Source organism: Notolepis coatsorum (assembly GCF_963971535.1).
Source record: "Notolepis coatsorum genome assembly, chromosome: 6".
Lineage (NCBI taxonomy): Eukaryota > Metazoa > Chordata > Actinopteri > Aulopiformes > Paralepididae > Notolepis > Notolepis coatsorum.
In genome coordinates this window covers 65,897,745-65,969,833 of record NC_140170.1, presented here as the reverse complement: position 1 = coordinate 65,969,833, position 72,089 = coordinate 65,897,745, and the positions used below count along the sequence as shown (strand labels likewise).

Below are 72,089 nucleotides of genomic sequence, written 5' to 3'. Positions count from 1 at the left end.
CCTTCTCTCAGAAGTCAATACCTGCTCGTAAACAGAACATCCCACTGCAAGAGGAAGTCGATAAGTGGCCCTACCTCAGTGAAGTGTAAATACCGAAGATCCAGGCGGAGATAAGCCTTCTCATCGGGACTGACGTACCCAAGGCAATGGAACCAGGGCAGGTGGTACCCAGCGTGGAAGAAGGGCCGTATCGTCAATGGCCCCCTCAGAGGAGAAAAGGGCCATGAAACTACCATTGGACTCATACAAGTCACGTCCAACCGCACATCCGTGGCCACGCTAGATGAACTTTGGAGTCAACAGTTCAAGAACGACTTCCCAGAGTGTCAAGACGACCGGCTTGAGAAGTCGAGGGACATCCAGTTTCTGGAACTGGTCTCGCAGTCCGTGAAACTTACAGAGGGACACTACAGCATCGGCCTACCAGTGAGGAACGCAGTCTTCAAGATGCCGAACAGCAGAAGAGTAGCTGAACAGTGAACTCTCAACTTAAAGAGGTTCACGAAGAATCCACAGTTCCACGCTGATTACTCAGTGTTCATCGACGACTGGATCGCAAAGGGCTACGCAGTCAAGGTTCCCAGTGAGCTCAGCCGCAGCTATGGAAAAGTTTGGTACTTGCCACACCATGGCGTGTACCATGCCAAGAAGAAGAAGAGCCGTAGGGTGTTCGACTGTGGGGCATCATTCCAAGGCACCACCTTGATCAACCAGCTGCTACAGGGGCTGGATCTAGCGAATCGAGTGGAGACCATCTTGAAGCTGTCAGAAGTAGGACAGTGGCGGTATGTAGATACTGCAACAGATCCTGCTGACCACGCGTCGAGAGGACTCAATGTGGAATCATTCCTGCGCCATGAGACTTGGATACAGGGGCCGGAAATCCTCACCAAGCCCGAAGAGGAATGGCCTCAGAACCCAGAACACCATGGGGACTTAACCACGGAGGACCCAGAGTTAAAGAACGCCGTGGTCAGCGCTACTGCAGCTGAAGAGCAGTTCGACACAGTTCAGCAGTGCCTGGAATATTACTCCAATTGGAACCGTCTCAAGAAGGCAGTCGGTTGGATGCTGAAGTTTAGAAGCACTCTGCTGATGCTGTGTCGCAAGAGGGTCCGTGTCAAGACGAAGACGACCATTTTAGATAGACCTATCACTAAGGTCTGTCTTATCCAAGAAGCTGCATGAGGCGGTGGTAAAGACCGTCCTCCTACGGTGTGCCAATGGCAAATGTACTAGGGACCTCTGGCACCAGGTATTGGTTATCCAGCAGCAGAGACACTTATCAGTTAAAATAGTGTTTGGTTTAGCTCCTTGTTTTTTAGTTGTTCGTTTTGTGTAACGGATGGTATCGTGAAGCGCAGTCAAGAAGGGCTGGGGTGAGTAGCGGTGTTATGGGTTAAACTCACTCTCACATCCTTAAAAGACACATAAACCCATTACTTAGAAGTGAATTCACCTCTTGGTATAGCGGTCTGTGTTGCTGCCTGCAGTGTGGGAGAGTGGGAGACCGGGGTTCGACTCCCACTCAGGGCATCGACTAACAACCGTTAGTCATAATAGAACATTCTAGAACATTTGTGATGTCACAGTATGATGTCATGACCGAACGTTCTAGAATATTTGTGATGTCAGTATGATGTCATGACCAAACGTAGCTTGAAACAGGACTGAACAGGACTGAACAGATAGACTAAACAACATAGACTGAAGCCTGCATTTTTCAACCAAGGTGCCGAGCCTACCGTTTTGCTGTGGAAAGAACCAGCAAGTTGATTTACGGCTTTCCAGTGTGGAGGAATTTTCATGTGTCGAGTCGGCTGTGATTTTGGAGACTGGGAAAATACAGTTTTCTTACCTTGTAGTAGTAACGTGAATATTTAGGAAAATCGCTTTAGGACCACTTCTGTAAAGAAAGACTTCGCTGTGGAAGAGAAATAAACCATTTGGATATCTTTGTTTTACACTGGAGCGGCTGTGGACATTATTTTTCTTTATCAACGAACAGAAAAAAAGAACGAAATAAATGCAGGGTTTTGAGCTTGAGAACGGGCACTAAAATTCTGTATACCTCAATGCGCCATAGAGCATGGCACTAACACCGCCAACACCGAGGTTGGAGGTTATATTCCGATTGAGTCAGTCAACCCATTCTAAAAATGTATGCACTGACTCAGGGTGCTGCTGTGCCTGTGACATGTTTTGGATCAAAGTGCCCACTAAATGGCATGTGCGCTATTCTGAGAAGATTGTGAAACAACTCCTAGATGCTATCTCTGGCTCCACCTAGTGGACACAATTTCACACTGCTGCTGTAGTTGCCACTCTCACCATTCAACAAGTGGGTCCCAGGGCCCCCATAAGGGTCCTTGAAGGGGTTCCAGGGGGTTCCCAGACAAATGAGGTTTAAATAGTACAATTTGACTATTATTCTAACAACAGTCAGTGGTTTCAAATACCTGGGCTCGTTGGTCAACACGTCCGAGCAAGACCTTAAAGTGAGGAAGGCGTTTCCAGAGAGTGTGTGGAACTCCAACCTCCCCCAACAAATCAAACTCAGCTTCTTCTATGCAACAGTAGAGTCTGTTCTTCTATATGGCAGTGAATGCTGGACCCTGAAGCCCACCCTGCAGAAGTCCCTAGATGGGTGCTACACCAGAATATTGCGTGTAGTACTTAAAGGTGACATGTACTATAAATGTCATTTTTCAGTCTCTAGCATTGTATTATAGTAATAGGAGTTCGTATCAATGTGTTTTAGTGTCTAAATACCATATTGGCGGATTGCTCTGATTCAGCTCAGCCCCTTTCCTCCTCCAGTAAATCAGGCCATTTTGATTTGAACGGCTGATATACGTCATACGGCCGCTGGGTAGCGCACAGTGATGCATTTGGCTCTGTGGTTGGAGCTAATGCCCGCCCCCATTCTACCTAGACTAGACAGCGAGTGGAAGCCACTTCCTCATGCTGCGAGGCGGAGTGGGGCCCGACACCTCTGCGTGCGCTCTGGAGGGAGAGAGGGAGAGAGAGATGGAGAGAGAGGGGGCACTTGGGCGGGGGGGGGGGGGAACTGCTGCGCGGCACACGCGGCACTCCCTGCGGAGTGTGTGCACTGCAGAGGTGTCGGGTTTCGCTCTGGAAGGAGCTCTCTCTCTCTCTCTCTCTCTCTCCCACCCCCCCCCCCCCTCTCTCTCTCTTTCTCTCTCTCCCTCCGACTCTCCGAGTGTGTGCAGAGGTGTCGGGTTTCGCTCTGGAAGAAGCTCTCTCTCTCTCTCCCACCCCCCCTCTCTCTCTCTCTCTCCCTCCGACTCTCCGAGTGTGTGCAGAGGTGTCGGGTTTCGCTCTGGAAGAAGCTCTCTCTCTCTCTCTCCCACCCCCCCCTCTCTCTCTCTCTCTCTCTCTCCCACCCCCCCTATCTCTCTCTCTCTCTCTCTCTATCTCTCTCAGTCTACCAGTAGCAGACTGTGTGGGCTGACTGTCACTCAAAGTGCTTATGGGCGGAGCCAGGCCATAACAGCCTGAAATCTTGAAGCTGGAAAATGATGGTTTTGAGTACTTGATTAGAAATATAAAACAATGCATTTAAAAAAAAAAAACCTTACAGGTCTTCAATAGACTAACAGGAATTGTGTAAAGTTGCCCAAATAGTGCTAGGAATAGCAGTACATAGCCCCTTTAACATCAACAAGGATGATTGATTGATTGATACAGTACAGCTCAATACACACAATTGTTAAGGGGATGCAGACCAGAGGAAGACTTTCGTCTTGTTTACATCAGGGTCCCCCATTTTGAGCATGAGCATTTCACCATGGGGGGAGGCTAAGGGTGAGCGAGAAAGTAGCGTTCAGAAGAATGAGGCTGGCAGGTCACTGCCAGAGACACCAAGAGCTGCCAGCAAACTTGTGCTGTGGGAGCCAATACAAGGGCATCGATCACGAGGATGTCCCACACTAATATACTTGAGCTTACTCAAGAAAGATGTGGCAGCAGGAAGTACCGGCCGTGAGCTATAGCCGGATGCATGGAGGATTGATTGATTGAAAACTTAATTAACAGATTGCAGAATGGGTACAGTACAGTACAGCTCAATACACACAATTGTTAAGGGGATGCAGACCAGAGAGACTTTTGTCTTGTTTACATCAGGGTCCCCCATTTTCAATTCATAATGACATTTATGACATACACAACATACAGATATACAGATATAATAATCTAATCTAATCTAATCATCTAATCTAATCATGACATTTATGACATACAGATATATACAGTAGTTACATTTGTGACATACACGATATGCAAATATACAGTACTGTTAAACAGATCCTAACAGTAAATATATACATACGAGGGGGAGGGAACACATTAGGAGGGGGTGGGTGGGTGGGAGGGGGGTTCAGACATTTACGGGGGCCAGTTTCGAATTGCAGCCTCCCGTAGGTGCTCTATGAGAGCGGTTTTGAAAATGGGTAGTGATTAATTTTTTTTTTACAGCTGTGGGTAGGGCGTTCCACATTGATGTGGCATAATTACGGAACGTGTTTAGTCCCTTGTTTGAGCCGAATCTGGGTTGGACATGATTTGTGGAACTCCCTCGGGTGTTGTGGTTGTGGTATTCACTGACCTTTGGGAAGTATTTCGACATGTACATCGGTACCTTGGTCGTGTATTGTATCTTGTAGACCAGGCCCATTGCAAGTTGCTGTACTCTGTCGTCTACTCTAAGCCATCCTAGGTTGTCAAAATGGGCAGGGTTAGGTGGGTTCTAGGAGTAAGGTCAAGCAGTAGTCTGACCAGTTTGTTTTGTGATGTTTGTAATCTTGTTTTTAGTGCCTTTGAGGTGCTTTGGTACCATGAGGTGCAAGCATAGTCAAAGTACCCTTGAATGAGTGCTCCTGTTAGAGTCTTCAGGGTATTTTTGTTTACCAGAGAGGAGATCCGGTACAAGGATCGGGATGACTAGAAGCACCGATGGAGGGCCTGTCCGAGGACGACCTAGATAGATTATTACATTCAGTGGGAGTTAGCTCAACGAGAAAATCTACGTATAGTTAGGGCTGGGAGGTATAGAGAATATGAAGGCAGCATACTGTCATTGATCCATGCAACGGTATTTTACTACACCATTTACATGTAGTAATTTAGCTGACGCCTTTATCCAAAGCCACTTACAAGTTCTGTACAACAGGTCAGCAGGAAGGGTACAACTCTGGCAGCTAAGTAACAATGTTCGTCAAACAGTGTTGAACTTGGGTGCTACTGTCTTGTGCATATGCATAGTAGTAAAGACATATTAGCATAGTAGGTAGTAATATAGGCAAGGAAGATTATTTAGTAGCAAAGTGCATGATAGTAAAAGACAGTATCTGCTCCCGGCTGCCCATGGGGGGAAGGACGACAGTATCTGCTCCCGGCTGCCCATGGGGGGAAGGACGACGGGATGGGTCAAGTGCAGAGACTCAATCGCATTAGGCGACACAAGAAAATTGCATGTGTGTGTTCCTGTGTGTGTGTGCCGCCCATCGCATGTGTGTGTCGTTTGCATGCCAAATAAAGACTTCCTAAGTCCTGCATTATTATTATTATGATTGGTCACTCACTGTCCAAACTTATGTACTGTATTATTGCAATTAACTGTTTACTTTTACTCGTACTCATCGTATATATTCAGATTTAAATTCTTTATTGCCTACATTTATTGTAATGCATAACATAACCAATAGGGCATACAGACCCTCATCTGCATACATACTTATTTTTCTCATATCTTAATTTAACTGTTTACTTCCTCATATTTCTATATTCAGGTCTAATTCTATTGCCTATATTTATGTCTTTTCTACTATTACCCTGCCCATACCAGTACCTCCCTTCCCCCATGCCCGAATTTCCCCAAGGGGATCACTAAAAGAATATCTTATCTTGAATTAATTATATATTTTTAATTAAGACAACAAAAAAACATGGTTGCCTGGTGCCCCTGGGCACTCATCCAGTTGGCCATATGGTAAATCCGGCCTTGGCCAGAGGCAGCGGGGAGCCAGGGTGGAGCTGGAACAGTCTGATAGGAGAGGATAATTAATGCTTGAACAATTAGCTGAGTCAAGTTTAGTGAGAAAAGGCCTGATTCAACACATGCTGTAGAACCTTTGTTCCTTCACCCCTTATCTAATTTCTTTGCCTCAAATTCAGGAAACAACACAGGCTTGTGTCTCAGCCGACACCTTTGAAGCCGCTGTTGTAGGGAGAGAAATCTGCTACGCCGAGTCTTGGCAGTCATCGACATTCTTGATGAACAATAAACTGTACTGGGGAAAGAAGAGTGTGCTTCAACAACAAAGGTTAAGGCTAAGGACCTCTTAGCCAAAAATATCAAATCAACTGGAGCACTGGAAGAGACTAAAGTTAGCAGCCTGTCCCAGAAACGACGCAGAAATGACTTAGCACTTTATTTAGGACGGACACGCCAGGATGATGTTGCGTCCCGCTGACGCACCATGTGCTCTGATGTATGTCGTGTTCCAACAAAGGCTTGATTTGCCTAAAGGCGTCATTGTCCCATTAATGTGTACCCTAAATAAACCATGAGTAGAACTACAAAGCAAGTTGTTATTCATGGTATGCCCTACTTTTTTATTGCCAGATCTCGCTCAAAATATGTAAATAAAGTACTATCAACCACAGGAAAAAGGTACATAATGTACCTATATATATATCTATGTTTCATATCGGCTAAAGTCCCTAAAAAACTCAGTGCTTGGACTTTCACTGATATGAAACATAAATATATTACTTATATATATAACATAAAGTACATTATGTACCTTTTTTCCTGTGGTTGATTAAGTACTTTATTAACATTTTCTGATGAGACCATGTTGCAACCGAGTTGTTTCAACCATTGAGAAGAAAACTGTCCAAAGCAATCAACCCGCTTATTTTATCTTTTAACTTAAAAGAACACGCCAACATTTTGGGAAATTACCTTACCGTCTTGTCCAGAGAGAGACAAGAAGATAGATACCAGTTTCTCTCTGTGTGTTCAGTAGAAAGCTATCTGGCTGCATGTTAGCCTAGCTTAGCACAATGAATGGAAGCGGACATGGCCGGTTAGCCTTCGGGAGAGGTGTTAGTTGGACAATGCCTAGGCTAACTGGCCATGTCCGCTTCCATTCATTGTGCTAAGCTAGGCTAACATGCAGCCAGATAGCTTTCTACTGAACGCACAGAGAGGAAACTGGTATCTATCTTCTTGTCTCTCTCTGGAGAATCTTTCGCCGTCGACTAAAGACTCACTTTTTCAACCATTATCAACCAAAAATTCAATAATAATAATAATAATACAAAAAAAAAGGTCTCACCTTAACTAACCTTACTGTCATGCACTTGTCCTAATATACTAACCTACACTGTAGCACGCAACACACTGAGGAAGATTGTTACTCAGCTGATAAGAGTTGTGCCCTTCCTGATGATTTGTCGTACAGAACTTGTAAGTCGCTTTGGATAAAAGTGTCAGCTAAATGGGTTCTTACACCTTTTCCAAAGCAAAATTAAATATTTACTCAAAATGATAATTTTACTTCTTCCATCACATTAAATCAGATGTTATTGTGCTATAATATTTTGGGGGGCGCCAAAATAAAAATTTATTTTATTTTATCTTATTTTAATTTTTAATTTATACTTTTTTTTTGCTCTGCGCAGTTTTGGCGCCCCCCTCTATATCTGCAACCATTACTTTTACATAAAAAAAATTCTAACATGAGAAATGAAAATGAGCCAAAAATCTAAAACAGTCGGTCGGTCTGAGCCTCAGCTTTAGGTGTTCACAGTCAGAACATGCTAGAGCGCTGTGCATTGATGGGTATCGGTCAAGTGTTTATAGAATTGAGCGTTGAGGAAAGAAAGACTAATGTTAGAGAACTATGAAGAGGCAAAAGCCATCCGGCCATCCAGTATAAAAAGAGAAGAAAAGAAGAAGACGAGAAATGTACCAAGGTGAAAGGTATGCAATTTTGTACAACTTCCAAGACCTGCCACACCAAGAGCTGATGAAGCAAGCAGAGGCACTTGTACACACCTTTTTTTTTTATCCACTTTTTCTCCCATTTTCTACATTTTCTCCCATCCCAATTTCGTATCATCCAATTCAACCCTCCCCTGTCACGAAAGCTGTTTCTTGCCTCCCACAAGCCGGCTGCAATGTGGACTAAGTCATACATAGCACAAGTCCCCTCCGGTACTTGAGGTAACAGCAGTCGCATCTTTTCACCTGCGCAGCTCGATCTCTCAGTGACGAGGAGTAACGCGTGGGAGGCTCACGCTGCCCCCGACACTTCCTGATTCTACTGCGCAGGCGCACCAACCGACCTGTAGGAGTCGCTGTCCACAACGCCCGATCCCCACCCATCAGTTTCCCACCCCCTAATACGGCCAATGTGTATTATTAGTATGAACGACCAGCTAAACTGAAAGCAATGTGGAGCGCTGGGCTCGAACAGGCAAGCCCAGCGTCTCCGTCATTCGTGGCGAGCGCCTTGCCAACTACGCCACGTAGCCGCCCCGCACTTGTACACACCTTAAACCAGTGTTTCTCAAAGTGGGGGGCGCGCCCCCCAGGGGGGGCGCAGAGGCATGACAGGGGGCGCCTTGAGTTTTATTAAAAAAAAAAAAAATTATTCCAGAAAATTATCACTAAAGTGCTATCTGTTGCAGCTGCACTGTTCTGCATGAAAATACCATTTCTCAAAATCTGAAAATCATTATTTAATAAAACACAGAAAAGGATCACCAAGTTACTCTGGATAAAAAAAACCTTTACAGACAACATTGAGACAAAGCTTCCTGACACATCTCCATCCAAACTCTTGGAAGAACTCTTTGAAATCTCATCTGATACCACCTAGAGAGCTAGTTTCAGAGTGTGGTGCTGAGTACCAAGTATCTCATCTCATGGCCCACCAAGTATCTCATGATGCAGCAGTTAAGGTGTTGATACCATTCAGCACCACATACAGTATCTGTGTGAAGCTGGCTTTTCATCCATGACAGCTCTGAAAACAAAATATAGGACCAATTTGAAAGGTCACGATATTGGTGTTATTTCAATAAATTTAAACATGGCCCATTTCATGACTATTTTGTTGGGGCGAGGGGGGGGGGGGGGGGGGGCCCAAAATATTTTGGTCGGCCAAAGGGGGGCCTGACAGAAAAAGTTTGAGAAGCACTGCCTTAAACCATGGAGGGCAATCTGATTTGGATGGGAAGGAGCTGGCTCAGGAGTTGGGAAATTTGATGTGATTGATGACTTTGCAGCGAGGAAGGCCAGAAGGATTGCACTGTAAATGGAAACCAGTATGAGCTACAGGCTAACCTTGAAGTGTGATGATAGGGAGTGGAATGTAAATAGTTCTTTAGACAAAGTGAATTTGTAATTTTTATTTATTTGTTTGTTTATTTAGCATATTATATTTTGATTATATATGTGTAACATATTTTACAATACATAATTTTCTTTTAAAGCAAATCTGCACGTCATTTTATTGTTTGTTATTATTATTATTGATTGTTAGCTAAGTTGTTTGTTTTAATTCTTTAGTGTGCACTTTACATTTCTTCTTAATTTTCTTTGAAAGCAAATTTGCACATTCTTTTATTGTTTGTTATTGTTGTTAAGCACTTTGAACTGCAACCTCTGTATGAAAAGTGCTATACAAATAAAGTTATTATTATTATTGTTATTGTGTTAGCTAAGTTGTTTATTTGTTTTAATTCTTTAGTGTGCACTTTACATTTATTCTTAGCTCTTGTTCTTGCTTGTAAAAAATAAAGGTGCAGTACTTTACTGTATAACTGTTAACCCTTTCACTGCCACACGACAGAGGGTTAACCCTTTACTATCACACAACCGACGGTCGTGAAAGGCTTAACCTTCTGTGTATTGTCGCAGTGAAAAGGGTTAACTGGTTGCTAGCGCGGCGATGTTTTGATATTTGGGGTGTGGGGGGGGGGGGGGGGCGCAGTGGTGAACCTCACCTAGGGCGCCAAATGTGCTAGGTCCGCCCGCCCCACCTAACCAACCTCCTCCAATGTACAGTTTCTACATCAAATGTATATACTGGTACTCTTTTTAGACGCTTTTTTGTATCACAAACAGTACTGTCTGTATTTGTAAAACTGTACTGTCTATCTGTATGTCATGTATGTCATATGTTATGATGAATTTAAAATGGGGGACACTGATGTAAACAAGACTAAAGTCTTTATCTGGTCTGCATCCCCTTAACAATTGTGTGTATTGAGCTGTACTGTATTGTACCCATTCTGCAATCTGTTAATACAATTTTCAATCAATCAATCAATCAATCAATCAATCAATCAATGTTATTGGTTGCAATTAGGGCTGTCACCGATTTGTATAGTCGATTTGTAGTCGCCAAAATTAGTCGACTATGATTTTCTTTTATAATAATAATAATAATATATATATATATTTTTGTATCATTCCATTTGGGCTGTGGGGGTGCTTAATGTCTGAAGGAGTCGACGGAAGACTTCTTTTACTCTGCAAAAACATGCAATTGGTCCACTGATGGATACATCTTGATATTTGTCTAGTCTAGAGTGTTCATTAGATGGGTGAAATCCTCTTTCAGTGCCTCTGTGCCTGTTTTCTGTTCTTCTTCTTCTTTATTTTTTCCAGCAGTGTAAACGCAACATGGCGTATTACTGCCCTCCTCAGTTCTATACTACGCCCACAATTGAGAAAAACTTAAATACGCATAGGCCTACAAAAAAAAAAAATAATAATAATAATAATAATTAAAAAAATAACATTATATCCTCTGGTACAACTCTGCCTCGTGCAGAAATGTCAGCACTGCTTCTGTGATCAGCTGGTGGTTCTCATTATTCAGGCCAAAGAAAGATTTTAGAGAGAAAGAAGAAACTCCCAATTCTGATAACCTTTTATAAAAGATTTCCCTTTCTTTCCTATACCTGTCACATTCTAGGAAAACATGCTTGACAGTTTCAGGCTCTCCACATTCACACCGCCCATCTGGATGTTTTCCCACAATGCTTAAGGTACTGTTCAACCCACAATGTCCCAGCCTCAATCTACACATCTTGACCCTATCGCTCCTAGACCCATATCCAGCCACATTGATTTTGACCCGAGGCTGCAGAGAGAAATAGTGCCTCCCCTTGGTCCCCTTTTCCCACTCAGCCTGCCACTCAGCCTCAACTCCTTTCTTAATCTTCTCTCTGAGTTCAACTCTTCCCATTGAAATGCTTATCTCTTCTTCCCTTCCCAGGCTCTGTTTGGCAAGGGAATCAGCCGTCTCATTTCCCTCAATCCCAGCATGCCCCGGAACCCAGCAAAACTCCACTGAACAGCCTGCCTTCTCAATCCTATATAAAACTAATATTATTTCCTGAATGAGATCAGGGCAAGCTTTAGACCTACCTGCACTCACAGCCATCAGTGTAGCAGCTGAGTCAGAATCACCTGACCTTTCTTTTTTTTACCATATTTATATTATTCAAATTAATTCAAATGTTCCGTTGTGATGTCACAGTATGATGTCATAATAGAACATTCTAGAACATTTGTGATGTTGTCACAGTATGTCATAATAGAACATTCGTGATGTCACAGTATGATTAGGGTTGGGCACCGAAAACCGGTTCTAATTAGGAACCGGTTCCTAACTTCCGGTTTGCAGTCGACTACGGCTCCTTTCAATCGATTAGTTGACTATTTGACTAATATGGGTCAGCCATAGTTGCAATACAGACGCACAGTTAGTTGATGCACGTTCTAGTCTGCTCTCTTGTTATTTCACACAAACAGCTACCCCTGGCTTCTTATGTTGCCGACATATCCTACAGAACATTCCTTAAAATAGAAAGAATTGATTTGCTTGTTAGCCATGTTGATCACAGCGAAACCACAGCGCCGATGCATAATGGCGTTAGCTAAACAAAACTTGTTTGAAGGTAAATTGGCTTTCAGTGTGTCAGAGCGAGCGCACTCAAGTTGTGCAGACTGGACGCTCTGACTGAAGAGTCAGTTTATCAGAGCGGAGCAGTGAATTTATTAACTCACCTTAATATACGGTGTCGCTTGTCATTGTCAACATGAACAATAAACATAGCCGTCTGTGGCAACGCTAGCTCACTAGCTTGCTAACGTCTTAAAAAATTCAATAAGAAGCTTGCTAACGTTAGCTCGCTAACGTTACTGGGATTAAAGCAAGCTTTCAGGAGCGCCGGGGGTGCCGTTGGCGGGGCGGGCACGTGAGTGGCGAATTTAATTTCTTTATCTAAAAACCGAACTATTCAGTCAGATATCGATTTATTATGAAAGTATATACAGTGCAATTACAATTTCAATAACTTTCCAGCACTTTATACACAATTCAAGCACTTTTCAAACCTTGAAAACATCACATCACAAGCATTTTCAAGGATTTCCAGCACCCGTACGAACCCTGTAAATGACTAAATGTAAATGAGAAGATGGTAAGCTAATTTCCCAAAATGTTTGCGTGTTCCTTTAAAGTCTGACTCTTGTCCCCATTAATTCATAATGATTATTACTTCTTTCAGTTACAAGGAATAGGTTGTACAGTCTGCAACCCACACTGCAGATTTGTGTTTTACCTCTTCCAATACTTCATATAGTACATTGTATAATCAGTATGAGGTGATGAGGAGACTTTGGATTGCTCGCTAACATGGATACAATACGGATTGGAATGAAGTTCACGTGAGGCTCAAATGAGGTTCAACGATATACAATTCCATTATGTTCTTTATTTACCTCCACAGGGGAAAATATTTTCACAAGACTAACTAAATACATATTTTTTTTCATTTCATTTTCATTATTACATCAATAGGTCCACTTATAAAACTACTGTAACTATAACAAAAATCTCATGAACAAAAGTCCTTTGTATAAAGTAAACATGAGGAAAACTTGACAGTGTAAAAAAGAAAACGTGACTGTGTAGAAAAGAAATTTGACTGTGTACAAAAGAAAACTTGACAAAACTTGAATGTGTACAAAAGAAAACTTAAAAAAACCAAAACATAGAATAAGAGAGGCACAAAAGGTAAAACAGTGGTCTGTTATTTCATACAGCTATTAAAAAAATCATTTATGTAGGTAGAATCTGTGTATTTGGCTCCAGGTCTTTGATTGTAGTGTTAAGTCTATGCTTTCCCAAAATTCGCCATGGGTCCAGTGGTGCAAATTACAATAAATAGACGAATAAATAGACCCCTGTGAAAGAATGATCCGTATGTGGCAGTAATGACAACATTTACAGTAAATCCAAACAATCCAACAATAAAGAGTGATTTACTCTTATTCTGAATTAAATTTGCTTAAATGTCTACACCTTGGACTAGAGTACAGTACAGGCCAATTGGGAAAAACCTGGTTGAAATCTCAATCAAAAGTGGAAAGAACTGGGTTCCCATCTGACCTCTGAATAATCTGCTCCAGTGTCTCCTATGCAACTAAATAGGTGGACCATAGATATATATAAAGACTAGATGGCGCAAGGTGGAGTCTCCTGCGTAGTTCACCGGCGACCATCTTGCTACAGTTAACTACTGCTTTAAGGTGAGTGATCTGCACAAACAAAAATACTCTTAACTCGCTGAAATCTTGACGGATTTACAAACGGTTTGGTTTATTACGAACCAAAACCGTAAAAAATTTATCTAATTTAATTAATTAATCTTTAAAAAAATGTCATATGAAAGTCCATTATAAGTATGCAGTATGATAACTACATCTCTGACGTTTTTAACAAACCAAACGGTTGAGAATTTAGTAAGCTATGGTTATTTCAATAGTACATGCACTATAGACGTTCATGTTATGTTATGTAGCAAGATGGCCGCCATTTGTGGCAACGTCAGTCCCCGTTGGCCAGCAGTGCGGGTGAGTCATCATATATCTATGGGGTGGACTACCCCACCTGCTGCAGTACCATCGCCTCCCAGGAAATCTACCAGAGGGCTAGATGTTTGTTTGAGACTATTGTTGTCGTCTACATTGTGGTTAACTACTGTACCCCCTTGTGGCCAAAGGATGCATGAATATATAAATGCCCCCAAATCCACATTAAAACAGTTTTGCAACGGTGTGACAATACATGTGTTCTAAACAACCAAAGCACACGTCAGTCGCTCGATTGTAATTACACTCCTCCCTTCTAGATGAGGAAGTCACCGGTTGCATTCAAGCATTCTTTCGGTCTCGGACCTTGACCCCTGCTTCTCTTTTTTATTATCTACTTTTTCTCCCCATTTTCAATTTTTCTCCCATCCCAATTTCCTATTGTCCAATTCTACCCTCAGCTGTCTCGAACGTTGTTAGACCATGCCTCCCACTGGTCGGCTGCAATGTGGCCGAAGCCTTGCATCACATGTCCCCTCCGGTACACGAGGAGGCAGCCATTGCATATTTTCACCTGTACAGCGCGATCTCTCTGGCGAGGAGTAACGTGTGGGAGGCTCACGCTGCCCCCGTTGCTTCCTGATTCTGCTGTACAGGCACACCAACCGACCTGTAGGAGTCGCTGTCCACAACGTCCGATCCCCACCCACCGGCTTTCCCACCCCCTAATACTGCCAATTGTATTAGTATGAACGACCAGCCAAGCCGGAAGCAACGCAGAGAGCTGGGCTCGAACCCAGCATCTCCTGCGTTAGTGGCGAGCGCCTTGCCCACTGCGCCACTTAGCCGCCCTACCTTGACCCCTGCTTCTGAAATCATTGCAGTGGGTGGAAGTGGTGTCCTCCTCCTCCGACGGGTCATTCCGCAGAGAAGGTTAATTTATCGATCCCTATTAATTTATGATCGATTTTAACTACATTTTATTGATCCCGTTCCATTTATGGGCGGCATGTTTGCGGATCTTTAGGCTGCGATCAGACGTTTTTAGTCCCATTGAAAAGGTACGGTGCAGCACAGAACATGTCCAGATCTCCAGTCCTCCTGTTAAAACTCTATGGTAAAAAAAACCTCTCAAGGCAGAACCTACTTTTGAATCCAATCCAACGCGACTTTCTTAGAACTTCAGTTTGGTTGTATAGATGAATCCAGTTCTGGCCGATATGTAAACAAGCGTTCAGTGAGAGGGTCTCCTCTCCTCACACCTGGCTGATGATCTCGGAGGTGTCTTCAGTAAACCAGTGCACTGGAGTGTCTTCAGCAGCCCTCTGGAAAAGCCTCCTCTGGATCACCTGCAGGGCGGCGACACAAACATGGGACAATGTCGTTAGAACCCTGGCACACAGTTTAAGATAAGATAAAATAAGATAAGATATTCCTTTATTGATCCCCTTGGGGAAATCTGAGGCGTCAGCAGCAGGGGGGAGGGGAGGTACAGGTATGGGCAGGATAATAGTAGGAAGACATCTGAATATAAAAAATATGAGACAAAAATAAACAGTGTGAATAATATAATGAACTCTGAATATAAAAATACGAGATTATATTATACGTTACAATAAATAATATAGGCAATAAAGGATTTGAATCTGAATATTTACTATGAGTAAGTGATCTATCTAATCTAAAATATTTAAATGATATCCCAACCCTAGCGATAACACCACCACGCCTCAGCAGGTGTGAGAAAGAGCGGACAATCAACAGATACACAGTGATTTATTTACACACATCGGCGATAAATATCGCGAGTCATTTAGAGTCTAGCTCCCTCCGTTAACAAACACGTCTCAACAAGTTGTCCACTGAGCGACGAGACAAAGCCAAGTCGCGAATAATTTCCCCTGTGTACCCAAGTACATAAGTCCCAAATCCATGACGCAAGTCTGACGGGAGCAGATGACTCAACGCACCTGTGCTTCACACACCACGGAGTCACAGGTTTCAGTCTGTCGTCTGGTTTTGGTCAAGTTGGTCATGGTCACAAATAATCACTGACTTGCCCTTGACCATAGGATACATATATATATATATAGTGTATATATATATATTTTTTTTCACGTTATTTACCAACGGAATGTTTAGCTGTCGATAGATGGAATTGATATAGAAAGAGTATTTTAATTTAGATTTTGGGGTGTAATACATTTCTTTATTTAATTGACAATTTGACATGGAACTCTCACATAGCATTATGTAAAAACATAGGTGTCTACGAATATTTCGGTTTCGAACAAAGCAAAGTATGTTTTAGATGACATTATGAACATCATTACATGAAGGTGTTTCACCCGTCTCACATGACCAACGTGTTGACAGTATTCTATCTTCATAGTATTAGTCATATCACGATTAGGCTTCTGATGTGGCAGCTGTTTGCTGCAGTAGCATGTACCTCAGGTTCAGTGTTGACTCACAACCTCTCATTGTCTATGATTAATTGATTGCCTATATGTACTATGTCTTTCTACTATTACCCTGCCCATACCTGTACCTCCCCTCCCCCCTCCTGCTATGGACTGCATTTATATGCTATGATACCCTGAATTCAATAAAGGAATATCTTATCTCATGTATGATTTCTAAATGGCTGAGAAACAGTGGGATAGAGCACATCAGCGTGCGGCAGCATGATATTCCACGTCTCGGTGAGTGATGCTGACTACGGGGGAGGAAGGCACACCTAAGCCTCCCTCCCGCCATCAACGTCTCAACGTGATCTCAATTATTCAAGGGGAAGTAGAGGTTGAAACCCGAGGCGTCTCAGAGACACCGGACACCGAGAAGCCCTACAGCTGTCAGTCTCGCCCGCGCTGTGGGTCATTTGAATCATTGCTTCAAATGAGGGGAAGGTTAGGAATGTAGCGTAAGTTACCCAATGGGACACTCCCTCTCTGTACCTAAATATAAGGCTACGTTCACACTGCAAGTCTGCAAGAAATTCTGATTTATTGCTCAGATCAGATTTTTTTGTTTGGCTTTATTATTATTATTATTATTTAAAAAAAATTATGTGGCCAACATCAGAGGTCACATGACTGTTCAGACTGAGGTTGCATTGTGAAAAATCAGACCGGCATCTGATTTAGGACCACATATGAAAGTGGCCCAAATCAGAATTGAAAAGATCAGATTCCATGTGATTTGTGCTGTTGATACTGAAAGAAACATATGAGCATATCAGTCACATTATGAGCAAGGAAATCTGTTGTGGGCCACTTTTTCCTGCAATGTGAACGTAGCCTAAGATAAGATAAGATATTCCTTTATTGATCCCCTTGGGGAAATTCAGGCGTCATAGCAGCATGGGGGAGGGGAGGTACAGGTACGGGCAGGGTAATAGTATAGTAGAAGACATAAATAAATATAGAAGAAAATATAGGCAATAAAACTATAGTAAAGATAAAAATAAGCAGATCTGAATATAAAAATATGGGAAAAAACAAACCATGTAAACAATATAATTAACTCTGAAGATAAGAATATGAGCAAGTAAGCAGTGTAATCAAAGGTGCAGATGAGGGTCTGTACATTTACATTTACATCTGTATATACCCTATCGGTTATATTATACGTTGCAATAAATATAGGCAATAAACACTTAGAATCTGGATATACTATGAGTAAGTAAAATGCCTAAGGGCCTACAGTATATCCTCTACTTATTTCTACTTATATCAACAACACGTGTGATTATTTTAAGTTTAAAAAAAGGACACAAACACCCAAAAGGCCCCCCCCCCCCCCAAACACACACCCTGTCCTCCCCTACCACACACACACCCTTCCCCTCCCACCCACACACACACACCCTCCCCACCCAGCCCTCTCTGATTATAACAGTTTGAATTGATTAACTCTGGTTTCAGTTTGAGCAACTCTTCAGCGTTCATGCCGATTCCTTCCTCACCATGTGTGGAGATTTAAGTGTGAGGTCGACATAACTGTTTATCCACAGGTTTTCATGACACTTAGCACATGTGACCCACGTCACTTGGCAACACAGCAGTAAACCAGGTCACAGGGTGAGACGTCTGGTGAGATGAAGAAGACTCTGTGTGTCACTAGAATCCAGTCAGTATCTCTGTGTGTCACTAGAATCCAGTCAGTATCTCTGTATGTCACTAGAATCCAGTCAGTATCTCAGTATGTCACTAGAATCCAGTCAGTATCTCAGTATGTCACTAGAATCCACCCCAGTCAGTATCTCAGTATGTCACTAGAATCCAGTCAGTATCTCAGTATGTCACTAGAATCCACCCCAGTCAGTATCTCAGTATGTCACTAGAATCCAGTCAGTATCTCAGTATGTCACTAGAATCCATTCCAGTCAGTATCTCAGTATGTCACTAGAATCCACTCCAGTCAGTATCTCAGTATGTCACTAGAATCCACCCCAGTCAGTATCTCAGTATGTCACTAGAATCCAGTCAGTATCTCAGTATGTCACTAGAATCCATTCCAGTCAGTATCTCAGTATGTCACTAGAATCCACTCCAGTCAGTATCTCAGTATGTCACTAGAATCCACTCCAGTTAGTATCTCTGTATGTCACTAGAATCCACCCCAGTTAGTATCTCATTCTCAGTATGTCACTAGAATCCACCCCAGTCAGTATCTCAGTATGTCACTAGAATCCACTCCAGTTAGTATCTCTGTATGTCACTAGAATCCACCCCAGTTAGTATCTCATTCTCTGTATGTCACTAGAATCCACTCCAGTTAGTATCTCAGTATGTCACTAGAATCCACTCCAGTTAGTATCTCAGTATGTCACTAGAATCCACTCCAGTTAGTATATCAGTATGTCACTAGAATCCACCCCAGTCAGTATCTCAGTATGTCACTAGAATCCACTCCAGTTAGTATCTCAGTATGTCACTAGAATCCACCCCAGTTAGTATCTCAGTATGTCACTAGAATCCACTCCAGTTAGTATATCAGTATGTCACTAGAATCCACTCCAGTTAGTATCTCAGTATGTCACTAGAATCCACTCCAGTTAGTATCTCAGTATGTCACTAGAATCCACTCCAGTTAGTATCTCTGTATGTCACTAGAATCCACCCCAGTTAGTATCTCAGTATGTCACTAGAATCCACTCCAGTTAGTATCTCAGTATGTCACTAGAATCCACTCCAGTTAGTATGTCAGTATGTCACTAGAATCCACTCCAGTTAGTATCTCAGTATGTCACTAGAATCCACTCCAGTTAGTATCTCTGTATGTCACTAGAATCCACCCCAGTTAGTATCTCAGTATGTCACTAGAATCCACCCCAGTTAGTATCTCAGTATGTCACTAGAATCCACTCCAGTTAGTATCTCAGTATGTCACTAGAATCCACTCCAGTTAGTATCTCAGTATGTCACTAGAATCCACCCCAGTCAGTATCTCAGTATGTCACTAGAATCCACTCCAGTCAGTATCTCAGTATGTCAATTAATGAATAGTTACTTGGTTAACAGACAACAAAGGGTATTGTTTAATGGGACACTTTCAGATATGGAAACCCTTCAATGTGGCGTCCCCCAAGGAAGTTGCCTTGGTCCTTTGCTTTTTCTCCGCCTGATTTTCTATGCTTTTCTCCCCACCCGAATTTAGTCGTTATGCCAATTCCCCCCCTCCCCTACCTGGTTGTTGTGCGCATGTTCCCCCTACTGGTCGGTACAAGGGAACCCTGAAGTCTACCACATGCTTCCTCCGACACATGCAGAGACAGCCAGCGGCTCTCTTTTCACCTGGCAGCGAGGACTCTCATTGGTGAAGTGTAACGCGTGGGAGGTCACACTGCCTTCACCACTTCCTGCCTTTCGCTGAGCAGGCGCCCAGACCTGACCTGTAGGCGTCGCTGTCCACAACGCCAGATTACCACCCACGACTTCCCTCGCACTAACTCAGCCAAACGAGTTAGTATGACGATCGGCCCAAGCCGCAGGCAATGTTGACTCCGGGAGTCGAGACCACAGCCTCTTGCATTGGTGACAAGCGCAATCTCCGCTACGCCACCCGACCGCCCCCCAGTCCTTTGCTTTTTTGTTAATGATTTACCTTATGTATTAAATAGTGCATGCATGGAAATGTAGCGGATGACACGACAATGTATGTCTCTGCAGAGAAAGATAACTTGGTTAATACGTTGCTCCAAGAAGAGTTAATGCTGGTTTCTAATTGGGTTACTGAAAACAAGTTAAAGTTAAATGTTTAAAAAACAAAGACTATCATGCTGGCCTCTAGAAATAAATTAAGAACGGATCAGGAACTAAATATTGTGTTGAATAGTGCTGCTATTGAGCAGGTTAGAGAGGCCAAGTTGTTGGGTGTGATTATTGATGAAAAGCTTGCTTGGTCAAGGCACATTAATAACATAGTGGCTAAAATGAGTAGGAGTATTTCAATGATCAGAAGGTGTGTTCATCTATTGAGTGAGAAGACAGTTAAACTAATTACAAGCTTTAGTCCTATCCCACTTGGACTACTGCCCAACAATTGGTTGAGCGCTTCAAAGCAGGATCTAGAGAAACTTCAGCTTGCACAGTCAGAACAGAGCGTCACATCTCGTCTTTGTGGTCAGAACTACAACCCACCAATACTAGACATGGCTATGTCACCAGACACGCCGTGGGTCTTCATTTTATTCTACCTCTACCAAGAACAAATGCACTTTAAGAGAACCGTAATGTATTGATTGATTGATTGATTGATTGAAAATGTTATTAACAGATTGCAGAATGGGTACAATACAGTACAGCTCAATATACACACAATTGTGAAGGGGATGCAGACCAGAGAAAGACTTTCGTCTTGTTTACATCAGGGTCCCCCATTTTCAATTCATCATAACATATATGACATACATGACATACAGGTAGACAGTACTGTTGCATCTAGACATTTATGACATACCAGATCTACAAATATACAGTACTGTTTATGTGTACAAAAGGAGTCTAAAAAGAGAGTATATACATTTGAGGGGGAAGAAACTGTACAATGGAGGAGGTTGGGTAGGTGGGGTGGGGGAGTGGGGGGTTGGGTAGGTGGGGTGGGAAACTGTACATTGGAGGTGGTTGTGTGGGTGGAGTGGGGGGTTGGGTAGGCTGGGGGGGAAACTGTACATTGGAGGTGGTTGTGTGGGTGGAGTGGGGGGTTGGGTAGGCTGGGGGGGAAACTGTACATTGGAGGGGGTTGGGTTTGGACACAGAGCTATAGAGCTTGTTGCATACTGGAATTGTATACCTGTGAAGATAATGATGATCAGCAACAAATTTACTTTTAAGAAAAAGTTGAAAAATGCTGTTATGAATAATGAAATACAGTTGAGTTATTGATTTATTTAGTTAGTATTGTATTTGTGGCTGGAGCCTTTGTGTGTTCTTTTTGTGAGATTTTGAGAATGTACTTAAGCTAAAGTGTTTCTTATGTTTTTATAGTTTTTTCTATTACTCCAATGTTGTAAGTTATGTGTTCAGACCCCAGGAAGAATAGTCTTTCACCCATGGGTGTAGACTAATGGGGATCCATATAATAAACAAATAAACAAATGTCACTAGAATCCACTCCAGTCAGTATCTCAGTATGTCACTAGAATCCAGTCAGTATCTCTGTATGTCACTAGAATCCAGTCAGTATCTCAGTATGTCACTAGAATCCAGTCGGTATCTCAGTGTAACGCAGTGAACAATCAGGGCGGAGGAAAAACGATACTGTGGGAACAACGGCTCTATGGAGAAAAACGCTTTTCTTTGTTTAAAACTTGTATCGGAAACTATCTCACAATCGTCCTTCGGTTCACTTTGCAGCTTGAGAGGCAACTTTGTTCTAGAAACGACACTCAGGCGTGTTGTTGCCAGCCAATCCAACACCAAGCCTTTTCTTTTTTCTTTTAGGTTCCCCAGGTTCAATGAAGCGTACAGCAAGCCTCGACACATCCCTCTGCTAACATGTATGTTTACTGATAACAAATTCCCTTAGAATCTAATGCCTGTGGGGATCCTGATGGTAGAAAAGAAAAAAGACTCTTCAACCAGAGTTCAGCCAGGGGGTAAAGTAGAGAGGACCGGCAACACACCGGCTCTAAACCAAAACCACTTCAGACTAGAAGGAATCTAGTGTGGTTGTTTTTATTACAACCACATGTAACACCGTGTAGTAATGTAATGCTAAACTGGATTAATAAAACACTAAATACTGCATAGTCTACTACCTGTGTACCCGCAAAACCCCTTTTTGGCGACTGCCGGAAATAAATCAAGACACCATATCTGATTTATGGTACCAAAATACCATCAAATCTACCTTTTTATACAGAAAATCCTAATGAGCCAGGCATGAAACAAAAAGGCTTCATTACGATGGGGGCTGTGCTTTTGATTTACAATCTTACAAGAGTGGGTTGTAATGCTTCATTTCAGAGTTTATATTATGCACCCTAATGTCAAAGGTATTCTTTCACAGCTTCTATTATATCCATTTTCAAAGCTGAACGCGTTTATGTCGAACTCGAGTAACGTGAGGCTTCAGTGAAGTGTATAAAGGGGTAATCGGAAGGTTCCCGGTTCGATTCCCGCTCCTCCCGGGCAGCGTGTCGAAGTGTCCTTGAGCAAGACACTTAACCCCTAATTGCTCCCGATGAGCAGGATCGGCACCTTGCATGGTCGCCTCCGCCATCGGTGTGTGAAAGTGTGAGTGAATGGGTAAAATGTGACGAACAAAATTGTAAAGCGCTTTGGATAAAAAGCTGCTATGTAAATGCACCATTTACCATTGACCTAGTCTACAATTCTTTGTTTCCTATATTCATTGCGTGTCGCTGTTCATCTCGAGTGTTCATAGCTGTTGTGCGAGTTGTAAATCTTATCGGGGCTGTTTTCTTTATATTTTCCAGGAATATACCATCCTGGGATGCTTTCTAGGGTCTCAGCCTCAGGCAGCGTACCGGGGCGTACCGGACAAACCTGTCTCAGGCTGTCAGAGAAACGACAGACGGGCAGGTGAAGCTGAGCGAAACCACTGCGAATTACAATGCGAATGGACTCTCCCCATCGCGAAGATCTAGACCCACGGTGCGCACGACTTAGCCGGGCCTTCACTCTATGCCGAGCAGGAAGTACTAGCATGCAGTTTGATTAGGTTTTTAAAGAACATTTGTACCTTGGGTAAACCCACTCAATTGTATTCTATGCTTTTATCCACCAATGATAGACATGACCATAATACCAGACATGCTTCAAGTAGTCGCTTCACCCTACCTCTGCCTAGAACCAACGCTCTAAAGAAAACGGCAATGTATAGAGCCATAACATACTGGAATAGGATCCCATTACATATTATACGGACGGAAAACAAGGACAGTTTCAAAAAGAAACTTAAAGGAGCCATAATCCGGAAGGAAATTAATATATGTCATGCATGAGTGTAGCTGCAGCCATGTTATCCAAAACTTCTTCTGTTTACTTTGTGTGTTTTTTTTCTTTTTAAAGGTATGGTGAAATTGATGTTTTAGTAACATTGATGAGCATTCTGAAAGCAATTCTTAAAAAGATTCACTTTTAAAAACAACCTTAAATTGTATTTAACACTGTAAAGTATTTTGTTTTGTTTTTTTGTTTTCTGTTTCTTTGCTTGCATGTAATTTTAGCCATCTTAATTGTTAGTTTCATTGTGTATTGTGTGTTGAGTACTGACTTTTAATAATTCTGTTTTGCAATAATTGTTTTTGTATGTTTTTTTGTGTGGACCCCAGGAAGACTAGCTGGTTGCCATGGCACCAGCTAATGGGGATCCGTAATAAAATCATAAATCATACCTGAGTCAGAAAGGGCACCCTGACCCGAGCACCGTTTATTACCAAGAGTTTTCCCGGGTTAGGTCGGAGTGCGGATGTTGTGGCAAAACCTTATCACAGTGAGTCATAAAAAACCACTGACACTCGAGAAGTCCTTTTGAAACCTTCGCTGTCCAATAGGGCTGCACGATTAATCGATTTTAAATCGAAATCGCGATTTGGAATGATGCAATTATCAAATCGCAAAAAAAATTTGAATCGCAATTAAAAAATGTTTAAATTTTATTTAACCAGGAAGTCCCATTGAAATACAAGATCGGTTTGGGAGAGGGGGGTAAGGGGTTTTAGATTGTGTGTTGTGAAGTTTAGACTTCAGAGAGGGAGAGTAAAGTACAGAAATTGGTGCCTGGGTATCGATTCCCAGGTAAAAAGAAACATTTTCAGGCTTGGTGTCCTGAAAAGACCCACCGCGTAGGCCAGATGCAAGCCGCATTTTACAATAAACCTCTGTGGGGCTGTTAAAAAAATTATTATAATCGCAAATTTAATCGCAATCGCAATATCTGTCAGAAAAATCGCAATTAGATTATTTCCCAAAATCGTGCAGCCAAACCCCGGTGATAGATGTCTGGGGTTGTGACGTGGCGTGGCGTGGGGTGGCGTCGCTAGGACGTAGCTCTGAGGCATCAGAAAGTGTGAAGCAGCAACTGGATCCGGCCCTGGGGTCCTGTAGGGACACGCGCTCACACCCGGGGCGACGCCTGGCACTTCATCACCAACTCTGACTTGCAAACAGTGGCTGAGCAACGGAGGGGTGGTGGGACCTTCCTCCCCAGGGCCCACTGAGCCGGAGGGCCCCCACGAGATATACCCAGGTGGCTGCACTGCAGCGTTTTGGTTGTTTGTTCTTACCATTAACACTTTTGATTTTAGTTGTGATAGGCCTTCACTGACCAACAACTCAACGCATTATAAATTCTGAATTAATGTTACATAATAATAATAATAATAATAATAATAATAATAATAATAATAATAATAATAATAATAATAATAATAACAGTTTTCCCATTGAGAAATATGACTGGTAGGTGAGAGAGAAATAGAGAGAGATGGTGGGGCCCTTATGTTTAAGTAATACTATTATATTATACAATGCTTCTGAGTAAGTAAAATGACATGGCATTCGGGGGTTTGAATGTTTGCATTAGGGAGTAAGGTCACATGGGCTATCAATGTTAAATGATATTTATCTATTAATCAGTATGTGATGAATTCAGTTGGAGCCTGTCTATTGCTTTGTCTAATTGCAGTGTTTGTTTTGTTTATTTATTGTTTTTAATGTGTTTGTGTGTGAGATATGAGTGTGGATGTATATTCTTGGACCCCAGGATCTAAATAAAACAAAACAAACAAACACATCATCGCCCGGGGGATCTTAATGGCACTCATGTGCCTGGCTGCGATATGAAGCTAGTGTAGCGTAGCATTACATAATACAGCCAGGGCTCTGCCCCTGCATGATAAGCTACGTGTTAATGCCAATCGTTCAGAGGAAGGTACACACACACACACTCACACACACACACACACACACACACACACACACACACACACACACGTATGAATATGAAGACATTTCACGGGGCAGCCCCGGTGTTTGGCACGTTTACCTGTTCGTAACATATCTGTTCGGCCATGTAGGTGTAGAGATATCGGCCCATGCTGACTGCTTCAAAATGCTAGAGATATGTCCAATTAATCAGACAGCTATTATGAATCGGTATACCTTTATTAAACACGGATAAGATCCTATAGTATGATTATGGCGCAAACTCATGAGAACTTATGTACTGCTATTATTCATTTATATTTTCTATTTACTTTATTTATTACCCAGGGACAGTGCACACGAATCAACATCTTCAGTTTCCACATCAATGTAAATGTGGCAGAATTAGCTAATGAGCTAGTTTTCATCTGTAGTCCCTGCCTGCCTACCACGCATGTCTTTATGGAGATGGAGGAAACCCACGCGGACACGGGGAGAACATGCAAACTCCACACAGAAAGGCCCCCTGCTGGGGTTTGAACCCAAGACCTTTTGCATTTTTTTTTATCTACTTTTTTCTCCCATTTTCTATTTTTCTCCCATCCCAACCCATCCCAATTTCGTATCGTCCAATTCTACCCTCCCCTGTCTCGAACGTTGTTAGGCCATGCCTCCCGGCCTGTACACTGCGATGATATGATCGCAAATTGCCCCCTAATTTGGTCCGTGCGAGTTTAAAATAATATCTGGGGGCAAGCTTGCGAGTGGTAATTTCAACCCTTCATTCGCATTTCACTCCTAAATTAATCCATACAAATTGTAGTAAAACATTAGCCTACAACCAGGGCTGTACAGTGCAATATAATGTTGCGGTTGTAATTTCATTAGACAGACCAGCGCGGACCTTTAATAACATGCAATTTAATTGACACGAGCAATGAGCTAACGGTAGCTTCTAACCAAGGTTACCATTAGGATTATGCTAAGCTAACTAGCGATCTCTGCTAACCCTGGAAAACGGTCAAAGCGGACTCCACAAGACTAGTTCCATTCGTGAGGAAAGGGGGTGGGTTATATTATATATATATATACAACGCTTGACAACAGAAGTTTAAACATAACTTCATATTTATTGGTTATTCATTTCTGTATATCATTGAATTGCCATCTCCGTGTGTCTCCATCTCTTCCTGTTTACATTCGAGAGTGACGTCATCACCTACGGCAGCTTAGACTATCAAAACGCGAAGGGTCTCTCTCTCTCTCTCTCTCTCCCTCTCTCTCTCTCTCCCCCTCTCTCTCTCTCCCTCTCTCTCCCTCCCTCCCTCTCCCTCCCTCTCTCCCTCTCTCCCTCTCTCTCTCTCTCTCTCTCTCTCTCTCTCTCTCTCTCTCTCTCTCTCTCTCTCTACATTCAATAATTTAAAGTAGCCAAATGTTACACACAGTATAAATACTAACTGGATAGTTGATGATATAAACATTTAATTTCATTATCTGAAATATTCTAAAATCATTAAGTCTGTGTGATTATTATTTTCTCACAGTAGTGTGTGTGTTACTGTATATATATATATATGTGTGTGTGTGTGTGTTTGGCTAAAGTGGATAGAAAACACAGTACTGTGTAAAAGGCACCCAAGAGTTTTTATATAAATTGTCTTAGATGTAAATAATTATTTTTATTAGTGTGTCAGTAGACTACTCTTAGTACATTTTCATTAAATTATTTTTTAAAGCATCTTCATGGTTTAATAATGCAAACATATGTTGCAGGGACTTATTATAATCATCATATTGGCGTGACTGTATGCATCAAAGGGTTAAATCAAGCATTTTTAAGTGCTTTAGAGGAAATGTCAAAATATTGCGATATCATTTAGAGGCCATATCGCCCAGCCCTACTATAATGGTAAAATAGTTATTTAAAAATGTGCCCCTAAAAAATATTGTTTGCCCCTAAATTTCTCATTTAGGGGCAAGTGTGCCCCTAGTGAAAAAGCTTAGCGTACAGCCCTGACAGGCCGGCTGCAATGTGGACGAAGCCTTGCATCACGTGTCCCCTCCGGTACTCGAGGAAGCAGCCGTCGCATCTTTTCACCTGCACAGCGCAATCTCTCAGCGGCGAGGGTCTGCGTGGGAGGGACACGCCGCCCCCCGTCGCTTCCTGATTCTGCTGCGCAGGCGCACCAACCGACCTGTAGGAGTCGCTGTCTACAACGTCCGATCCCCACCCATCAGCTTTCCCACCCCTAACACTGCCAATTGTGTTAGTATGAACGACCAGCCAAGCTGATAGCAATGCGGAGAGCTGGGCTCGAACCCAGCATCTCCTGCATTGGTGGCGAGCGCCTTGCCCACTACACCACCTAGCCACCTATTGCAGACAGTTTTTGTATTGTTTTGTCTGTCTGTTTGTTGTGCCAGGTTGTGAAAAAAAACAAAACAAAAAAAGCTAAAAAAAATTAAATAGAAAAGACAGGTTTACCTGCTCCTGGTACTTGTGGTTCTGGGAGAGCGGTGACTCACGGCACGGAGGGTTCCTCACGCGGATGCCCCCCTGCCTGTCGAGGGAGCGCGGCCTCCTGGGAACGCTGGTGACCTGGCTGCGCTGGTGCCACGACTTCAGCTCCTCGTTCACCACTTGCCGCGGGAGCCCCTTGGCGTTGGCGGCGTGGTGCGGGGGGTCCCACAGGGAGGGGGTGCGGGACAGCCGCACGCCGTGGGGCGAGGGCCTCTGAGTCGCCGCCTTCTGGAAGGGCACGGGGGCCTCGTTGTACCAGTAGTCGTGGTGCCTGTTGGGATGAGGAGGAGGCGGCTGGTTCTGCTGGCTGTAATAGCCCCTCGCCATGTCCATGTCCAGCAGGTAGTAGCCCACGTCCTCTTCGTAGTAGCCGCGGTGGTGGAAGCCCGGGTTGGATTGGTGCCTGGGGTTCTGGTAGAAGACCTGGTTCGGATGAGGGGCCAGCGGTGCCATGCTGCCGGTCGGGCTGGGGTGCTGGCGCTGGAACGAGGGCTGTCTGGGCAGCTCGCAGGGCACCTCTTGACACGGGGAGCTGTTGTACGACGGGTACGAGTGTTCGGAGTTGCTGTCCTCGGAGTTGGTGTGGCTGCCGTAGTTGGACCTCACCGCCGGCGGCTCCGGCGGCAAAATGACCGCGTAGTCCGTCAGCCGCCTCCGGGGGCATCTGCTGCGACCCCTGTGCCTCTCGGGGTCAAACGAAGGCTCCACGGGCGACGCCCTGTGGAAATGGTACGAGAATGTTGCATGTTAGCAAAAACGCAGTGCACCTTTTTAAATGAATATATTTAGTGTAAACAGTCAAGTGTTCCTTAATGAAGGGGGGGGGGGGTAGGGTAGGTTCATAGATAATAGAATAATAAAACATAGAACAAAGTTCAAGTAATAATGACAATAGTGATAACAGTAGTAGTAGTAGTGGCAGGATTCAGTCAGACAGTAGTAATAGTGATGATGGTATACATGGTCCAAACCATAGTAACACACTGCGCCAGAGTCCTAACAGTGTTTTTTATTAAGAGTCAGACCTGTCCTAACAGTGTTTTTTATTAAGAGTCAGATAGTCCTAACAGTGTTTTTTATCAAGAGTCAGATAGTCCTAACAGTGTTTATTATTAAGAGTCAGATAGTCTTAACAGTGTTTATTATTAAGTCAGATAGTCCTAACAGTGTTTATTATTAAGTCAGATAGTCCTAACAGTGTTTATTATTAAGTCAGATAGTCCTAACAGTGTTTATTATTAAGTCAGATAGTCCTAACAGTGTTTATTATTAAGTCAGACAGTCCTAACAGTGTTTATTATTAAGTCAGATAGTCCTAACAGTGTTTATTATTAAGAGTCGGATAGTCCTAACAATGTTTATTATTATGAGTCAGACAGTCCTAACAGTGTTTATTAAGAGTCAGACAGTCCTGATGACTGTAAAAGCCATCAGGAAATAAGAGCAGCGATTATCAGCGCGCGGCACGAGCGTGCGTGCGTACACATATACTATCGATCATTTAGCGTTTATTTGAAAACGATTCATAAATAGGCCGACAAATGACAACGTTCTGGAATATTCCAGTAAAAGACGATTATCATCATGGGGTTGTTTTTTCCGCGAAAACGAGTGATTTTCAAAATGCTATCAAACAGGAGGGCGGAGCTAGGCGTTCATGGAGTGAGACGTGTTTCACGTGAGCTCCCTTCTATCGTGCAAAATATACTTTTCTCCCCATTAGTCTTTATTTTATTTTTATTTGTTATTTGTTATGTCTGCTTGTTGAGTCGTCGAGTTTCAACTACTTTCGTCGACTTTTTTCAACTTTCTGCGATGTCGGTGGAGACCAGATCCATGAGCACCCCAGCCGGCAAACTGCCACCGGATCTACCCTCGCCTTCGCCCGGTATCAGTGAGATAAGTGAAGCTGTTCTCTCGGTCATGACCAAACTCCATGCAGACTTTGAGATACGCTTCGCTGAAACACAAAGAAAAGTGCAGGCGGAATTTTTTGATACCCTTCATCGAGAGATGTCAGAGGAAATTAGGTTGGCGGTCGACCCGTTGAGACAAGATGAGACAAGATGGAGTCGCTGCATGCTGTCTCCTCGGCTAATGCTAACGAACTAGCCACGCTAACGACAGAGGCCTCACTACAAGGCGAGAGGCTGGCGGGTCTGGAGACCTCCCTGCTGGCTAGGCAGGCTGAAGTTGCCAAACTACAGTCGGTAATTGTGGAAATGCAGTCCCGGGAGAGACGCTACAACATCAGGATTGTTGGTGTACCGGAGGGCAATGAGGGAGGCCGTCTCTCAGAGACCATACCGGAATTATTGCAGAAAATACTGGGGAAAGATGTCCTCCCCAGCCCTCCCGTATGTGAGTCGGCCTACAGAGCGGGCAAGACCAGTCCTGGAGTGAACAAAGAGCCGAGGCCCATCATTGTCAAGCTAAACAGGCTTCAGCAGAGGGAGCTCATCATGCGGTCGGCCCGTGCCAGAAGGGGTAAACTAAGTCTTGGCGATCACAAAGTGGCCATTTTCGAAGACTTTACGCCGGAGGTTCAAGCACAGAGAGGCGAATACAAAGTGGTCATGTCCAGGCTATGGAAACTAGGCCTGAGGCCTACGCTATTCGCTCCCGCGAAATTATCTGTTCTGGGTAAGGGCGATGATCGGCGTTCATTTTGGTCGTTGGCTAAAGCGGAGGAATATCTCGGGGGGATGGCCGAGACTGTAGCTTGATATCTATGTCGGGTGAGTGACTTGGCGATGTGGGCCTGAATACATTGATAGGGCGGACTACTCACAAATGCTTGTTGTCATGCCCAGACAGGCTAACTGTCCACTGCCCATCCAAACTAGCGGGGCATGCCAATGACTTCTGTTACTTGCTAATGCTGACCTCATGGTCGTACGTGTGTGTCGCCTCTATGAAAGCTAGCGAGCTAGCTGGACAATGTACATAACAGATTCTAGCGTGCTAGCCGGATTCATCACTAGCTTACGCGCTAGCCTCGGGCTAGCTAGCAGGCTGTGTCTATCGCCCGCGCCGAGACATTCGAGACCCGTTAATGTTCGTATTTTGGTTGTTGTTGCTGTTTAAGTGACATCGGTTTGCACAATTCAACAGTGATCGGGTCCTTAACTAACTTCTTGTATGCTTTTATTTGTATATCCAGGCTGTTTTGAGCTTTGGGCTCCAGTAGTAGAAGGTCGGTTGAATATATATATACAATATATGATAACAGGTTGTGTCAGGTATAGCTTATTACTATCCCGGGTTAATGAAGGTGTTTAATTCTATTCTTACATAGGTTATGTCATTCCAGCCTTTGTGCCTGACCAGAGGGGTTGTTACATGCGTGCACTTTGACCATAACCCTTTTTTCCTTTTCTTCTTATTGCCGCTGTTTAAATGACGTCTGTTTGCGCAATTTAACTGTGATCCGATCCTGCCTTAGACTATCTGCTGGTATGCTTTAATTTAATTTTGTTTAAAATTTTCCTTTATCCATTTATGCTATAACATTGCAACATTAATACGCAGACTCGGAAGTAGATGGTTACAGGGATGATGTTGAGTTATTATATAATAATAGCTATTTTTTCCATTATAGTTGTCTCATGTTAGGGCCAAGGCTCACGGTGGTTTTCGACCGATATCTTTATTGAATTTCATTTTTATTTTTATTTGTGTTTATTGGACTAGTGGGGGTTTAATCAGGGGTTTATCTAGAGAGGGGGTCGGAGTGGAGAGCGTCTTATTGGATCCATGATTCCAGTGGGAAATGATAGGAAGATGACCATCCTTAGTGGATGGGGCATAGGGAGGGGATTGGAGAGTGGGTATAGGAGGGTTAATAATAGGACGGTGGGTTAGGGTTTAGAGTAGAAGGAGGGGGGGTTGTAACTGGGGTGGTATTTTTCTGTGTTTTATGTACTGTTGTCTTATATGTGTGTAATTGTTCCTCCTCTGAACTCCTGGGATTGACCGTCTGGGCCCGCCTGGATCAGCGCCTCTGTACTCAGCCTGGCTGCAATGGTATGTTCTCTACGCATTTAGACAAATTCGACCATGGCTAAATTGAATATTTTAATTTGGAACACAGGGGGTCTTAACGCCCCACACAAGCGTGCCAGTGTCCTTTGGTTATTGAAGAGAAGAAATATTGACATTGCTCTCCTTAGTGAGACGCATTTATTTGTGGGTGATGTGTCAAGGCTAGCAAATCGACAATATCACGTTATCTCCTCATCCTCAGCCGATGATAAGACGAAAGGAGTCGTCATAGTTACAAGACGTAACCTTGATATCAGAGTCCTGGATGTGTGGTCGGACACGGAGGGAAGGATTACTATAGCAAAAGTTGAGTTCTCTCATAGGAAGATGGCAATAATAGCATTGTATGCCCCTAACACATTTGATTCAGCGTTCTATAATACAATCACGAAGAATATGTTGGAACTTACTGGATACGCTCTCATTGTGGGTGGCGATTTTAATGCGTGCTGGGATGCGGAGATGGATAGGTCCGGGTCCTCTGAAACAAGCGACCAAAAACGGTCCTCTAAGGCCCTCAGGATGTGGGCCCAGGACACGGGGCTCGCAGACCTATGGCGCTTATCCAATCCCACCCTCAAGGATTACTCTCACCTGTCTGCCAGACACAAAACCTTCTCTCGAATAGACTATGCATTCGCATCCCCTAATTTGTTTGATCGTTTCGACGCCTCATTGGTTCCCCTGGCTCTCTCGGACCACAAGGGGATTTTCCTTGTGGCAGGCTCTCCACAAAGATAGGCAGTGCAAAAAAAAAAAAAAAAAATTATAATATATATATATCTTTTTAATGACTAATCGACGCAACAATTTCTCGTCGACAATTTTTTATAATCGACGTTGTCGATTATGTCGACTAATCGTTGGAGCCCTAGTGTTTATTAAGAGTCAGATAGTCCTAACAGTGTTTATTATTAAGAGTCAGATATTCCTAACAGTGTTTATTAAGAGTCAGACAGTCCTAACAGTGTTTATTATTAAGAGTCAGATAGTCCTAACAGTGTTTATTATTAAGAGTCAGATAGTCCTAACAGTGTTTATTATTAAGAGTCAGATAGTCCTAACAGTGTTTATTATTAAGATTCAGATAGTCCTAACAGTGTTTATTATTAAGATTCAGATAGTCCTAACAGTGTTTATTATTAAGAGTCAGACAATCCTAACAGTTCTCAAGTTCACCAGCCGTTAGCTCTCCAGCAATTGGCAGCAGTCCGTGCCCACTGTTGTGGAGCCTGATAGCTACTGGCACGAAAGCCACCATGTCTTACATTTTATTCTTTAGAGACAATTCTAATAAAAAAAAAACTTTTGGCAGTAGCTTGGGGTCAGCTTATAAACAGATGCATCATTGTCTAATACTGTTCCTTTGTTCTACTTTGTGTGTGTGTGTGTGTTGTGTATGCATGTGTGCATGTATTTTCGTGTTCAACATTAAACTATTGTGCAACCTTATACACTATACTTAATGTTTTTAAGTTGAAGGAAATTGCAGCAAATGGCTTTCTTTATTGCAATGTTTGTTGCCTCTGGGACGGGGGGACCACCCCCTGGTTGCACCGTTTGAATATCCTGGGAAAAGCCCTGCCTAGTATCCAGATGTCACTCAAATAATAATCTAAAGAACTACAGTAATTGTGCTTTCTGGCCTCGTCATGGATAATAATAATAATTATGGCTTGGTGTAGGTGTGTTCGACACGGGTCGTGGTGGCAGGCGGGTGTGTTCGACACGGGTCGTACTGGCAGGCGGGTGGACTCGGGGAGCTACCTGAGAGAGAGCTGGCGGCGCACTGATATCTCCGGCGTGGAGGGCGTGCTGCAGGACTGAGTGTAGCACACTTTCAGATGGGACACCGGCTGCGGCAGGGGAGAGTGTCCCAGGCTGGCCTCCCGGGGAGAGTGTCCCAGGCTGGCCTCCCAGGAAGAGTGTCCCAGGCTGGCCTCCCGGGGAGACTGTCCCAGGCTGGCCTCCCGGGGAGACTGTCCCAGGCTGGAATCCCAGGGAGAGTGTCCCAGGCTGGCCTCCCGGGGAGTGTGTCCCAGGCTGGCCTCCCGGGGAGACTGTCCCAGGCTGGCCTCCCGGGGAGACTGTCCCAGGCTGGAATCCCAGGGAGAGTGTCCCAGGCTGGCCTCCCGGGGAGACTGTCCCAGGCTGGCCTCCCGGGGAGACTGTCCCAGGCTGGACTCCCGGGGAGACTGTCCCAGGCTGGATTCCCAGGGAGAGTGTCCCAGGCTGACCTCCAGGGGCGGTAACACCTCGGTCCTGGCCGGACTGCTGAGGAGATGACATGGGAGCGGAAGAAAGTAGCAATGGTTTAAATTTGACAAACATAATAGCGGCTACGTGGCGTAGTGGGCAAGGCGCTCGCCACGAATGACGGAGACGCTGGGCTTGCCTGTTCGAGCCCAGCGCTCCACATTGCTTTCAGTTTAGCTGGTCGTTCATACTAATACACATTGGCAGTATTAGGGGGTGGGAAACTGATGGGTGGGGATCGGGCGTTGTGGACAGCGACTCCCACAGGTCGGTTGGTGCGCCTGCGCAGTAGAATCAGGAAGTGTCGGGGGCAGCGTGAGCCTCCCACGCATTACTCCTCGCCACTGAGAGATCGAGCTGCGCAGGTGAAAAGATGCGACTGCTGTTATCTCAAGTACCGGAGGGGACTTGTGCTATGTATGACTTAGTCCACATTGCAGCCGGCTTGTGGGAGGCAAGAAACAGCGTTTGTGACGGGGGAGGGTTGAATTGGATGATACGAAATTGGGATGGGAGAAAATATAGAAAAATGGGAGAAAAAGTGGATAAAAAAAGAAAAAAATTGACAAACATAACTAATACGGAAGCATAATTGACTGTCACGAAAGAAAAAGAAAACGGAACAGTATCACGTTATAACGTAAAAGCGTTATTGTTATAACAAGATGTTTTCACATTATAACAAGATATCTTCGCTTTATAACGAGATGTTTTCATGTTATAACAAGATATTTCCATGTTATAACAAGATATCTTCATGTTATAACAAGATATCTTCGCTTTATAACGAGATGTTTTCATGTTATAACAAGATATTTCCATGTTATAACAAGATATGTTCACGTTATTACGACATACAAGCTTATCACGTTCTAACATGACACGTTTGTTCTAAAACATGTTATGTTCTATGTTATAACATGATAAATAGTATATATTGAGTTTATTGTTAGAAGTTTGTATGTCGTAATAATGTGAAAATATCTTGTTGTAATATTGTTCTATCTTGTTCTATATATTCTAAGTATCAGAAAGCACATCACTGTTAAGAACTAGAACAGGGGTGGCCAACCAGTCAGAGACTAAGAGCCACAAAAAAATTACTGTGGTACCACAAAGAGCCACACCATATACCAGCGTTTCTCAACCTTTTTTTTCAGTCACGGCACCCTTCATGTGTTTATAGGTCTCACCCTCTGGCCTCTGAAGTTGCTAATGTCTTTTTTATTTGGGCCTCACAGGGTTAAAAGTACCCTGTGAGACCCACGGTTGCAAAATTACAAAATCACTTTTAGCCATTTAAAAAAATAATGTTTATTTAAAAAATGTTAAAGGGGAACTATTTTACTATTTCTTTCACTATTTGGGCACTTTTACACAATTCCTGTGAGTCTATGGAACACCTAGGTTTTTTTCAAAAAAAATGCATTGTTTTGTATTTCTAATCAAGTACTAAAAACCGCATTTTCTACCTCAAGATCTTAAGCCGTTTTGAGGCTGGGCTCCAACCACTGTGTGGCCTGGTGCCAACTGCCACATCAACTGCCACATTATTATGCAGCTGAGAAATCTCTGACATCACAGATATGCACATTTTCAGATGACTCAGTTCAGTGAGGGTGAATATTGTGAGAGGAGAATTGGAAGAATTCGCCAATATGAGAATTAGAGACATATATCCTATTAATATAAGTCCACATAGCTAAGAAACAATGGTAAACACTGAAAAAAGCCATTTATAAGATAGTTCCCCTTTAAGCACATGTATAGTCAATTGGTCCTGTTGTTCAGCCTCACAATGCTATTTGATAGTAAATGTGTTTATATGTCCCACCCTCTGGCCTCTGAAGTTGCTAATTTCTTTTTAATTTGGGCCTCACAGGGTTAACCTCTTAAGCCCGAGATATACAGTAAAAGTGTATATTTTCAGCATTATGTTTGTTTACCAATTATTTTAACTGTTATTAGTGAAATATAAGATTATAGAAATCTCAGGGCATTGAGTCGGAAACCGGCGCATATTGACAGGAGGAAGTGGCACAGCCAAAAGTGAGTGTAGACTTTTGAAGGAAGAGACTCGGGGCTTTCAAATTTCGAAAAACGACCCTACCCAGCTCACACCAGCCCCTGTCAATCATCTGACTTCTGGATTTACTTTTTAATTTCTCTTATTTTTTGGGATTATCTCCCACAAACCTGAACGTTATTGCCATAAAACAGAACGCAGTTAGTTTCTCTACCTTTCTGTGAACGTCTTGCAAAAAACGGTGTTGCAATATGATGAAAAATGGTGGAGAAATTTACATTATAAAAAAGATGGCAGAATTCAGTACTGTATCTACAAAACCTTCTGTTTAATCATCTTCCCTTTATTCATTTGCTTAGATTTTTCAGGTCTGGTCAATTTTAGCATGGTGTTATTTACAGTCAAAGATAATTTTTTTTTTAAATAGAATTGATATTCTCCTTTGGTTCATTACAATTTACTCAAGCCTAGTAACAGACACACTATTTCTGACACTGATCCATATATGTCCCTAGATTCAGATACCAAGAACATGCAAATGGACCATTTAAAAAAAAAATTGTAAATGTTTATTCTACGTCCTTATAAAATGAGTGACATAAAAAAAAAAAAGTAAAAAAAAAAAAAAAGTAAAAAAAAAAAAAAAGTAAAAAAAAAAAAAATTTTTTTTTAATTTTTTTTATGGATGGAAGAGCCGCACATTGACGGGCAAAGAGCCGCATGCGGCTCGCGAGCCGCGGGTTGGCCACCCCTGAACTAGAAGAATACTCAGTAGAGTGCAGATCTCCTCCAAGGCCTAACTATCTCTCCACTCTGCCACTACTTTCACAAAAAACATTTTACCGGTAGATAACAGAAACAAGAGTTGTTGATATTGCCAATCTCAACAGACCCAGGCTATAAATCCATATCGTGGCCCTAGGGGAAAGGTCATGGGGTCATCAAAATCAACACGTTTGTTCCTCTAGGGTTCATGAATGAATGGCAACAACACATTTAGTGACTATACAACTTGTCAGGAGATGTGCTCATTCTGATGGGGGTGCTAGAGGAAAGGTCATAGGGTCACCAAAATCAATAGATTTTTTACTCTTGGGTTCATGAATGTGCACAGCTAATATTATGTCAATCCGGCAATTACTTTATTACGGCAATTACTTTATCTTGTTCTCAGTTTGGCCTGATAGTGGCACTAGAGCAGTGGTTCTCAAACTACGGGCCGTGACCCAAAGTGGGGTCGCGGGTAGGTGACAGTGGCATTGGCAAGTAAATTTATTTTAAATAATAATAAATACTTTTCTTTTCTTTTTTTTTTATACATGTTCTGGCAACATATGTTGGCTAAATATGCCTCGTTTTATAGATGTGTATTGATAACAGTGTTGTAATAAAATGTTCAAATAAATATGCATGATCAAGTTCAACAACGTGTGCTTTTATTTTGATATTCCTTAATTCCACGTTGAAATTAGGGCTGACCTTCGAAGCTTTTTTTGGCAATCGAAGCTTCGGGGCCGAGCTTCGATTTTAATTCGAAGCTTCGAAAAAAAAATTAAAAAAAAAAGAAAAAAAAATTATTTTTTTTATCTTATGTTGTGGGACTTGTACAGCACTTTCGTAAACGTTGTTGTTTTTAAATGTGCTCTATAAATAAAGTGGGTTGGATTAATTAATTAAGTAGCCCCTTTCGTGACTGACGCATCCAACAAGGTTTCACTCGGCTGTGTGATTTAATTCAAGGTGGATCGCTGTTGTCGTTTGAACAACTTCAGATTTCATGGGAACTACCAATCCCCCAAATCAAGAATGTTTAAGATGAATGAAGTAAGATTTTGATTATTTGAAATATGGCCTGTGTAGACTAAACTATGCACAGAATTATGTCAGTCTACAAGGTCCGGATTCTACATGGTCCGGCAATGTAGACCTTGTAGACTCCACTACAGACCAATTATCAGTGAATGTTCATGCATTTTTAAGAAGGGCAACTTCCACAAAAAAACAAAGAACTCACCAAAACATCTCAGTAGCACCTTATCTAAATGTTATATTTCATATATGGAGATTCATATTTATTTATGTATTACATGCATTTCTACATTTTATTTCCTATTTTGTTTATTCATCCCAGTATCTTTCTTTCTTATGTGTGGAATTCTACAAGGTGCGCGCACACACACACCTACACACACACCTACACACACACACACACACACACACACACACACACACACACACACACACACACACACTTACATTTAGTCATTTAGCTGACGCTTTTATCCAAAGCGACTTACAAGTTCTGTACGACAAGACAGCAAGAAGGGTACAACTCTATCAGCTGAGTAACAATGTTCATCAAAGTGTTGCGTGTTACAGTGTAGGTTAGTTTATTAGGACAAGTGCATGACAGTAAGGTTAGTCACGGTTAGATTTTTTTTTTTTTTTTTATCATTTCAGATAATGGTTGAAGAAGTGAGTCTTTAGTCGACGGCGAAAGATTGGACGGGATTCGGCTGTCCTAACTGGGATGGGTAGTTCACACACACACACACACACACACACACACACACACACACACACACACACACACACACACACACACACACACACACACACACACACACACACACACACACACACACACACCTACACACACACACAAATCGAAGTAAAAAAAAAATATTTGAAAAAAAAATTCTGTGATTTTTTTTTTTTTTTTTTAAACTTCGATTTTTTTTTAATGTTCGAAGCTTGTGCCATCGAATCGAACGTTCGAAGCTTCGAAGCATTTAAGACAGCCCTAGTTGAAATTACGCGATACATAAAGTGTGGGGTCCCCAAAGAAAATCCTAAATAAAATGGGGTCGTGGTATAAATAAGTTTGAGAACCCCTGCACTAGAGGAAAGATCATGGGGTCACCAAAGAATCACTATGCTTCTTCCTCTCGGGGTCACGACAGCAGCACATTTCATGGATCTCCGTCACATGACTCACTTACAGATGGGACCAATTACATAACCTCTCCCTTGGTGGAGGTAAAAACGAGGATCAGGGAGAGAACTCTTAAAACTCTCACAATAAACCAGGAACAAAAGCAGCTTCCATTCACACGCTTTCTTATGTAACCATCAGGCTACCACCACCACCACACCCAACACGTGGATTATATATGCAAGCTACTGAATAGCGTAATAATTTGTTTGTTATGGAGTTTATCAAGCATACAATGTTTTAATTATGATTAGTAAGTATTTTTAAAGTGTGGCCGCTTTGCACTGAGTACGTACTGTTGGTGCCTTCCACTAGGCTATAAATACTAATTACGTGTACAAGGTTTAGCCCTGGCCATTGCTTCTGTGATTTAATATAACTATAAAAATTGTGGCAGAAATCTGGCAGAGAGACGTGCCTTACATTGGCATCTGTTTCTGTATAAGGCAATTATTGGTGATCTCCCACCCTACATCACATCATTGCTGGATTGGAGCTTTGGACCTTATCGTACTCGCTCTGGTGATTGGCTTATACACTTAGGGTTCCTAGAGTTTGCACTGAATTAAAAGGAAAATCTGATTTTAGCTTATGTGCTCCAGAAACATGGAATGTTTTGCAATGCAATTTAAAACTAAATTCATTAGCATCTATTGGTCAGTTTAAATCTTTAATAGCAAACCAGTTTCACATGTGCAGTTGTTTTTAATTATTTTAAATGTTTAATTGATTTTCTGTTTGTTTCTGTTTCTATATTGTTTTTATTTATTTATTTATTACGTGTTGTATTTCTCAACGTCATTGTAAACGAGAGCTTGCTCTCAACAAACCTTCAAGATTAAATAAAGATAGAATGAATTTCAGTCTGTGAGATCTGACCTACAGTATTTCAGGCCTGTCATCTTTTTAGTGTGTGACAACTCCTACAGGTTTTATCAGTACGTTAAACTTGATTTCCACGTTTCCCACACTAGAAACTGCAGAGATAATATGATGGATATAAAACAGGGTTCATAATGACATTAGCCCTTTCACTACCACACTACAGAAGGTTAACCCTTTCACTATCACACTACAACCATCTGTAGTGTGGTAGTGAAAGGGTTAACCTTCTGTTGTGTGACAGTGAAAGGGTTAACCCTTTGTTGTGTGACAGTGAAAGGGTTAACCTTCTGTATTGTCGCAGTGAAAGGGTTAACACCTTTGTCGTGTGGCAGTGAAAGGGTTAACCGTCTGTAGTGTGGTAGTGAAAGAGCTAACACCTTTGTCATGTGGCAGTGAAAGGGTTAACCTTCTTGTTGCGGCAGTAGGCTGTCATAAAAAAGCCGAGCCGAGGGGCTAAGCAGAGGAGTACAAACACTTTGACGCGCATCATAAAATAATTCCGTTCCACGTCCAGAATATGCTTTTCAAACTTTTATTCTTTCGCTTAGTGATATAGATGAAATACACGTAAATACATACACTAATACTAATACTGATGCGCTATTGGATGCTATATTCTTGCGAAGTTGCGTTTTTGTAATACTATCTTGCGATTGTGGAATGAAATCCCATATGAACACTCCCATTGCCACCAAACCCCTGTGAACACGCAACTAACCATACAACACCATAGAAAATACTGACAATTACATTATGGCTCCTACATTTCTGTATTGTCGCAGTGAAAGGGTTAACCCTTTGGTAGTGTGGTAGTGAAAGGGTTAACCTTCTGTAGTGTGGTAGTGAAAGGGCTAACACCTTTGTCGTGTGGCAGTGAAAGGGTTAACCCTTTGGTAGTGTGGTAGTGAAAGGGTTAACCTTCTGTAGTGTGGTAGTGAAAGGGCTAACACCTTTGTCGTGTGGCAGTGAAAGGGTTAACCCTTTGGTAGTGTGGTAGTGAAAGTGTTAACCTTCGGTCGTGTGGTAGTGAAAGGGTTAACCCTTTGGTAGTGTGGTAGTGAAAGTGTTAACCTTCGGTCGTGTGGTAGTGAAAGGGTTAACCCTTTGGTAGTGTGGTAGTGAAAGTGTTAACCTTCGGTCGTGTGGTAGTGAAAGGGTTAACCCTTTGGTGGTGTGGTAGTGAAAGTGTTAACCCTTTGGTAGTGTGGTAGTGAAATGGTTAACCCTTTGGTAGTGCGGTAGTGAAAGGGTTAACCCTTTGGTAGTGTGGTAGTGAAATGGTTAACCCTTTGGTAGTGTGGTAGTGAAAGGGTTAACCCTTTGGTAGTGTGGCAGTGAAATGGTTAACCCTTTGGTAGTGTGGTAGTGAAAGGGTTAACCCTTTGGTAGTGTGGTAGTGAAAGTGTTAACCCTTTGGTAGTGTGGTAGTGAAAGTGTTAACCCTTTGGTAGTGCGGTAGTGAAAGGGTTAACCCTTTGGTAGTGTGGTAGTGAAAGTGTTAACCCTTTGGTAGTGTGGTAGTGAAAGTGTTAACCCTTTGGTAGTGTGGTAGTGAAATGGTTAACCCTTTGGTAGTGTGGTAGTGAAAGTGTTAACCCTTTGGTAGTGTGGTAGTGAAAGTGTTAACCCTTTGGTAGTGTGGTAGTGAAAGGGTTAACCCTTTGGTAGTGTGGTAGTGAAAGGGTTAACCCTTTGGTAGTGTGGTAGTGAAAGGGTTAAACCCTTTGGTAGTGTGGTAGTGAAAGGGTTTAACCCTTTGGTAGTGCGGTAGTGAAAGGGTTTAACCCTTTGGTAGTGAAATGGTTAACCCTTTGGTAGTGTGGTAGTGAAAGGGTTAACCCTTTGGTAGTGCGGTAGTGAAAGTGTTAACCCTTTGGTAGTGTGGTAGTGAAAGTGTTAACCATTTGGTAGTGTGGTAGTGAAAGTGTTAACCCTTTGGTAGTGTGGTAGTGAAATGGTTAACCCTTTGGTAGTGTGGTAGTGAAAGTGTTAACCCTTTGGTAGTGTGGTAGTGAAAGTATTAACCCTTTGGTAGTGTGGTAGTGAAAGGGTTAACCCTTTGGTAGTGTGGTAGTGAAAGGGTTAACCCTTTGGTAGTGTGGTAGTGAAAGGGTTAACCCTTTGGTAGTGTGGTAGTGAAAGGGTTTAACCCTTTGGTAGTGTGGTAGTGAAAGGGTTTAACCCTTTGGTAGTGTGGCAGTGAAATGGTTAACCCTTTGGTAGTGTGGTAGTGAAAGGGTTTAACCCTTTGGTAGTGCGGTAGTGAAAGGGTTAACCCTTTGGTAGTGTGGTAGTGAAAGGGTTTAACCCTTTGGTAGTGCGGTAGTGAAAGGGTTTAACCCTTTGGTAGTGCGGTAGTGAAAGGGTTTAACCCTTTGGTAGTGCGGTAGTGAAAGGGTTAACCCTTTGGTAGTGCGGTAGTGAAAGGGTTAACCCTTTGGTAGTGTGGTAGTGAAAGGGTTAACCCTTTGGTAGTGTGGTAGTGAAAGGGTTAACCCTTTGGTAGTGTGGTAGTGAAAGGGTTTAACCCTTTGGTAGTGTGGTAGTGAAAGGGTTAACCCTTTGGTAGTGCGGTAGTGAAAGGGTTAACCCTTTGGTAGTGTGGTAGTGAAAGGGTTTAACCCTTTGGTAGTGCGGTAGTGAAAGGGTTAACCCTTTGGTAGTGTGGTAGTGAAAGGGTTAACCCTTTGGTAGTGCGGTAGTGCAGGGGTTAAAGCAGAACACCGCGGCTCCCCTCACCTGGAGCTCCTCTTGCTGGAGGAGCGTGACTTCTTCGTGCTCTTCTGGTAGGGCTGGTCCAGGCTGGACTCCGTCCAGGGGGAGTGCTCAATGGGAGGCGCCTCGTGTTCCAGGCTGGAGTTGAAGCTCTGCCTCAGCTCCTCCGCGCCCAGGTGGGGGGCGTGGCCGGGGGTGAGGGGCGGAGTCTGCGAACGGTAGGAGGAGTCCGCGGGGGCCTGCGAGGACCCGGGGGACTGCTGGGGAGAGTCCGTCCGTCCTCCTCGATGATGATGGTGGTGGTGATGGAGCCCCGCGGACGGCTGAGACGACTGACTCGCCGCGTCTGGAGAGAAAAGAGACGGCGACTCGGTGAACGCGTTGATAGAAAGGGGTCTGGTTGAGTGCATTTATGATCAACTATGTAGTTGAATCTTCATGTGATCCCTGAGTAACTATCGCTCAGAAACAGTTTTCTCCATAGAGCCGTTGTTCTCACAGTATCATTCCCCCCCCCCCGCCCTGATTGTTCACCGTGTTACACTGAGATACTGACTGGATTCTGGTGACCTCGAACCTCACCAGACGCCTCACCCCGTGACCTGGTTTACTGCTGTGCTAAGTGTCATAAAAGCCTGTGGATAAACAGTTATGTCGACCTCACACTTAAATCTCCACACATGGTGAGGGAAGAATCTGCGTGAACGCTGAAGAGTTGCTCAAACTGAAACCAGAGTTAATCAATTCAAAATGTTTTTAATCGGTGAGGGGTGTGGGGGGGGCTGTCTTTTGGGTGTTTGTGTCTTTTTTGTTTTTAAACCTATTCTACACGTTCAAACGACTGGTTGGTTCTTAGGGTTCCTCTAGACTGAGTTTGCTCTGAACTAGGAAAAACGTTTTCCTTTGATGCTTCCAACACCTGGAATGCCCTCCGACTGACTCTGAAACGGAATATTCTTTCTTCGTTCGCTGCATTTAAAAGTATGAGCAACATCATACTGTAGTTTTTTAATGATCCTACTGACATCAGCATGAGTTTATCATTACGAGAGATCAAATACTATAAATACTCTATGTGGGGGGGGGGGCTTGACCTTGACCTTGATGAGAGCTCACTGAAGCTAGATTAAAAAACACAATTAATTCTTCCAAGTGTAAACAGGGCCAGACAGAGCTTACAACTGATTTCTTACCTTCATCAAGCACGACTGAATCGGATAGAGAGCTGTCGTCCGAGATGCCCTGTTCTGTAAAATAAAAACAATGAAACCAAAAATACACAATTTGTTAATTCATACAAAAACAATTAAATGAGATCCTGATCAGTTTAATCGCTCATCGTTTGTATGAAAAGTCAATGGTTATTCTGTAAAGACGTGAAAAAAGTCAAACAAAAAGAAAACGAACCTTCTTACTGTCTTTTTACTATTATGTACCTTACTATGCTGCTATACTTATACTACTACTACTTACCATGCTAATATGTCTATACTAATATGCAATTAGAGTGTAACACTCAAATTCGACACTATTTGACGAACAACGCCACTGACCCTTAGCTGCCAGAGATGTACCCCTCCTCCTGTTAACTTGTTGTTCACAACTTCTAAGTCACGTTGGATAAAAGCATCAGCTTCAATGACTCAATGTGAATGTAATGTGATTATGAACACTGAAAGGCATTTGAAGCCAGGCGGCGGGTCTCCTGACCACATGTCCACCCAGAGCAGGACGGCGGCGCTCACCTTGCAGCGCGGCGATGAACCCGGGGCGCGGCGAGGCTCGGCCGTGCTCCAGGCGAAGCCGGAAGGCCTCCTCCTGCAGCTGCTTCACCTTCCTCTCCTCCCGCTTGCACTGCTGCAGCAGACTCTTCTTCACCGCCTTGTCCAGGTGCCTCTCGCGGCACAGTTTACAGGCCGCTTCGTAAATCTTCAGCTGCAGGGCCAGCTTCGAGTCCACCGAGCTCAGCTCTGACTCCTGGTGGGAGAGAATGTGGGGCAGAGGGAGGGAGGGCAGGAGTCAACATGTGGCTGCAAACTCTAAACCATCTCCTCCTGGCTCGTGCATCCAGGCTGCGTTCACACTGCACGCCTAATAGTGCTCAATTCTGATTTATTGCTCAGATCTGATATTCTTTGTTTGGCTGTTATTATTATTATTATTTTTTTTAAACGTGGCCAATATCAGATTCCAGTGTGAACTGGTCACGTGCTCCTGAACTGACCCCACATGCGCCAATGAACAATAAAGAAGATGGACGTAGAGATTGTGACAAATGTCAATCTAGAAGAGTGACGTGAAAGTCGCATGACTGTTCAGACTGAGGTCGCATTGCAAAAATCGGACTTGTATCTGATTTAGGACCACGTATAAAAGTGGCCCTAATAAGAAGAGAAAAGATCAGATTCCATGTGATTTGTGCTGCTCACACTGTGAGTCACATATGAGCAAAATAAATCAGATTCGGGCCACTTTTGCCTGCAGTCTTGATAGTAGCCTTATATAGAGCTTTTATCCAATACGCTTTACATCTTATGATCCAGCTTATCCAGAGTTACATACTTAGAATCCTCATGATACAGCTCACACTACAGTCCAAGCTTATAGTTTGGACAACAGAGGACTGTGTGCAGTATATTCAACGTTTTTAATTCTGGCATTCTGTCAAATATTTTAAAGGGGCACTTCACCAAAAAAAAACGATGCAGATTCATTTTGCACATAATCTCACACACATCCAAAAACTCTAAACAGTTTTGCACACGTTCATTTAGTTATTGAGAGTAAATGAGTTTGAATGTGGCCACCAGTGATGTCATCTGGGATGTTGAGTCCTTGTGTTGTGTCAATTACAGCTCAATGAAATGACAAGGTAGCGGTCCCTGTAAGACAAGTGGGCTAGATCCACAAAGAATGGATTGCACGGTGCTAATTGCACCCTTACTTACAATTCATTATGAATTGAAAATGGGGGACCCTGATGTAAACAAGACGAAAGTCTTTCTCTGGTCTGCATCCCCTTAACAATTGTGTGTATTGAGCCGTACTGTATTGTACCCATTCAGCAATCTGTTAATAAAATGTTCATTCAATCACTGCGCAGGTAAGTAAGTAAGGGTGCAATTAGCACCGTGCAATCCATTCTTTGTGGATCTAGCCCCATTGCTATTTCTTTCATCTACATAATTTCATGGAGCTGTAATTAACACACAACACAAGGATTCAATGTCCCCGGTGGCCATATTCTATATATTCTAATAACTGTCAAACTAAATGAATGTGTGCAAAACTGTTTAGAGTTTTTAGATGTGTGTGAGATTATGTGCAAAATAAATCAGCAGTCTTTGGTGAAGTGCGCCTTTAAGTAACCAAGCTAATCGTTTTCTATTTTTGTATTTATTTATTTAGATATATTTTTTGGGGGTATTTTTGCTTTATTCCATATGACAGTAAAGACATGAAACACACGAGAGAGAGCGAGAGAGAGAGAGAGAGAGAGAGAGAGAGAGAGAGAGAAAGAGAGAGAGAGAGAGAAAAAGATAACATGCATCATAGGTCAAAGGTCACAGGCCTGTTTTCAACCCAAGACGTTGTCATTACATGGTAAGTTAGTTATAGTGAGTCAAACCTTTTCATGTCAAGGACCCACAAACTGACCCGCATTAGGGGCCATTAGGGGCCACCACGGACCCCCGTTTGACCCACATTCTACCAGGGACCTCCATCTGAGAGGCTATTTGTTGTTATATGATTTAGTCCAGAGTTCCACGACTGTCTATACAGTGTAGGCGGAGAGATGAATGAAACATACGATGACCAGAATAGTGACTCATATACTCTCTCATTGGAGCGGATGAATAGAATATCCGTGAAATTAGACTATTCCCCCATTTAGCCAAGGACTTCCTGAAGCCCCTTCCCCCTCCTGGGAGGCAGGGTGGCCTAGAGGTAAAGAGGCCAAAAGGTCGCTGGTTCGATCCCCACCCCCGGCAGGAGGGTGTATGCCAGCTGTGAGCTGGTGACCGGAGGGTGGCTGGTATATACCATCCTGCCTAAGTATCCTTGAGCAAGGCACTGAACCCCAAAACTGCTCCAGTTACTTTGTGACTCAATGGCCAAACAAATGCACTAGCCATCAATATCATATTATGCCAAATGATTAGGGCCTATTACAAAATATTGTATAAATAAATAAACTGTATTTATCAATTAACAGGTCTGAGTCCTCGTCTGCACCTCGTCTGAGTCCGAATGCAGTCAATGCTCGAGTCCAAGTCCCAAGTCTGAGTCATCAGTGCTCAAGTCCAAGTCGAGTCACGAGTCCTGAAAATCAGTTTTTCAGAGTACTACAACACTGAAGTCAGGGATGACTATGCAGTGTATTTGAGTTGAAACATTTAAAATTGTGATCCTCTGTAAAATGTGTGAGTAATAAATTCAAATCTCATTAAATCTCAGGAGGTGTGCCGTACCTCTGGTCCGTGAGGCATGCTTTGTTCGTCGAGTAGGAAGGCTGCTCCAATACGTCGTCTGACTTGGGGAGGCTTCTCGCCCGGTAGCAGAGGGTAATCTGCTGACAGGCAACCAGTCAGCTCCTAAAGGAAAAACACATATATCTTCAATATAACCATCCACAGACTAATACATCAAAATGTGTTAACAACGTTCATATTTCTCAAGTTTCAAGTTCAAGTTTCTTTAATATTTGTCATACAGAAGTACAGAATACTTTTATACGAAATGCTTCTTACTGTTACGCTCCAGAGACTGTGCAAGACAAGATAAGTATGAAATAAAATAACATAGTTTAGACATATGTACAATGTTCGATGCAGAATAGACGTAGTTACCATACAATATACAATACTGTGCAGTGTACTAATATACAATACTATATAGTGCAAGGCAGAAATGGGACGAGGTGCAATTTAGGTACAATTCACAGTAGGTGTACGAGTTGTAGTGCAAATCCTTTATCAATAAATATAAAGTGTAAAGTGTGTTTGTGTGATCTAAAGTGTGGAGAGTGGGTGCTGCAGTGTGTTGTTTGTTTGAGTGAGTGTGTGCGTGTGGGTGTGTGTGCTGTGTGCATTTGATGGTTGTTGCATAGTGTTTATTGTTCGTTTAGCAGCCTGATGTGTGCAGATGTGTGCAGCGAAGTCTTATCTAATAATAATAATAATAATAATAATAAACTTTAATCGTAAATCACTTTTCATACAAGAAATGTAGCTCAAAGTACATTTCAGCACAAATAAAATAAATATAAAATAATAACAATAAAATGTTTTAAAGAATAAAACAATTTAAAGAAATAAAATAATAACGAAAGAGTGGATAAAGTAAATAATAAAAAGACTAGTCTAATGAAATGTCTTTTTAAATGGTAATAAATCCCTTTTAAAAATTTTTCTACCGAGTTCGCAAACTCGTTGAGAACAATTCCCCAGTTTTGAAATACGGTAGAAGAATTCCAGCCTTAAAGAACGTGTTTGGGCAAAGAGTGTTGCTCAGACTCTGTTACACAACGCCGCTCAGCCGGAGATATAGTCTTTCAAGGTCCCTGTCTTCCCACCTCTCCTGCTCAGTGGCCCCTGTATCCAATATCCACCACCTGTCCTCCCACTGCGCTCCCGACCCCCAGAGCAACGCCAACACAGCGCACCGTCGCCGCCTGGTATCATTTGAGAACAATCACAACAACAACAACGCCCCGGTGTCGACCTCCGGTCGCTCTCGTGTGTCTTTGGAGAGACGGGACAATAACACGGGGGACGATTGGCGACGATGAGTCTCTCTTTTGTCACCGGGCGAGGAGGGAGAGGCTGTCGTGATGATAGTCTCCCGTTGGTACGTCCCCGACGTGCCCCGACAGGTACGCCGGGGCGAGGTGTCGACAGGGAAGAGCGACGAGGTTTTGGTGTTGTGTGTGATTCTGTTGCAGCTACGGAACATGATGGACGCTGTGCCTTAAAGATGCACAGTGATAGATAGATAGTGAGTGATAAATACTGTAGTTAACATTTCTATGTAGAGTAATCGTTAAAAAAAAAAAAAAAAAAACATCCACAGAGATTTTAGAAAGGTGCAAAATAAAAGTATTCTTTTTATTCATAATTTTAAAATGTTTGCGGGTCCAAAATGAATATTGTTGTTTACATGTTGCAGGCTTGTATCCCCTCTCTATTTCCCATTTCCACAAGTGGAATGTACTCGATTGGATAAATGACGCGGTGCGATGACTGGTGCGATATCTAGTGGCTGAATGTTATCCAGAGCACCTTTAAAGCCCCTGGCATGGCAAATACCTGATCGGCTCTTAACCCTTTCACTACCACACTACCAAAAGGGTTAACCCTTTCACTGCGACAATACAGAAGGTTAACCCCTTTCACTACCACACTACAGACGGTTAACCGTCTGTAGTGTGGTAGTGAAAGGTTAACCTTCTGTAGTGTGGTAGTGAAAGGGTTAATTATGTAATTTGGGATAGAATATGCATATATATAGTAAACAAGGCCTAATAAGTATGAGAACATAGCCTTTGACACAGCTATGTAGCCTATGTAACTCTTTAGAATAAGTCTCTCTTCCCTTGTTACTGGGTTGCCGTTATACCCGTGTCATGGTCTAAACGGAGTGGCGGTCTCTGTGAACGCTGGGTTGTTTCTTGCACCTTGTGGTCAGAGTGACTCCAAGAACAAAGTGCATGTTCTGTCACCATAGCAATGTCAATCATTAGCCTACAACCCGGTCTGCGCGGCTTCCCGCTGTTACAAAAAAAAAAAAATGTATGTTACAATTCTAATGCTGCTGTAATGTCCATATCAAATAAACTTAACTTAATGTATAATATAACCGATAGGGCATACAGACCCTCATCTGCACGTTTATTTTTCTAATTATTATTATTTTAATAATTGTATTGCCTATATTTATGTCTTTCTATTATTACCCTGCCCATACCTGTAGCCCCCCCCCTCCCCCATGCTGCTATGACGCCCACATTTCCCCAAGGGGATCAATAAAGGCATATATTATCTTATCTTATCTCATGTCCTTCCCTGACTGGCTATCCCACACCCAAGAGCAAAAAACCTTTACAAAGTGTTCAAACAGCAAGTTATTTCCCCCAGCACCTAGGTCAGACAGTCAGACTGCCAAACCCATACAAAGACCAGACAAACTATTTCCATAATTCTTCAAAAATAAATCCAACCGGCCATTTTGCTCAATTTATCCAATCCCTCCCCAGACCAACAGTAGGGCAGCATGTGGTAGTCTACACCCTCCCCAGACCAACAGTAGGGCAGCATGTGATAGTCTACACTAGGGCTGCAACTAATGACTATTTTGGTAGTCGACTAATCTGTCGATTATTTTTTCGATTAGTCGACTAATCGAAAAACAATTATATAAAAAAAAAAAAAAAAATTTTTTTTTTTTTTTTTTTTTGCACTACCTATCTTTGTGAAAGTGGCTTCTCAGCTCTGGTCCAGCTGAAGACAGAGCAGAGGAACAGATTGGACATTGAGCATGACCTCAGAGTTGCTTTGAGACTCTTGTCAGGACCAAACAACATCCCCAGTTATCCCATTAGTTCCCCCAAACTTACTGTCGGGTCTGTTATGTTAAGCTAAGAAGTCTTCAGCTGGCTGGACCAGAGCTGAGAAGGCACTTTCACAAAGATAGGTAGTGCAAAAGAAAATAATAATAAAAAATTAAAAAAATATTATAATAAAAAAATTTTAATGGCTAATCGACGCAACAATTCCTCGTCGACGATTTTTTATAATCGACGCCGATTATGTCGAGTTGTCGACTAATCGTTGCAGCCCTAGTCTACACCCTCCCAGACTGACAGTAGGGCAGCATGTGGTAGTCTACACCCTCCCCAGACCGACAGTAGGGCAGCATGTGGTAGTCTACACCCTTCCCAGACCGACAGTAGGGCAGCATGTGGTAGTCTACACCCTCCCCAGACCGACAGTAGGGCAGCATGTGGTAGTCTACACCCTCCCCAGACCGACAGTAGGGCAGCATGTGGTAGTCTACACCCTCCCCAGACCGACAGTAGGGCAGCATGTGGTAGTCTACACCCTCCCCAGACCGACAGTAGGGCAGCATGTGGTAGTCTACACCCTCCCCAGACCAACAGTAGGGCAGAATGTGGTAGTCTACACCCTCCCCAGACCGACAGTAGGGCAGCATGTGGTAGTCTACACCCCCCCCAGACCGACAGTAGGGCAGCATGTGGTAGTCTACACCCCCCCCAGACCGACAGTAGGGCAGCATGTGGTAGTCTACACCCTCCCAGACCTGCAGTAGGGCAGCATGTGGTAGTCTACACCCTCCCCAGACCTGCAGTAGGGCAGCATGTGGTAGTCTACACCCTCCCCAGACCTGCAGTAGGGCAGCATGTGGTAGTCTACACCCCCCCCAGACCGACAGTAGGGCAGCATGTGGTAGTCTACACCCTCCCCAGACCGGCAGTAGGGCAATGCGCGCAACAACCAGGAAGGGAATTAATAATTGTATTGCCTATATTTATGTCTTTCTATTATTACCCTGCCCATACCTGTAGCCCCCCCCCCCTCCCCCATGCTGCTATGACGCCCACATTTCCCCAAGGGGATCAATAAAGGCATATCTTATCTTATCTCATGTCCTTCCCTGACTGGCTATCCCACACCCAAGAGCAAAAAACCTTTACAAAGTGTTCAAACAGCAAGTTATTTCCCCCAGCACCTAGGTCAGACAGTCAGACTGCCAAACCCATACAAAGACCAGACAAACTATTTCCATAATTCTTCAAAAATAAATCCAACCGGCCATTTTGCTCAATTTATCCAATCCCGATAAATCTGAAAGAACAGGACACCTGAGTTTTCGTTCAACCTTTATTTAAACTCGATAAAATCAAGTTAAAAGTGAGATAAAACCGGGGTGCTCCAGTAGCACACCATGTACCGCGCTGCGTCGCGCAATACCGTGCTGCGTCACGGACCGGGTTGACTCCGAGTTCGATTCCCGGACTCGCCGTCATTTGCCGAATTTCTTCCCCTGCTCTCTCTCCCGTTTCACCCTACAACTGTCGGTCATGCTTGACCAGAAAAGCGATAAACGCAAAAAAATGAAGTAAAAAAAAAAAAGGTGAGATAAAACCAGGAAACAAGAAACAGAGAAAGCAGACTAAAAGCAATTACAAAATGACATACAACGGTTATTAATAAAAACTATAAATTGTCCAAAGGTTGGAAGAGTATCACACTTTAAAGTGCATCAAAGTAAAGGGACATTGCACGGCATGAGAGGACAGACTGCAGGACCTGCACGTCCCCCCAGTAAAAACAGCTGCTCCTGTGATCAACACGCCTCACACTCGTGTTTGTCTTCCGTTCCACAACCGCTAGGTTTCGGCAACACACTCACACGGGACGTCGGAGGTATGATTAGTACGTGTGTTGTCATAAAACCACTAACCGGCCCACTTAACCCAAAATAAAAGATGGGGGCTTTTTTAATCACAGCCCATAGACTTTGAAACAGCCGACGGTCTCCACTTTAATTCTTACCATCGTGGCATCATTACAACATTCAGCGAGATGAGGGCGTGGAGGAGGAGGAACGCTCGACAATGTCACAACACTGTCGGGGGCGGCTGGGTAGCGCAGAGGTCTAAGCACTCGCCTACCACCGCAGAGGCTCTGGGTTCGAATCCAGCTGTCAGCGGTACCTCCGGCTCGGGCAGCCGTCCCTACGAACACAATTGTCGGTGTTTTCGCCGGTGGGAAGCCTGTGAGGGTACGAGTCCTGGTCAAGAGCGACTCCTACTGGTCGGTCGGGGCGCCTCTCAGCAGGGAGGGGATCTGGGGGAAATAGCGTGAACCTCGGCACGTGTTACATTCCCCCAGTGAAACTCCTCGCTGTCAGGTGAAAAGAAGCGGCTGGCGACTCCACATGTATCGGAGGAGGCGTGTGATAGTCTACACCCTACCCAGACCGACAGTAGGGCAGCATGTGGTAGTCTACACCCTCCCCAGACCGACAGTAGGGCAGCATGTGGTAGTCTACACCCTCCCCAGACCGACAGTAGGGCAGCATGTGGTAGTCTACACCCTCCCCAGACTGACAGTAGGGCAGCATGTGGAAGTCTACACCCTCCCCAGACCGACAGTAGGGCAGCATGTGGAAGTCTACACCCTCCCCAGACCGGCAGTAGGGCAGCATGTGATAGTCTACACCCTCCCCAGACCGGCAGTAGGGCAGCATGTGGTAGTCTACACCCTCCCCAGACCGACAGTAGGGCAGCATGTGGTAGTCTACACCCTCCCCAGACCGACAGTAGGGCAGCATGTGGTAGTCTACACCCTCCCCAGACCGACAGTAGGGCAGCATGTGGTAGTCTACACCCTCCCCAGACCGACAGTAGGGCAGCATGTGGTAGTCTACACCCTCCCCAGACCGACAGTAGGGCAGCATGTGGTAGTCTACACCCTCCCCAGACCGACAGTAGGGCAGCATGTGGTAGTCTACAGTACACCCTCCCCAGACCGACAGTAGGGCAGCATGTGGTAGTCTACACCCTCCCCAGACCGACAGTAGGGCAGCATGTGGTAGTCTACACCCTCCCCAGACCGACAGTAGGGCAGCATGTGGTAGTCTACACACCCTCCCCAGACCGGCAGTAGGGCAGCATGTGGTAGTCTACACCCTCCCCAGACCGGCAGTAGGGCAGCATGTGGTAGTCTACACACCCTCCCCAGACTGACAGTAGGGCAGCATGTGGTAGTCTACACCCTCCCCAGACCGACAGTAGGGCAGCATGTGGTAGTCTACACCCTCCCCAGACCGGCAGTAGGGCAATGCGCGCAACAACCAGGAAGGGAATTGGCATAACAACTAAAATTGGGGGATGGGAGGAAAGAGAGAAAGGCAATTTATTTTTATTTTTATAATGTGTCACTGTCCAAATAACTATGGCGCTCGCCCCCGTGTTGTCCTCCCTAGAGACCCGCCTGGGTGAACGTCCCTGTCGCTTCTTCCACTCTGTCCCTCGTCTGTTCAGCGGTGACACGGATGCCAGTCATGCGTTCGGTCGTCCAGGGTTTTTTCCTCTTCTTCCCCCTCTTTCCACTTTTACAAGTCAAGTCAAGTTTATTTGTGCAGCCGTTAGTCACAGACGGATCACGTCTCCATTACGTCTCAGATGGCTTACGTTGCGACATCCGCACGGTTTCATAAGTCAAATTAAACTCCCGGCTTGAACCGAAAGAGGAATTAAAATTCGACCCCGGCGCTATGTTTTTAAGAAAACTCTTTAATCCACGGATCCCAGTAAGTGTGATCATTTAAAACCACCTCGTTTACCCCTGAATTAATTATAGACGGATCAGGAAGTGCTTTAGCCTTTATTTGGATAAATGTCACATGGTTTTGTGCCCTAGTGCAGGTTATCAAAAATAATCTTGTGATTATTATTATTATACATCTGTGTATTATGAATGAACTATGAAGACATTTTGGATTTAGATTTTGGTGTCCATCATCATCATAAGAATCATTGACTTATATGTATTGAAAGTTGCTGGTTTACACTGTACACCTGACTTGTGTATGTATGTACAGTATGTGTATGTATGTATGACATGTATGTATGTATGTATGTATGTATGTATGTATGTATGTATGTATGTATGTATGTATGTATGTATGTATGTATGTATGTATGTATGTATGTATGTATGTATGTATGTATGTATGTATGTATGTAAAGTATGTGTGTGTACAGTATGTGTGTGTGTGTGTGTGTGTTTAATATGTGTGTGTGTGTGTGTGTGTGTGTGTGTGTGTGTGTGTGTGTGTGTGTGTGTGTGTGTGTGTGTGTGTGTGTGTGTGTGTGTGCGTGTGTGTATGTATGTATGTGTGAGTTTGCTCGGAACAGGGTAAAACAGCTGATGGAATGAACTCCAACAGTCCTTAATCAATTTATATATGTGTTTAGTTGATTTGTTATCCTTGCTTTTTGCTCATTTCTGTATGTAAACTCGATGTGACTGTAAATGATGAGGGAAACCTCAGTTGCCTTTCGACTCGTTTCGAGTGTAAATAAAGGTTAGAAGAAATAAATGAAATGAAGTGTATGTGTTTGAGTATGTCTGTGTGTGTATGTGTGTGTGAATGTGAAGGTATGCGTGTTTGGAGGCAGCGGTCACTCACGGCTTCTCGGATGCAGAGCTTCTTCAGCTCCAGGAGACACAGCTCTAGCCGGTCTTCAAGTGACTGGTGCTTGAGCTTCATGGCCCTGGTGTGAGTGGTCACGTCCTTCATGTGGGTGGTGGGGCTGTCGGGGCCTGGGACAGGGGAGAGGGGACATGAGACAGGGGACAGGAGAGAGGGGACAGGAGACAGGGGACAGGGGAGAGGGGACAGGGGAGAGGGGACATGAGACAGGAGACAGGAGAGAGGGGACAGGGGAGAGGGGACATGAGACAGGAGAGAGGGGACAGGGGAGAGGGGACATGAGACAGGGGACAGGAGAGAGGGGACAGGGGAGAGGGGACAGGAGAGAGGGGACATGAGACAGGGGACAGGAGAGAGGGGACAGGAGACAGGAGAGAGGGGACAGGGGACATGAGAGAGGGGACATGAGACAGGGGACAGGAGAGAGGGGACAGGAGAGAGGGGACAGGGGAGAGGGGACAGGAGAGAGGGGACAGAGGACAGGGGAGAGGGGACAGGAGAGAGGGGACAGAGGACAGGGGAGAGGGGACAGGAGAGAGGGGACAGAGGACAGGAGACAGGAGAGAGGGGGCAGAGGACAGGAGACAGAGGACAGGAGAGGGGACAGGAGACAGGGGACAGGAGACAGGAGAGAGGGGACAGAGGACAGGAGACAGAGGACAGGAGAGGGGACAGGAGAGAGGAGAGAGGGGACAGGAGACAGGAGAGAGGGGACAGAGGACAGGAGACAGAGGACAGGAGAGGGGACAGGAGACAGGAGAGAGGGGACAGGGGAGAGGGGACAGAGGACAGGAGAGAGGGGACAGGAGACAGGAGAGAGGGGACAGGGGAGAGGGGACAGGGGACAGGAGACAGGGGACAGGAGAGAGGGGACAGGAGAGAGGGGACAGAGGACAGGAGAGAGGGGACAGAGGACAGGAGACAGAGGACAGGAGAGGGGACAGGAGAGAGGGGACAGGAGACAGGAGAGAGGGGACAGAGGACAGGAGACAGAGGACAGGAGAGGGGACAGGAGACAGGAGAGAGGGGACAGGAGACAGGAGAGAGGGGACAGGGGAGAGGGGACAGGAGACAGAGGACAGGAGAGGGGACAGGAGACAGGAGAGAGGGGACAGGAGACAGGAGAGAGGGGACAGGGGAGAGGGGACAGGGGACAGGAGACAGGGGACAGGAGAGAGGGGACAGGAGAGAGGGGACAGAGGACAGGAGAGAGGGGACAGGGGACAGGAGACAGGAGAGAGGGGACAGGGGAGAGGGGACAGGAGAGAGGGGACAGGGGAGAGGGGACAGGAGAGAGGGGACATGAGACAGGGGACAGGAGAGAGGGGACAGGAGACAGGAGAGAGGGGACAGGGGACATGAGAGAGGGGACATGAGACAGGGGACAGGAGAGAGGGGACAGGAGACAGGGGACAGGAGAGAGGGGACAGGGGAGAGGGGACAGGAGAGAGGGGACAGAGGACAGGAGACAGGGGAGAGGGGACAGGAGAGAGGGGACAGAGGACAGGAGACAGGAGAGAGGGGACAGAGGACAGGAGACAGGAGAGGGGACAGGAGACAGGAGAGAGGGGACAGGAGACATGAGAGAGGGGACAGAGGACAGGAGACAGAGGACAGGAGAGGGGACAGGAGAGAGGGGACAGGAGACAGGAGAGAGGGGACAGAGGACAGGAGACAGAGGACAGGAGAGGGGACAGGAGACAGGAGAGAGGGGACAGGAGAGAGGGGACAGGGGAGAGGGGACAGAGGACAGGAGAGAGGGGACAGGAGACAGGAGAGAGGGGACAGGGGACAGGAGACAGGGGACAGGAGAGAGGGGACAGGAGAGAGGGGACAGAGGACAGGAGAGAGGGGACAGAGGACAGGAGACAGAGGACAGGAGAGGGGACAGGAGAGAGGGGACAGGAGACAGGAGAGAGGGGACAGGAGACAGGAGAGAGGGGACAGAGGACAGGAGACAGAGGACAGGAGAGGGGACAGGAGACAGGAGAGAGGGGACAGGAGACAGGAGAGAGGGGACAGGGGACAGGAGACAGAGGACAAGAGAGGGGACAGGAGACAGGAGAGAGGGGACAGGAGACAGGAGAAAGGGGACAGGAGACAGGGGACAGGAGAGAGGGGACAGGAGAGAGGGGACAGAGGACAGGAGAGAGGGGACAGGGGACAGGGGACAGGAGAGAGGGGACAGGAGAGAGGGGACAGAGGACAGGAGACAGGGGAGAGGGGACAGGAGAGAGGGGACAGAGGACAGGAGACAGGGGACAGGAGAGAGGAGAGAGGGGACAGGAGACAGGGGATAGGGGAGAGGGGACAGAGGACAGGAGAGGGGGGACAGGAGAGAGGGGACAGAGGACAGGAGAGAGGGGACATGGGAGAGGAGAGAGGGGACAGGGGAGGGGGGACAGGAGAGAGGAGACAGGAGACAGAGGACATGAGACAGAGGACAGGGGACAGGAGACAGAGGACAGGAGACAGAGGACAGGGGAGAGGGGACAGGAGACAGAGGACAGGAGACAGAGGACAGGGGACAGGAGACAGAGGACAGGGGAGAGGGGACAGGGGAGAGGAGACAGGAGACAGAGGACAGGAGAGAGGAGACAGGAGACAGAGGACAGGAGAGAGGGGACAGGAGAGAAGGGACAGAGGACAGGAGAGAGAGGACATGAGACAGAGGAGAGGGTACAGAGGACAGGGGACAACGTAAGGGAGCGGCTACATTGATCCATCACAAAACGAAGATAAAAACAGACAGAAGGTTTTGCTAACCGTGTGTTTTTAAATCAGAACCTAATCGTGAGTTTGCAGAAACAACAGCTCTGCTAACAGACGACAAAGTATCCATCAGTTCCAAAAAAATGCACCCTCTCTAAACGCATCTGGCCGCGTACGGACTCATCGTCAGGTCACGGTCCGACAAAACCGGACACTCTTAAAACAATTGAAAACAGACGCAGATGGACAGACGCGGCCGGATCAACCCAGCCGACGGAACCGGCGAGTGAGGTCATGGGAGCGCTTTTGTTCCCGGTCGATGCGGAGAGATACCGGGACTGAATGTGGTACAGGATCAGCTGCTTTGTGAGACTAAAGCAATAAAGAATGTGTGGGTGACGGGTGTCTGACTGGAATTGTCTCTCTAGGCCCCGGGTGACTAATGGCATCCTGTTGGGTTTGTCAGGGCCATGAGAACGGCTCTGGGCACCGCCGCGCTCGCAGAGATCACCAGCCGTGTCCGTGCAGGTAGCGACACATAACCGCAGAATAACCTGCCACCAGAAATGCAGACAAACAAAACAAAAAACTGTGATAATGACGGCGGTGATCACTCCCTTAAATTGTCAGGATTGGTAATCTCTTATTGTAGCAAGCAGACGGCGCATGACTAGATTAGACATGGGGTGAAGAATGTGTCAACTACAAGAAGAGCCTTGTTGCAGAGGAGACAACAATGCAGGTTGTTGCAGTCGTGAAGAAGGATCGCCTAATCTGGAAACACAATTGAGGATTTCTCAACTTAATGCCTGAAATGCATTATGCCTGAAGCATGAAATGCAAGTGAAAGCAAGGCTGGTTCTTAGGGTTCCTGGAGTTTGCTCTGAACTAGGAAAAACTGCTTTTTCCATTGAAGCTTCCAACACTTGGAATGCCAATGCCCTCCAACTGACTCTGTTCTTCCTTTTTTTGCTGCATTTAAAATAATAATAATAATAATACATTTTATTTATATATTTTTTAATTTTATATGCAGGTATGTACAGACAGATGTCGATATATATATGGTAAGAATAAATACGGTATATACAGCACATATTGCAAAAGTCAAACCTCTGAGGGCTTTATGGGCTAAATAGCATGTATATTGGCAGGCAGCAGTGTTTAAAACCCCCCGCCCCCCCATAATAGAAGCCTTGGTCAGAATGCTTGTGTAAGTCTCTTTGTGCAACATGGTAACCATAGGTAATCACTTTCCAAAGAAACCTAATTTATGTGCAGTGGTAGACACAGTAAACACAGGAAAGCATGGTATTAAAGTGACAATGCACGTTATCTTTAGCCACTAGATGTTAAACATACTGGGTGCTCACATAGAATCACATAGGGCTCGAACCGAGTTCAGATCAAACTGTCAAACGAGGTGTTGCAGATCAAATATGACAAATGTGTGGGGGGGGGGGGGGGGGGGGTAATTATGTTTACAAGCGAGCGAGCCGCCATTTTCTTTTTGGGAAACTGGAGCAGAGAACCAGAGACAACACCAACTAGCAGTGTGTTTATCTAATCAGGTGCAGACCATGTGGTGAGAGACCTAGCTTACAGCACTGGAGCTATAACCCAGTTCTGCTGGTGAGCTAACAACATATTTATAGTAGATAAATTAAGTAGAGAGAGCATTGACGTACATAATGTAGTTATAGATACGACTATAGGAGTATGACGTAGATAGGAGACAGTGAGACAGTGAGGCATGTGTGTGTGTACAAATTGAAGGCTAACTGTTATGTCTTTTGTGCCTGTAATGGAGAGAGATAGAGAGGGGGAGAGATAGTGTGTGTGTACAAGTTGAAGGCTATGTGTGTTGTGCCTATAATAGAGAGAGAGATAGAGAGAAAGAGAGGGGGAAGAGAGGGGAGAGAGGGGGGAGAGAGAGAGAGAGAGAGAGGGGAAGAGAGGGGAGAGATAGTGAGAGAGAGAGAGAGAGAGAGGGGGGAAGAGAGGGGGGAGATAGTGAGAGAGAGAGAGAGGGGGGGGAAGAGAGGGGGAAAGAGAGTGGAGATAGTGTGTGTGTACAAGTGTGTGCAGGTGATTGATTGATTGAAAATTGTATTAACGGATTGCAGAATGGGTACAATACAGTACGGCTCAATACACACAATTGTTAAGGGGATGCAGACCAGAGAAAGACTTTCGTCTTGTTTACATCAGGGTCCCCCATTTTCAATTCATAATGAATTGTAAGTAAGGGTGCAATTAGCACCGTGCAATCCATTCTTTGTGGATCCCGCCCTATGTGTGTGTGTTGTGCCTAAAATAGAGAGAGAGAGAGATAGAGGGGGGTAGTGTGTGTGCATTTCCCTGTCAATCCCCTTTTACAGATGTGTCTAACACTTTATACATTTTGTTATGGCTTTCCCACCCAAAATGTTCAATAAACTAGTGAAAATGGCTCAGCAGCATCCCTGCACACTTTGCCCTCATTGATAATGTAAGTATCTATGAAGCCCCCCCCCCCCCCCCCCTCACGTCTTCCCCCAAGTCTGTGAACTTTCTCTTTTTCGGTTCGCCAAAAATGTGTTTCACCCAAACACCAAACACAACACTTCTTAGTTCACATAATATTGGTATAATGAAGAGATTAAAAAAATTATAGTTTTTATGCATAGATGACTAGATTTAGTGTTTCACGTTAGCAGTTAGCATTTCCTAGATGACAGTGTGGCCAGCTGGGACAATAGCGACCATGATTGGTTTGCAAGATTAGTTGCGTCACACAGGTGGCTCAGATGTTGAGGAAGTACAGAGAAGCCCCCCCCCCCCTCCAGTGGAAGACTGTGAAAAGGGCTCTCTGGTGACAAGTTCTACACAAATAACAATTTGTCTAAGTCAAAGTCATGCCCCCAAGACGAGTTAACTGTAGATGAGTGGAGGGGGCCTTTACGGCTTTGCTTGGAGCTTATTGCTCTGCAGAAAACAAATCAACCAGATAGACCCCAGCGAAGCCTGAGGAGACAGATTTTCATCTAAAGCTTTTATAAACATTCTTGTGTGAGATGTGGAGAGAGTTGACAGCATGTGGTGACAGGTGGACTGATGAATTCTAATGAGTGCTGTTTCATGGAAATAATTTTTCTTAAAGGCTATTATTCATGTTTTGTTACATAAAATCTATTACCCCGGCATCTCAAAAGAAGAAATTATCTCCACGAGAGCACACGTTTATTATCAATTATCCTAATTTAGTGGTAAAATAATAAGGAGCAGGCACGTATAGTTATAACTGGTGTTACTTATTAGCCTCAAGGCATCAGCCTAATGACAGGTGTTAGTAAACTGACAATGCATTCAACCCACTTAGGCCCCGTTCACACTGCAAGCCTTAGTGCTCAATTCTGATTTATTGCTCAGATCAGAATCAGATCAGATCAGTTCAGTTTGGCTGTTCACATTATTTTTCAAATGTGGCCAAGATCAGATTCCAGTGTGAACTGGTCGCACTCCTGAACAATAATATGTCCTACAAATGAACAATAAAGAAGTTGGAGATAAAATGTTTTGACAAATGTCAATCTAGAGAGACTTAAAAGTTGCATGAAAGTCACATTGCAAAAGAAAATCAGAGCTCTATCTGATTTAGGGCCACATATGAAAGTGGCCCGAATCAGAATTGAAAAGATCAGGGGTTCCATGTAATTTGTGCTGTTCACACTGTCATGAAAAAACTGATATAAGTCACATTATGAGCAAAAGGATAAATCAGATTTGGGCCACTCTTGGCTGCAGTATGAACATAGCCGTAGAAAAGTAAACACAGGCGGTCAGGTGGCGTAGCGGAGATTGCACTCGTCACCAATGCAGGAGATGCTGGGTTCGAGTCCAGCTATCGGCGTTGCTACCAGCTTGGCTGGCCGTTCATACTAATACAATTGGCAGTATTAGGGGGTGGGAAAGCTGGCGGGTGGGAATCTGGCGTTGTGGACAGCGACGCCTACAGGTCAGGTCTCGGCGCTTGCCAAGCGTGGCAGGATTTGGTGGAGATAGCGTGCCCTCCCACGCGTTACACTTCACCAATGAGAGTCCTCGCTGCCAAGTGAAAAAAGCGTCACTGGCTTGACGGCGCACGTCTCGGAGGAAGCGTGCGTTCGACATCAGGACACCCTTGTACCGACTCGTGGGAGAACATGCGTACAACAACCGGATGGGCGGGAATTGGCACAACGACTAATTGGGACGGGGAAAAAATCAGAGAAAAATAGGAGAAAGAGAAGGTAAAAAAAAATTATAATAAAAAAAGTAAACACAAACTGAAGTGTGGTCTCACCAGAGTGGATGATGATGCCGCTGTCCGTGTCGCTGATCTCCCCCTTGACCTCCATGTCTGTGAATCAGGTTCCTGCTGTTTGTACTTCAGGGTGGAGGATGTTCACCATGCCCTGGAAAGCACAATGTCACTTTGTTTTAGCCTGGGACCGAACGACACCAAGACACAGAATATCACATTGCGATTGTTTTAACCAATAGCGGCCTATTCCAATTGAGATACAGCACCTTGTAAGGTTTGTTCTTAAAGGAACACGCCAACATTTTGGGAAATAAGCTTATCGTCTTCTCCAGAGAGAGACAAGAAGATAGATACCAGTTTCGTCTCTGTGCGTTCAGTAGAAAGCTATCTGGCTGCATGTTAGCCTAGCTTAGCACAATGAATGGAAGCGGACAGTGCCGGTTAGCCCTCGGGAGGGGTGTTAGTTGGACAATGCCTAGCCTAACCGGCACTGTCTGCTTCCATTCATTGTGCTAAGCTAGGCTAACGTGCAGCCAGATAGCTTTCTACTGAACGTACAGAGACGAAACTGGTATCTAATCTATCTTCTTGTCTCTCTCTGGAGAAGACGATAAGCTAATTTCCCAAAATGTTGGCATGTTTAGAATCTACTTTTCCTTTACATATCAGGGTATGTGCAGGTTTCAACTAGTTACATTTAAGACTTTTTAAAGGGGAACTATTTTACTATTTCTTTCACTATTTGGGCACTTTTACACAATTCCTGTGAGTCTATGGAACACCTCTGTAATATATATATTTTTTTTTATTCATTGTTTTGTATTTCTAATCAAGTCCTCAAAAACAGCATTTTTCTACCTCAAGATTTCGAGCTGTTTTGAGCCTGGGCTCCTAAACCACTGTGCAGCGTCGGCCCCGCCTGAACATTAACATGCAGCAGTGACTATATGACATCACATATAGGGCACATTTTCAAACGACTCAGTTCAGTGAGGGTGAATATTGTGAGAGGAGAATTGGAAGAATGCGCCAATATGAGAATTTTGAGACATAGATCATATTAATATAAGTTCATATAGCTAGGAAACAATGCTAAACACTCAAAAAGGCCATTTATAAGATAGTTCCCCTTTAAGACCTTTTTAATACTACTTTCACGACCATACTAGCAAAAACAAAACAACACATAGCGACACTGAACTGGCGGGGTCGCAACTGCACTTGCTTGCGGCACAATCTAAATTCTCATGCGTTCCGTACAAACTCTCGCCAGACGCACCAGGCTCCCGGTAGCCCCGCGGAAAACAACCACTTGAATACAAAAACATTTAATATATTTTATTATATAAAACCAGTCAATTGTGAAGCGCTTTGGATAAAAGTGCTATATAAATGCAGCTATTTGCCATTGCCATTTACCATATATATTTAGGCCTAATATTATTTCATCTCCCGACAGGCTGCCCCCCCCCCCCCCCAGATTGTTTTTTATACCTGTGCAAATGAAATGTAAGACTTTTGAATACCTTTTAAGGCCTTAAACTGAGCATTATGAATTTCAACTTAGTAAGACAGATACAGATACATGCCGTTTTAAAACCGTTCCTTAGTCAACAGTGGGAATACATGTATTTACCTGCTATGTGTGTGTAACCCAGTGGCGTTATGACATTCCCTACAGAATTATGCAGTGATGAAAACTAATATTCTTGTATTATTTGGACCTAGTATTCCTGGGTGACTGAAGCACGACATGCCGGTCTCGTCTCTATTTCACTTTCTCTCATTTATTACGTGTATTCGAAAGATTCTTTAATAAAAGCCCACATTGTAGTCTTCGCAATATGGATATAATTTTTTTTTACTGCAACGTCAATATGAATTTATCATTCAGTCCTTGCCATGGGAACATGGCCATTTTCATGTTTTACAAAAATAAATTCACATATTTTGCGACGCTCATAATATGTGATGTGATGACAGATCTTGGCGAACCCCACACCCTTTATTATGTGTGAAATGTAATAAACATTACTGCTATCAATTCCAATGTAAGAAAACAGTGTACTAATGCTCGCTGCCAATTGCTTGTTATTTCATGAAAGGTATGAGGAAGCGATGTCTCAATAGAACCACAGCTATCGCTAAGACGGATTGCATAATGGACAAGCCTTCACATGATGAACGTTGACAGCAGGATATATAAAAAATTTAGGTCCTTGGGAGCAACCAAAGGTAAATGTGAATTTGAATTAGGCAACATCCAGAACTATTTTATTGCACTGTAGAAAACTGTGATTTTATAGTATGTCTGCACTTTATGTGCTCATTTGATGTCTATTCTATTCTACTATTTTATTGCACTGCACTATTTTACTCTGTCTATTCTATTTTATTATTTTTATTATACTATTTTTTAAACTGAATCAAACCATAAACAAGGTGGCCTATTGGGATGTTAGATCCTAATGTGAAAAACTGTGATTTCATATGTCTGCACTTTTTTATGCCTGTCTTTTTCAGTTGTAAAGCACTTTGAGCTGCAATTTTTGTATGAAAGGTGCTATACAAATAAAGTGTATTATTATTATTATTATTATTATTATTATTATTTATATGGCATGTCTTGTGACAGCCTCAATGTGCCTGGAGTCCTGATACATGATGCAGATGGAAGACTCAGTAACACTGGTAAGTGTGAATTTTTTAAGATGCTGACTGATGATAAGGGAGATCCCTGACACGAGGAGATATCCATCATATACAGGATGACCCTTAAAGGTGCTGTAAGCGGTATCTTTTGGTTAAAATAAGTGTTAAATAGCTCTACATTCTGACAACCATCGTTGATATAGAATGTTTGGACAGTAACATGGGTCTCCCAGTCCCTCCGCTCTCCCGTTCCCACTTTATCCAATCAGGAGAGAGAACCCTATATATTTCTACTTATTTCAAGAAATCTTGCGGAGACAAATTAGCTGGGAGATTATTTGACTTGTTTCAAGCACATATTTGTTTTTTATTCTTATTTTTGCAGTGTGGAGTTCTCTCTCCTGATTGGATAAAGTGGGAAGGAATACCAGGAAATGTATTTCATGTTTACTGCAGAGCGGAGGGACTGGGAGACCCATGTTACATCACTCTATATCAGTGATGGCTGTTGGAATGTAGAGCTATTATTTTAACATGTAGACCACTTATATTAGCAAATAAAATACCACTTAGTTACAGCATCTTTATACCAAGGGAAATTAATTGTGGCCTACACATCTCCAAGACTTATGAAGTAAATGTACAATGATTCTTAATAGGGCCTCTCTTCCACATTATTTCAACTAGTGCAGTGCCTGTTCGGGGCGTGGCCGTTCGGAATGGGCCAGTTGCTTGGCTCCCATTATTACTACTTGCAACATTGCTGGGTGGAGGGGTGGAGGGTGTGCCTGTTCAGAGTGTGTATCCGTTCAGAGTGTGTGTCCGTTCGTTCAGAGTGTGTGTCCGTCCACTTGTCCAGACATACATTCTGGAGAACCGCTCATCCAATCGACTTCACACTCAACACTGTGCTCCCCCGGGTCCTCAGCAATACACCCGCCAAACGTAAAAGTCCAACACTGCACTCCCCCGTGTCCCGAGAGATGCACCCACCGAGTGTGAAGTCGATCGGTTGACCGGTTCTCGAGACATGCGCAAAGGTTGTTGTTATAGCGCCACCGTCTGGCCAAATGCCACCAAATCTGGCACTGTGCTGCCCTGGGTCCTCTGCAATAACCCTGCCGAGTGTGAAGTAGATGGGATGAACGGCTCTCTATTTGCACACTGCAGACTTCTTCCTTTATAGTTAGATGTTGCTCCAGGGTTCAAAACCAGAATAGAATCAAACTGTGACCATCTAGCCCAGTAGAGCAATACAGAGTGAACGCCTGCAGCTACTGTAATGGGAAGGACTGTGTTTTCAGGCAGATTGGAAGAAATGCCTGAACATGAGGAGCAGCAACCAACGACGTAAACAGACAAGAAAACGAGGGCCAAAACGTTGAGCGGTCAAAAAGGCATCAATCCCAAACGGCATCGAAAGATAACAACTTAGCTACGGCACAGGAAATGGGAGGAAGATTGTAGTTTAATGGTTAACTTGATGGCCTGTTGCTTAAATGACTCAGAAATGGTTATTCTGAGACATCTCCCTGATCCCAGAGCTCTATGAGTACATGAGCATGTCATACCATGCGACGTCTACTGAGCTTCCTGTGACTACCTGTTGTTGCTAAGGCTATATGATGTCATCGCAATCTCAGCTCTGGTCAATGATTGACAGTGAATGTGCAATATGATTGGCTGATTAACTGTTTGCCAAAGGCAGAATGAAAATGGTGAAGCGATTAGCTTGATTATAATCTACTCTGTAAATATGGGTGGGGGTAATGGTTGGATTCCATTAGACTGGCTTGTTGAGTTCTGCAACAGAATATAGTCAGGGCTGTACGGTTCTGTCAAAACGCTGCTGGGAAGTATATTGTATTTTTAAGCTAGAGAACGCTTTGGACCCAAGTGTATTTCCTGTCAGTTATTGCATTAGCAAACCCTGCAACAAGGAAATAAACGTGGGTCCATTTAGAATGATTATAATTATATTTAATTATATTGTTTACACTGTTTTCCTCATATTTGTATGCAGATCTAATTGTCTTGCCTATATTTATGTCTTTCTTTCTTCTATTACCCTGCCCATACCTGTACCTCCCCTCCCCCGTGCTGCTATGACGCCCCAAATTTCCCCAAGGGGATCAATAAGGTATATCTTATCTTAAGCCTATATCTTATGTTGTCAAGTTGAAATCGTCTATACAGTCATGGATCTATGCTAGCGTTCTATGAAGTAGCACCATGACACTGTATTACAACAAAACAATATCAAAAAGATGTCACATCACATCACACTCTGATTTTAACTGGGGAAAGACATTATAAAATACTGTCAAATATCATCGTACCGTTAGAAATAGAAAACATTTTGTGATGTGATATTTTAGCCATAGATGCCACAACCAATGATCTCAGGGTGTCTTTTAGAATCTTTTGGAATAGTCAATCATTTAATAAAAGTGAGAAAATCATAACCAACGAACGTTCAATCGTTAGCATATTGGCCAACAACAACCTGCAACAACCTATTCAACACAGCAAACTGTGCCCAAACCAAACACACACAGGAGCGTGTACACAAAGTAAACTCACTATTGTTAGACAACTGTCAGTCATCACCTCAAGGACCATTAAGAGGAGTTGGAACAATCAAAGGAATCCCAACTATGTGCAAAGCATGCTTCCATATACAAATGATCTTGTTACAGTGACACAGCTGCCAACGTCTTTGTTTCACTAACAGAAAAAAACACTTGAATAGAGTGAACTTTAAACACTACTGTCTCTCTTATGAAACATACAACCTGGTTTCACTGTCATTATAAAGACACTGCAGATATTCTGATCTTAATCAACTATCCCATAAAACTACTGTATATTACAGATGGGCACACACACAGAGTTCAGTAACAGTAAAAAAAGAAAAAAACACATACTGAATGAGACTCGTCAAAAAAGAACCAACACATACTGTCTTAAAACGAAATGAACTTACTTACAGACGCATTCTGACACCCAGAGAAATCCAATCACTGCACACTGCACTTTGGCACTCGTGAATGGAAACTAAACACTACTTGGGAGCGCAGAGACAGAGAGTAGGTGTGGAGGACGCACCCTATTGCTAAAGAGACTCACCCACTAGGAGGAGTGGTCACGTACACACACACACACGCACACACACACACACACACACACACACACACACACACACACACACACACACACGCTGAACACTTAGTAGGATCATATAACAGCTCAGAAACTGTGTCAACAGTGATAATGAGAAATTACATTACATTTTTTACCCTCATATCAGTCGTCCAAAAGCTCTGAGCTGACGAGCCATGGAAAGACTGAAACTTCAGTCCCGTTACCAAACATACTGCTGTTGAGAGCCACAAACACAACAGTGGCATCGAGATTCTTTGACATTTATTCCAGGGCTCGATACCAGCATCTCCTGTGTTAGAGGCAAGCGCCTTGCCCACTGCGCCACTCAGCCACCCTAAGGTATGATTATGTTAAGAAATAAAAAGGTCACATTTGCACCTTGTAAACAGTGTTTACATTTGTCAATACTCCTTCAGACCCGAAGCTGAGGGACAGGCGGGTGATATCAAGCTTTCATGCGATCACCAGAGAAGACCTTTTAGCAGCCTACTGGATATCATTCATGCTCCTAAATTAGCAGTATTGTTTCAGTATGGACCTCCCACAATAAAAGCCCTGAGGTCCATAAACCACACAGTGAAATAAAAGCGGTGATAACGGCTGTGGTGTTCTCTGCTTTAACGGGAACAGTGTGTGAGAAGTCATTGTGAAATCCTCAGGTGACTGTTCTGCAAGACAGTGCAAACAACCGTTCACAAGGTAACAGGTCAATAAATATCTACTGCCATCTCCTGGCAGTTCCGGGGGGCCATCAGAAATGGATCGGCCCCCTTCTTCTGTGACGGAAGTATGCATTTTTTTTTTTTAATGCAATCGCTTGGATTTGCTCATAAAACACAACGTGGTGAACGACGGGCGGCCGCAGCCTCTGCAGAACCAATCACAGCCCAGCGTTACAATATGCCGCCGACCACGCCGTCACATGAAAGGGTGACGTATAGAACTGCAGGGAGAGAGGATATTTCTGCTGAGGTGTGGGATCACTTTTTACATCTAACTGACTACTTAACCCTTTCACTACCACACTACCAAAGGGTTGACCCTTTCACTGCGACAATATACAGAAGGTTAACCCTTTCACTGTCTACCACAGTAACAAAGGGTTAACCCTTTCACAATCACACTACAGAGGGTTAACCATTGCACTACCACACTACAGACGGTTAACCGTTTTTTTTTTTTTTTTTTTATTATCATTATTTATTTAGTTTTTGTTATGTTTGTGGTCATTTGTTTAGTCATATCACGAATGCTATTACTCATATCATATCGGTAAGTGTGGTAGTGGAAATGGGGAGATGTGGCGTGGAATCCGTGGATCATTTATTATTATATATTTTTTTAATCTACTTTTTCTCCCCATTTTTCTATTTTTCTCCCGTCCCCAATTTCGTATCGTCCAATTCTACCCTCCCCTGTCTCGAACGCTGTTAGGCCATGCCTCCCACAGGCCGGCTGCAATGTGGACGAAGCCTTGCATCACGTGTCCCCTCTGGTACTCGAGGAGGCAGCCGTCGCATCTTTTCACCTGCACAGCGCGATCTCTCAGTGGCGAGGGTCTGCGTGGGAGGGACACGCCGCCCCCGTTGCTTCCTGATTCTACTGCGCAGGCGCACCAACCGACCTGTAGGAGTCGCTGTCCACAACGTCCGATCCCCACCCACCAGTTTCCACCCCCTAATACTGCCAATTGTATTAGTATGAACGACCAGCCAAGCTGGTAGCAACGCAGAGAGCTGGGCTCGATCCCAGCATCCCCTGCGTTGGTGGCAAGCGCCTTGTCCACTGCGCCACCTAGCCGCCGATCTTTGTTTGTTTTGTATGTCTATGGTGGGGTGTCTATGGTCTAATGTGTGTAAATTGTCTGATGGCGTATGCCGTAAAATAACTGAAATAAATAATATAAGATTTGTGCAAAAAGAAATAAAAAGGACAATATGCCGCCGACCTACAATTCTTGCCAATAATTTGATCCAGCGCTTCCCCAGGAAGGGGAGAAACACATGGGATAAGTGAGTCTGTGCCTGAGAACCGCAGAAACGCAGCACCTGCTCTGTCCGCTGCGTGACTCACATTCACTGAGGACCCCATTCATTCTGGCTCTCCGAGAATGTCTGCGCTTAGACACTCTGAACAAGGTCCAGCAATTCCCAGACACCAAAGTATCACATCTCAAATGACATGGCACACAGACGCAGCAGTGCTATATAGCAGCAACGAAAACGGGCTGATGTTCGGTTCAGTTCCCTTTTCCACGCTTGGGATGTTACCCCAGATATCGGCAGTAGCGAATAAATACTGTTAAAAGATGCTTAGTTGAAGATATGTTTCAAATGAGGAATATCTAATTCCTTGATCCAAGTGGTGGAGAGAAACAACAGCAGTTAGTAGTGGGCAGGGCAGTAACACTCTGCTCTGTGTGACATGGCCTACATTAATATTCTTAACAGTTTAATACGGCACAGTTTTTCCAGTGACCCCAAATGGCCTAGCTAAATAAACCGTTGGCCAAATACCACACAATTACATGAGCAGTTGGCCGAGGGCTCCACTCGTTTGAGAACGGGAAATCTCACTGTGATAACTACTAGCCTAAATAAAACTAGTCATTAGCCTGGAGAGACCTCCTCAAGGACCTGTGTGTGTCACTGGAACCCACGTTAAAATCAACGTTGAAAATAATATATACAGTGATGGATGGATAATAATACTTCAATCTGGCCTCTACTTCAATATTTATATTTACTGCATATATATGCAGTACCAGTCAAATGTTTGGAGGACACACCTTCTCATTCAAAATTCTGACTGGTACTGATGAATATATAATATGCATATCTGTCTGAATACACCTGCATATACTGTAATCCTTAACTCCATAACTCTGTATGATAGCAGCATGTACAATAATGCTGTATATACTGTATATATGCAGTGATTCCCGCTGCATGTTAATACTTTGGGGGGCCCCCAAAGTATAATGGCTCCCCCCAAAGTATAATGTGTGTTTTTTTTTCTTTCTTTTTTACTCAGTGAGCACTGATTTGCATTTGCATTGGTGGCAATGAGTGCTCAGTGAGTAAAAAGGTTTTCTGTTTTCTTTGTTGGTTTGTGAGGATGTTAATACGCACTTGGTAAGATGTGTGTATGAAAGACCACAAAAAACAGAAATGACTGCTCTCAGCTGTTTAACACTTTCCGAGTCGTTCCCCCAAAGTATATTTAATTTCTGCGGGAATCACTGATATGTATTCATATCTATCCACATCTGTATGTACATACCTGAATATAATCCTTTTTACATATTTTTTTTTTATCTACTTTTTCTCCCCATTTTCAATTTTTTCTCCCGTCCCCAATTTCGTATCGTCCAATTCTACCGTCCCCTGTCTCGAACGTTGTTAGGCCATGCCTCCCACAGGCCGGCTGCAATGTGGACGAAGCCTTGCATCACGTGTCCCCTCCGGTACTCGAGGAGGCAGCCGTCGCATCTTTTCACCTGAACAGCGCAATCTCTCAGCGTCGAGGGTCTGCGTGGGAGAGACACGCCGCCCCCGTCGCTTCCTGATTCTACTGTGCAGGCGCACCAACCGACCTGTAGGAGTCGCTGTCCACAACGTCCGATCCCCACCCACCAGCTTCCCACCCCCTAATACTGCCAATTGTATTAGTATGAACGACCAGCCAAGCTGGTAGCAACGCCGAGAGCTGGGCTCGAACCCAGCATCTCCTGCGTTGGTGGCGAGCGCCTTGCCCACTGCGCCACCTAGCCGCCTCCTTTTTACATATCTGTAGATATCTATATCTGTACATATCCATTAGTTACTCTTACTAGTTACACTGCTGGCCAGTATGACTTTATAACTGTATCACTGTACATATTAATACTACAACTCTGGACATACATCTGATTAGCACAATTACTCAGTAGTACTAATTTATATATCTTATAGTATACCCAGTTTAATCACCTGTACATTGTATATTGCACTTTACTGTTACATTTGCACTCTGGTTGGATGCCAAACTTATTTCCGTTGTACTGTACTTGTGCTGTATATGATGACAATACATTTTAATCTAATCTAATCCATTCCTTCCAAATTCCTACTGTATCACTTCCACTTCCTGTGAACCTCCTCATATCATATGCATGGGTTCTTAGCATCATAGCAGAGATATGACTTCCTATTGTTCACTTGAATGTAGTTAGCCTGGTATCCCTGCCAGGTGAACACAGCATCACTGGACTAGAGTGTTGGAAGTG

General features: G+C 44.0%; 1 protein-coding gene across 1 annotated transcript; it reads right to left on the bottom strand.

Annotated features, from left to right (window-relative positions):
* Window positions 1–14,610: 14,610 nt before the first annotated feature.
* LOC311230520 (innate immunity activator protein-like) lies at window positions 14,611–67,703 on the bottom strand. The gene is made up of 10 exons (XM_084316814.1): window positions 67,644–67,703; window positions 62,045–62,156; window positions 54,985–55,118; window positions 47,238–47,360; window positions 44,511–44,742; window positions 43,959–44,012; window positions 42,790–43,111; window positions 33,656–34,162; window positions 27,809–28,562; window positions 14,611–15,276 (listed from the first exon to the last, which is right to left on the bottom strand). The coding sequence occupies exons 2-10, from the start codon at window positions 62,097–62,099 to the stop codon at window positions 15,184–15,186; spliced, it is 2,274 nt and encodes a 757-aa protein (XP_084172940.1). The 5' UTR covers window positions 62,100–62,156; window positions 67,644–67,703; the 3' UTR covers window positions 14,611–15,183.
* Window positions 67,704–72,089: the final 4,386 nt, after the last annotated feature.

Coding starts and splice junctions, on each gene's coding strand:
- LOC311230520 (XM_084316814.1), bottom strand. CDS start 62,099: ATGGAGGTCAAGGGGGAGATCAGCGACACGGACAGCGGCATCATCATC. Junction 44,743..47,237: donor GCATGCCTCACGGACCAGAG/GTACGGCACACC, acceptor CTCTCCCACCAG/GAGTCAGAGCTGAGCTCGGT. Junction 15,277..27,808: donor ACCACAAGTACCAGGAGCAG/GTAAACCTGTCT, acceptor GCCGCCCTGCAG/GTGATCCAGAGGAGGCTTTT.